General features: G+C 32.6%; 5 protein-coding genes and 1 long non-coding RNA gene across 7 annotated transcripts; 4 read left to right on the top strand and 2 right to left on the bottom strand.

Annotated features, from left to right (window-relative positions):
• The first annotated feature begins 287 nt into the window (after positions 1 to 287).
• LOC114916514 (uncharacterized) lies at positions 288 to 4981 on the top strand. The gene is made up of 5 exons (XR_003804970.2): positions 288 to 2282; positions 2608 to 2655; positions 3214 to 3490; positions 3574 to 3678; positions 3761 to 4981. It is a non-coding gene; the product is annotated as an uncharacterized LOC114916514 (long non-coding RNA).
• Positions 4982 to 6112: 1131 nt separating this feature from the next.
• On the top strand, positions 6113 to 7958 carry LOC145952066 (uncharacterized). The gene is made up of 3 exons (XM_083064286.1): positions 6113 to 6190; positions 6350 to 6874; positions 7180 to 7958. Exons 1-3 carry the CDS (start codon positions 6113 to 6115, stop codon positions 7759 to 7761), a joined length of 1185 nt encoding a protein of 394 aa, XP_082920412.1. The 3' UTR covers positions 7762 to 7958.
• Positions 7959 to 10546: 2588 nt separating this feature from the next.
• On the bottom strand, positions 10547 to 13160 carry LOC109808551 (BURP domain protein RD22). The gene is made up of 3 exons (XM_020371591.3): positions 13002 to 13160; positions 12693 to 12798; positions 10547 to 11728 (listed from the first exon to the last, which is right to left on the bottom strand). Exons 1-3 carry the CDS (start codon positions 13038 to 13040, stop codon positions 10734 to 10736), a joined length of 1140 nt encoding a protein of 379 aa, XP_020227180.1. The 5' UTR covers positions 13041 to 13160; the 3' UTR covers positions 10547 to 10733.
• A 9820-nt stretch (positions 13161 to 22980) lies between these two features.
• On the top strand, positions 22981 to 23667 carry LOC145952065 (uncharacterized). Its single transcript, XM_083064285.1, has 2 exons — positions 22981 to 23448; positions 23539 to 23667. The coding sequence occupies exons 1-2, from the start codon at positions 22981 to 22983 to the stop codon at positions 23665 to 23667; spliced, it is 597 nt and encodes a 198-aa protein (XP_082920411.1).
• An 8721-nt stretch (positions 23668 to 32388) lies between these two features.
• LOC109809891 (BURP domain protein RD22) lies at positions 32389 to 36187 on the top strand. The gene is made up of 3 exons (XM_020373309.3): positions 32389 to 32525; positions 33138 to 33240; positions 35100 to 36187. Exons 1-3 carry the CDS (start codon positions 32487 to 32489, stop codon positions 35990 to 35992), a joined length of 1035 nt encoding a protein of 344 aa, XP_020228898.2. The 5' UTR covers positions 32389 to 32486; the 3' UTR covers positions 35993 to 36187.
• Positions 36188 to 36498: 311 nt separating this feature from the next.
• LOC109809890 (MUS308 and mammalian DNA polymerase-like protein) lies at positions 36499 to 59834 on the bottom strand. Of its 2 annotated transcripts, XM_020373308.3 has the most exons (26): positions 59521 to 59826; positions 59028 to 59350; positions 58451 to 58685; positions 57512 to 58348; positions 57075 to 57139; positions 56438 to 56543; positions 56088 to 56288; positions 55739 to 55939; positions 54587 to 54748; positions 54264 to 54503; positions 53885 to 54097; positions 53229 to 53579; positions 47278 to 47430; positions 46814 to 47035; positions 44072 to 44290; positions 43833 to 43950; positions 42367 to 43532; positions 42050 to 42247; positions 40907 to 41166; positions 39168 to 39357; positions 38668 to 38775; positions 38046 to 38398; positions 37526 to 37634; positions 37285 to 37425; positions 37114 to 37210; positions 36499 to 36975 (listed from the first exon to the last, which is right to left on the bottom strand). In XM_020373308.3, exons 1-26 carry the CDS (start codon positions 59554 to 59556, stop codon positions 36875 to 36877), a joined length of 6405 nt encoding a protein of 2134 aa, XP_020228897.2. In that variant the 5' UTR covers positions 59557 to 59826; the 3' UTR covers positions 36499 to 36874. The 2 variants fall into 2 exon arrangements, with proteins under 2 accessions (XP_020228897.2, XP_082920156.1); XM_083064030.1 differs by lacking the exons at positions 36499 to 36975; positions 37114 to 37210; positions 37285 to 37425; ... (1 more) ...; positions 38046 to 38398; positions 38668 to 38775 and having other exon boundaries at positions 39238 to 39376; positions 59521 to 59834.
• Between the last annotated feature and the right edge of the window lie 12255 nt (positions 59835 to 72089).

Here is a 72089-nt window from a genome sequence, read left to right as displayed (position 1 = left end):
AGTGCACCTAGATCAATATTTGAGATTAGGAGCTTCCTAGGACTAGTTGGTTATTACAGAAGGTTCATAGAGAATTTCTCTAGGCTAGCCCTTCCATTGACTATGTTGACTAAGAAGGACCAACCCTTTGTGTGGGATTCTAGGTGTAAGGAAAGTTTTTAAGAGCTTACAAGGAGATTAACGTGTGCCCCTGTGTTAGTGTTACCTAACCCTAGTAAGACCTTTGAGGTATTTTGTGATGCCTCTAAATTGGGTTTAGGAGGAGTGCTTATGCAAGAGGGTAAGGTAGTAGTATTTGTTCTTAAGTTGTGGAGACATTACTTGTTTGGGTATAGATTTGAGATTTTTAGTGACCATAAAAGCCTTAAATACTTGTTTGACCAAAAGGAATTGAATATGAGGCAAAGGCGATGGTTAGAATTCCTTAAGGATTATGATTTTCAATTGAATTACCATCCTGGTAAGGCTAATGTCGTAGCTGATGCTTTAAGTAGGAAATCTTTGAGATTGTATTCTTTGATGATTAGGGAGTTGCATATGATTGAGGATTTTAGAGATATGAGCTTAGTGTGTGAGCTGACCGCTAAAAGTATTAAGTTGGGAGCCTTGAGAGTGATTAATAGCTTGATAGATGAGATCAGAGTAGGTCAAAAGGTAGATCCTTTCTTATTGAGTCAAGTAGAGAAGTTGAATCAAGGTGTGGAGAGTGAGTTTAGAGTTGGAGTGGATTGAGTGTTGAGATTTAAGGATAGGTTGTGCATTCCTAGTGTGCTTGAGCTTAAGAGAGCAATCCTAGAAGAAGGTCATAGGAGTAGCCTTAGTATCCATCCAGGAGCCACTAAGATGTACCAAGACCTTAAGAAGATGTTTTGGTGGCCTAAGATGAAGAGGGAAGTAGAGGAATTTGTGTATGCCTTCCTAGTATGTCAGAAAGCTAAGGTAGAACACCAAAGACCTTCCAGTTTGTTACAACCTTTAGACGTGCTGGTGTGGAAATAGGATAGTATCTCTATGGATTTTGTAGTTAGGTTACCTAGGACAGTGAAGAACTTGGATGCCATATGGGTCATTGTGGATAGATTGACTAAATTTGCCCATTTTATTCCCATTAATATTAGGTACCCTTTAGAGAGATTAACTAAGTTGTACATAGAGGAGATTGTGAGATTGCATGGTGTCCCTACTAGTATAGTGTCTGATAGAGATCCTAGGTTCACCTCTAGATTTTGGGAGAGCTTGCATGCGGCTTTAGGCACTAAGCTTAGATCGAGTTCAGCCTACTATCCCCAAACAGATGGCTAAACTGAAAGAACTATACAGTATTTGAAAGACTTGTTAAGGGCTTGCATCTTAGAGCATAAGGGTAGTTGGGATAGTTTCCTACCTTTGATAGAGTTTACCTACAATAATAGCTACCATTCTTAGAGTTGGGATAGTTGTTTAAATAATTTTTTTTATAAATGTAATATATTTTTATTTTAAAGTTGAAGTTTTACAATATGATCATGATATTTCATTATTTCAAATTCTTTACTATAAAGATAAAATTATTATTTTTCAATCATTATTTTTTTATATATTAATTTCAGTTCCTAAAATTGATCTCTAAAGATAAAAGTTGTGTATTAAAATATATTTTAAGTGTTTAAGTCAATTCTAACTTTTTCTTTAAAAATTTAATGTTATAATTAAATTAGTAGATTGAAATGTAATATTAATATAATAAATAATAAAATATATCATTCATAATATATTAAAAATTAAAATAAATTTAAAAATAAAATTGTATATGATTATATTATATATACCTATTATAAAAGGGATACTTAGATATGTAACTGTTTTTAGTCTCTACTTTTAAGTTAACCATTATATCCCTTTGATGTAAAACAAATTTCTTATATCTTTTATGAATAATAACTATCTGCAACCTTATAATATTTTATCTATATGTAACTATTAGAGACACGAAATATCTTGATCACTCTATATATATATTACGATAAGATTTTCAATACATTAAAAATAAATACCCAATATAGATTTTCATGTCCACCTAAAAAAGGGCCTCCGGAAGCTTTACGGGCTGAGGCCCAAAAAGAAAGGGCAAGAAATAAAGGAATCCAACATGGCCAAAAATACACGGATGGGCTTTATATCCGTCCGATCAATCTCCAATGCCCCCATCTGCACCCTATCATTCCAAACAATTTGAACCTTTGCATTCTTTTCTTCTACATTCTGCAACTCAGGTTCGGAACAAGAGTCCAAAATCTTTCGAGGTTAGTGCTCCTTTACGCTTATGTATATTAGATTCTGATTTTTTGTTTGTTCTAGAAAATTGCTCAGTGCTAAGGTTTTCTCATGATTCGAATTTGTTATAGGTTTATTGGAGTTTTTGAATGAATGTTTGGGTTTGGTTTAGGGTCTATAATGTGGGTGAAATTAGGCAAAAAAAATTGTACGTTGCGGTGACTATTTTAACTATGCGCGCAGTGAATATGTAAAAGCCCTTCCCCCACCCTGATTTCCATGCTCGTTGAACCAAGAATTTTGCAATATATATAATGACTAATTACCTACCTTTCCCTTTTCTTGCTTTTACAGTGATCCAACATTCCAATTAAAGCAAGTTAAAGTCGTGCACACATATTGGTAAGCCACTATTAAAAATGTTGTAGTGTGAGTTAAAGTGGTAGCTTGCAATTGCTTTGCATATGGTCACACAAATTAGAATCCTCTACAACCCCATTTTTCTTCAACCAGAATCTCAATTATTCATCATATTAATTTTGATTAAATAATTAATTTAATTAAAAACTATTTATTTTCGAGATAGAAATCAATCAAGTAAATCTTCTATCAATATGTTTATAAAACTACACTATTTAATAATTGTATTGAACTTTATTAATATGTCGTCTTATTTGAATTTTTTAAGTACATGTTTATTTTATCATCACATTAGTCTTTATCTACGTTTTACAAAAGTAAGCAGTTATGAATTCTATAGGAGTTCATTGATTAATTGTATTGGATTGTTGCAATGACTGATTGATTTGTATTGAATTGTATTAAACCCATATAAGCATATTTTTCATAGATTCATTAAATATATATATATATATATATTATTGTTAAATACTTTCTTGTTCTCATAGACTTTCTGAGATGTTTCTTTGGTTATTAATTAATCTATATGGTTGTTAATAGAGGATGGTGAAATGGAGTCCTGAGCATGAAAGTAATATATAAAAAAAATTCAATGCAAAAGCCTCTCATAGACTTTGAGATGTTTATGGATGCCTGAAAGAAAAATAAGAAACCAGATTGGATTAAAGATCGTGTGTGGAAATCTTTATTAGAATATTGGAATGCACCTACATATCGTACAAAGTGTACACAAGCACAAAAAAATAAAGCATTTGAAAAGAGTGGAAGTATGAACACATGTGGCTCCATCAACATGAATGAACATGCCATTCACATGGTATGTTTATATTTTAGTCTTCATTTTTTTAATGCTTAATTTTATATGTTAAATTTTGATTTATATGATGTTTTTATTTGTAGGAAAATGAGCTTGGTCGACCTGTACACCATGATGAACTTTTTCAGCAAACTCATATACGAAAAGACACTGGTCAGTTTGTTGATGATAGATCTAGGCGGACACATGTGAGTCTATTATGTTATTTTATTTGTCTTTAATTTTATTAACGTTTACACTATTTTTACGTATTGTTTATGATGATAATAGGAAGATCTTGAAGCTATATTTTCTTAAGCTATATCTGAGGTTGGATCCACTGTTGGCACCTCAGAATGCACCCTTTTAGACCCTATTGAGGAGGATAGACTTAGAAGTCAATGTTGGAATGCAGATATCGGTGGAAAATACAAGGGACGTCGTTATGGTACATGAGATATTTATGAGAATGAGGATAGCAGCTTTGTGGGGACATCTTTAAGTCAGTCTTAGAATACACAAGAGATTTCTCAGTTGACACAACGAGTTTTAGCTAATGAGGAAGAGATGCGTCAGATGCGTTCCCAGTATCAGACTCAGTTCAACACATTTCTCAATGTTGTACTCCCATTCCTACTACCTATTATGCATACTACTCTTCAACAGTAACAACATCAACATCAACAACCAAACAGACACCAAGAAGACCAACAACAAGACAATCGACAACCAACAGAGGATTAACAAGCTAATGACCAACATCAACAACATTCACCTGGATATTCAGATTATTAGATATTATGTTATAATTCTACTGAACATACTGTATTTTGTTTTTAAATTTGAACCCTAAACTTTATTTGTTATGTATGACATTTTATTTTGTATGAATGATTAAACTTGTTTTGATTTACATAATTATGATTGATTTAATATCTTTAAACAAGATTATTATTTAATACAATTTTGAATTTTTTTAAAAAATATTATCAACAATACCTACAGAATTATTCGTGGGTAATTTCCCACAGATTTGATAATTTTCCACGGATAAAATCCGTGGGAAATTACCCAGAGATAAATCTGTGGGTAATTCTGTCGGAAAGTTACCCACGGATTATAATCTGTCGATAAATATTTCAGACGAGCAATTTACCGACAAATTGTTCTCCATATGTAATCCGTCGAAAATGAAGTGTTACCCACGGATTTTGGCCGTCTATAATCTCGAAATTTCTTGTAGTGATTATAATTAACATGACACACCGCGCACACATATAAGTTTGTTAATTCACAACTACTTTTTTTTTTAAAAGGAGGAAGTTAACAAGTTACATTTAAATACCTTTTAAAAAATATTATGGTTATAACTTGCTAATATACTCATTTTAAAAAAGAAGATGTATTTTAATAAAACTCACATACATTTGATAACTTACATCCATTTATTTTTAAGAAAAATCAAACTACCAAACTACACTTAGATATATTTTTTTAAAATAAAAATATATTTCAAAAATAATATACTACTTTTAAATTTTTTTATAATATAAAACACAAAAAGGCAATAAAATAATTAGTTTTTAACATTATGAATAATATATCTTATTATAATATATATTGAGAAAATAATTGACATAAAAAATTTAGTGGGAATATTTGCCCCACTTCTACCAACACGAATCTATCCGTTTGTAATGCAATAATCTCTACTCGTGATATATTTTTTCTCTTAAGAAAATACTATTTTCATAAATTAATCATGCAATGCATGATTTATAAATAATTTGAAATATAGAAGTATCACATAACATATATTTATAATCTATCGCAAAATTATTTAATAAATTTGAAATCATTTTATTATTTAAAGATAACATATGTAAATATTTTTGCAATCTATATATAGTAGAGAGTAAAGTAATTTCAATCATAAAAAAAAGTTAATTTTTAATTTTACACATATATGCATAGCATATTGTGCATGAGTTAACCATGAATTTTCTCATAATTTATTTACTTGCTTTAAGGAAGCCAAATCTATAAATTAGTTATTAGACGCTCACGGTTACTATAAAGTTGTTACAATAATATGATCCAAAACAATAATCTATAACAATATATATAAAATAGATATAATATTTGGTGTCTGTTTGTAATGCGAGATACATGGCAACAACTTCATATTTTCTATCATTTAATTAATTTGTTGATTATATCAGTATGTTATTTTTCCATATATCAGTTTGTTACCTATGTTTATATATATACATAGAATTCAGTGTATGTTATTCAATCAATCAATAAAATTAAATTCATTCGTCTATAAGCCTCACAGTGCGGTGTTGCCATTTTATTATGGCATTAGAGCTGGTCAACGGGGACATGGAGAAGAACCATGTTTCTAGCAAAGGAGAAAAACACCTCATGATCACATCATCATCACCATACTACCTCGAGTCATCTGATAATCCCGGGACGTCGTTGGTTGCAATTCCACTCACAGGTGAAAATTACCGCAATTGGGCTCGATCTATGAGGACAACCTTGCGTGCGAAGACAAAACTCAGATTTATTGATAGAAGCATTAACAAACCGACAACAAAATCACCTCAGTACAACAATTAGGAGAAAGTTGATTCCATGGTGATAGCATGGATCATCAATTCGACTGATCCTACCTTGCACGGAAGCATATCTCATGCTACCACTGCAAGATATGTTTGACTTGATTTAGAAGAGAGGTTTTCTTAGACCAACGCACCTCGAGTCCATCAACTTTGGCATGATCTCTACCTAATGCTACAAGACTCACACCTAAGTGTCACAAACTTCTACACAAAATTCAAAAGTCTATTGGACGAGCTAGGAGAATTGTAGCCGTTACCACAATATAGTTGTGGTGCATTCAAGGAGCTAGCACAAAGAGAACAAGATCAACATGTACATTTGTTCCTTGGGAGCCTTGATAATGATCAATTTGGTCATATTAAGGGAACCATACTCAACACTGACCCTCTACCCTCACTTACACGAGTGTTCAACCACGTGCTGAGAGAAGAAGCATGTGTAGCAGTTGTGAAAGACAAAGAACTGAAGCTGGAATTAGGTGCAGCCTTTTACACGAACAAGTACAAGAACCGTGAAGGTCCACGACCCAAGTGCGACTATTATGGGAAGATAGGACATGAAAAGGCTAGGTGCTATGAGTTAATTGGTTATCCAACAAATTGGGATAATCGTAGAACAAGTCATGATGCAAGTAAAAAGGGAGAAAATGGTGGAATGACTCGTTTGGCACGAACTGATGGTGAACAAAATAAGACTACCATGCACAATGAAAATGTTAAAGGTCATGCCATGTTCGGGTCATGTGCTAAAAATGTCGAACACCTCGATCAAATGGTAGGTAAACAAATATTTGATAAATGACATACCTGGGTCTTAAATAGTGGAGCTTCGCACCATATGACTCCATTGCATTCACTATTTGAGAACCTATGATCAATTAATGCTCCTTTCTACATCGCTGTTCCTACTGGGGATAGGGTAGTGGTAGATAGAATGGGGATTATCACTTTAAATAATAACATCAAATTGCATGATGTCCTTTATATTCCACAATTTAATTGCAACTTGATCTTGTTCACAAATTGACTTGTGATTTAAACTGCACGATGACTTACTCTACTCATAATTGTGTGATACAGGACCAAACCACAAGGAGAATGATTGGCTTGGGTGACTCATGTGACGGGATTTATATTCTCAAGAGTACGACAATGGGCACATCTTTGGTGGCAATTCATGAAGATGCAACTAACTTGTGGCATGCAAGGATGGGTCATCCCTCGGATCAAATATTGTCTCAGTTATCTATTTCTTTGAATTTTCATTTTGATAAGAATAAGTTAGAATGTTGTGATGTATGTCATCGCTCTAAACAATGTAGATTTCCTTTTTCTTTGAGTAACAATAAAGCTGAGACACCTTTTGCCTTAATACACTGCGACCTTTGGAGGAAATATTATACGATGACACATAATGGGGCACATTATTTTCTTACAATAGTGGACGACTACACTCAAGCAGTATGGGTCTATCTGCTAAAAGAAAAATCTGAGACTCCAAACATCCTCATGAATTTTTGTAATATGATTCAAACTCAATTTAGTAGGAACATCAAAGCGGTTAGGAGTGACAATGGGACAAAATTCACTAATAATGTGATTCAAACTTTCTTTCAAAGGGAAGGCATTATTCATGAAACCTCATGCATAGGTATTCCTTAACAAAATGGAAGAGTGGAGCGAAAACATAGACATATTTTAAATGTGGCACGAGCACTCAAATTTCAATCATGCTTACCCATCTCATTTTGGGGTGAATGTGTACTTGCCGCAACACATCTTATAAATCAAACACCAACAGTGGCCAATGATGGTATTACACCTTATGAGATGTTGTATGGAAAACCACCTATCTATGACCACTTGCGAATTCTAGGTTGCCTTTTTTATATCAAAGCTCAACAACATGATAAATTTGGAGTAAGGGCGCATAAGTGTATTTTTGTTGGTTATCCACAAGGTCAAAAGGGATGGAGAGTCTACAACGTGGAGACAAAGAAATTTTCAATCTCTAGAGATGTAATCTTTTATGAGAAGATTTTTCCTTTCTCTACACATGGAGATACAAGTACTATTCCCAAAAATTCTTCGACAATAATGTTTAACAACACAATGCCTATGCAAGATGATGAACCTATCATTCAACGCAATGCTTCAGAATTATCAATCATCTCTTATGATGATCTTTGTGCATCCAACAATGATTCAACACCATAATCAAATCACATGGGGTCTAACAATACCCACCAAGAAAATGAAGAAGTCAAAATATCTAATGAGATAGCTTTTGCTACACGTACTCGAAGACCACCTTCGTACTTAAGAGACTATTATTGTCATGCAGTAGTAAATAATCCTGTACACATGCCACCCAGGCCATCATCTCCTTCTGGTAAGTCTTATTCCATATCACAATTTGTTGATTACAATTGTTTCTCACCCACATATCAAGCCTTCTTGGTAGCCATCTCTACTCATGATGAGCCAAAGAACTACTCACAGGCAGCTAAAAGTCCAAAAAGTGGCGTGATGCCATGGCTCAAGAAATTCAAGCTCTTGAGGAGAACAACACATGGACAATAGAAACATTGCCTCATGACAAGAAACCTGTAGGATGTAGATGGGTTTACAAAATAAAGTACAAAGCCAACGGTGAGATCGATAAATACAAAGCATGACTTGTAGCAAAGGGGTATACACAAATTGAGGGGGAAGACTTCACCTAGACGTTTGCCCTAGTTGCTAAAATGACCACGGTACATTGCCTCCTTACAATAGCCATAGCAAAAGGTTGGTATTTGCATCAAATGGATGTTAGCAATGCATTCCTCCATGGAGATCTCCAAGAGGAATTTTATATGGAGGTTCCTCCAGGATATGTCACGCCTAAGAAAGGAATGGTATGTCGTTTACAAAAGTCTTTGTATGGTCTCCAACAAGCCTCAAGGAATTGGTATGCAAAACTTTCAAAGGCATTGCTTCGCTATGGTTTTTTTCAAAGTGATGTTGATCATAGCCTTTTCACCTATTCCATTGATTCTATCTTTATTGTTGTCCTTATTTACGTGGATGATTTGGTGATAGCTAGCAATGACAATGGAGCTTGTGATCATTTCAAATTATATTTAAGCAAGTGTTTTCACATGAAGGACCTTGGACCTTTGAAGTATTTCCTTGGTTTAGAGCTAGCACGAGGTCCTATAGGTATGTTTCTATGTCAGCGAATATACACTTTAGATATTTTAAAAGAATGTGGCATGTTGGACTGCAAGCCTTGCTCATTTCCAATGGAACAACACCACCGCTTATCTGCAGACTTTGGAACTCTTTACCCTAATCCTCCTCAATATAGAAGGTTAATTTGGTCGATTGATCTACTTAACCATTATTAGGCCGAAAATCTCATATTCAGTTCATGTTCTTAGTCAATTCACGCAAGCACCAAGACAAGAGCATTGGCATGCTGCAATGAGAGTGTTACGCTACTTGAAGTCATCTCCTGGTCAGGAAATTATCTTGCCCAAAGAAAATGATCTAAATCTGGTTAGCTATAGTGATTCTGATTGGGTATCATGTCCCATAACCAGAAGATCAATTACTGGATATTTAATGAAGCTTGGACCTGTACCTATCTCATGGAAGACCAAAAAACAAGCCGCTGTGTCTAAGTCATCAACAGAGGCAAAATATAGAGCAATGTCCCATGCTGCTAATGAGGTAGTATGGCTTAGGTCCCTTCTTGCAACTCTACAAGTGCCTTGTAAAAAGCCAACAACCCTTCTTTGTGATAATCAGTCAGCATTGCACTTGGCTTCCAACCCCGTTTTTCATGAACGAGCAAAACACATCAAAGTTGATTGTCATTTTGTTCGAGAACGTTTGCAATCAGGGGCCCTCACTACATCATACATACCAACCACTTGTCAGCAAGCTGATATGTTCACAAAAGCATTAGGTGCAAAGCAATTTCATGCAATATTATTGTCCAAACTGGGAGTTCACAATGCTCACTCTCCAACTTGAGAGGGAGTAATGCGAGATACACGGCAACAACTTCAGATTCTCTATCATTTAATTAATTTATTGATTATATTAGTTTGTTATTTCCATATATTAGTTTGTTACCTATGTTTATATATATACATAGGAGTTCCGTTTATGTTATTCAATCAATCAATAAAATTAAATTCATTCGTCTATAAGCTCATAGTGCGATGCTGCCATTTTATTAATTTCCTTTTAAAAACATCTATATTTTTATTTTATATTCAAAAAATAATATTTTTTTCTAAAAAAAGTAACTTCTCATTTTTTGAAAAATAATTATCATCGTTTTTCTCATACGTTCCTTTGTTTTTTTGGAGGCACGTGGTAACTTTGTCTCTACTGCCGGTAATAAAAAAAAATTCCATATGAAGCAAGCAGCTATGATAAATATGAGCAAAAATAAGAGAAAACCTGAGTGTATAGCATATATATTATTATGTTTAAAACATACAAGCATGGTGCTAATGCATCATGGGCACATGCAAGTGGCTAGATGAAACACTAGTGTTATACATATAATGAAGTATTATTATCATAATAAGATTAACATGAAGCTAGTTATAAAATCATCCTGGGACCAAACATTTTCACTTGGGAACAAAGACAACATGATCCCGAGGTAGAAAGTGGCAAACAGGAACAGTCCCTGGTTGAACCTTAAGCACTTTGAAGGCCAAATGTTTGGGGTTCCAACGTGACGTGTCAGTGTGACACACTGCAACAGCTTTGACCCTGCTTCCATCAGCACCCTCCAACGGAACAGAATAAACCTTGGTGCTATCCGATTTGTGACAATAGAACACCGCATAAGGGTAACTCTCTTTGTGGCACGCAACAACACCTTTGTGGTCCCCACCCAAGTTCTTAACGCCTGAATAACCTGATATTCTATATTGTTGTTGTTGTAACGCACTCTCTTTTGTCACCTCCGTGGAAACAGCGTCAACAGTGTTCCCGAGCTTGGAAGTGGCGAAATCAACCATGGACTCGAGTGAAGTCACGCAACGCTTCTCCTCTCCCTTGATGCCACGCTCTTGGCACTCACTCAACGTGTTCTTCACAGTTTGGGCCTCGTCTGAGCCTGGCGTGATGGAGAACTCGTTGAGTGTGTCGCTGACCTTGTTTGATGAAAAGGGTATGGAGTCAGCAACTGTGCGAGGCAAGAACGTGGCTTCAATGTTTGAGGTGGGAGTGAAGTGTAGGTTAAATTTGGTTCCTTGATGCAAGTCCTTTTCCAAGAAGAAGAGTGCCACGTTGGGGTCGGAGTTTAGTTGGGTATCGCTGGCTGCATAATTGTAATCAAATGGAGAGTGTGGGCCCACTCCAACATGCACGGGCTTTCCCTTTGGGCCTGTGTGCACGTTCACGCCACCTTTCCCGACGCTGACGGATGTGCCTTTGCGCTTGGGCTTGGGCTTGGGCTTGGGATTGGGCTTGGGATTGGGATTTCCGTGGCCTACGTTTACGTTGACTCCGCCTTTTCCTACGTTGACTGATGTGCCTCCGGGCTTTGTTTTCCCTGTGTCGACGTTCACGCCTCCCTTGCCTACGCTCACTGACGTGCTTTTCTCTTCTACCCAATCTGCCAAGAGGAAAGTTAATAATTAATATTTTTTTATTTTGTAATATAATCATTCTTACTTTATTTATTTTCAAATATTAAAGGAGAGAATTTTTAATTTAATATACTATTACTAAATATTTTTTTAAAAATGTGAAAAAATTTAAATGGAAAATGTTGTGGCAAGGAGTACCATTTTTGTTATCTGGAAGAAAAATGGTGTATTTTTAAATTAGTAGAAGTAAAAGAGAAAAAAAAAATTAAGGGACAAAAATCGAAATTAAATTTTTAAAAGAATGAAAACATATTTTACCTATCCAATTACCGACTAGTTACATTTTTCTGTCTTGTGGGAATTTGGACTTACAAAATAATGCGGATATTCTATATGTCCCTCTTATATATAAAAATTAATCCCATCCTTGCTCTTCAAATAATACCGTGATTTATATTAGATATTGTAAAACTGCGATATGTGGAAAGGCATAGCAATATATATATATATATATATTCTATTATCATAAATAATTTATCATCTTTTATATTTTTTTAATCTATCTTTCACATATATTTTTTAAAATGTAAATTAACATGATAACTTTTATCTATTAATTTATAATAGTTTTTAAAAAAACATTAAAAGATAAAAAATATTTTTAATATGATTTTGATTAATTTTAAAAATGGGGTACCGTGGCCCTTTCAGTTCCTCTCCTTCTATTCCTGAGCGTGAGCGTGAGCAATACATATATATTCTCTCTATATATCATTATTTTTTTCGACATATTTTATTTTATAGCTTGAAATTTAGATTTAGAGCTGCTAAATAAAGAATGAAAAATCACATAAATTTCATCCCAGATAAAGCATAATGAGAAAGACTATTAGATCTAGAAATGACATTTCTCTTCCACCTAAATCAACCACTTCTTAGCAGTGTATTTTAATATTTGAAGTTTAATAACTATATACTATTTGCACTGACCAGGGTGTAGGATATCTATAATGGCTTTAGGCATTGGAGTAGTGGGAAGCTTGGATTTCCAGTAAACTTCAGGAGGTAAGGCTGCATGAGTTACTGCCACTGCAAGCTGCAAATCAAATATACAATAAAACCTTCATTACCATGAAGTCAACTATATAAACATTATCAAATATATATATATATATATTTTAAATAAGTATCACAAGATATCAAGTTTAACTTGGGGGTTTGAGAAATAAAATGGAACCACAAAGTGGAAAAAAAATAATAATAAGCACAGGGTTGATGGTTCATTATTTTGATGCTCACATTGAGTAATGTAAAGATGAATGAGAGAGGAAACTCCATATTGGAAACTAAAGCTGAAACCAAATGCTTGGTGAAGATATTGAGAGAGATTTAGAGAAACTGAAAGCAAGTTTCTTGAGATAGAATGAATATCCTAAAGTGGCCTCACACAGCATTTATATAGCCGAGGGTGGATCTAAAATTCAGGCAAAGGATATGGGTCAAAATAATTACATTACATAATTATATATTTTTATATATGAAACTCTAATCGGGTTTTACATTTTAGAATAACTTCACTCAAATAGATAAATCACCGACATAAATGCATCCTTTTTAGTAATTATATTTTTTATGAGGAAAATAATAAATAGGGAATGATATCTAAGAGTACGTACCGAATAAAGAGTATGTTAAATTTTTTTAGATCAAATATATTATTATTTTGTTAATCGAATTTAATTTGATTCAAGATTTTAATTATTGTTGAACTGAAAATCAATAAATATATATAATTTGAAAAATTTTACTCTTACATCAAAAAATTATTTTTTGAGTAAATATGTCTATCAAAATAAAATATTTTAATAAATATAAGAAGTGTAAAAACTGCATCATAAAAAACATAATTTCAAATTAAATTTTTATCATTTATCTCAATTCACAATGTGATTTCTTTATATCGATTATACGTAATTATAATAATAAAATTATATAAAAACATAAAAATATTGTAAAATAATTTTTTTTAAAAGAGGCTATAGTTATCATGCTAGAAAAGAATAGTTTTAAATTCTTTTATACCATTTTTTTCTTAATTAATCACTTTAATAAAATAAGTTATTTTGTTTTTTATGCTTTGAAACATCAAATACATTTATCTATGCATGATATTTTCTTAATTAACATTATAAAATTATTAAAAATATTCTAGAAAGAATGGTTCACAGATAAGGTCGGTTACATGTTCAAATAGCATCTGACTTCCAAATTTGTCATACAATTTTAATAACTTCAACTGTCCCTGCTTCGCCCACTTTTAATCTGCAATAAGTATTTCTGGACAGATGGTAGATATGTTTCATTTTATTAACTGAGCTCGTCAGAAAATAATTTTTTGGAGATTGAGTTTTTAAATTTTAACTTCACACGTGTTATAGATGGATTTGAACCATATATGTCATATGATCTCAACTTAGATGGATATTTTATATTTTTAAAATTTATATATTTCTTTCAATATAGATATTAATAAAAATATAAACTTATAATATTATATTTATATTAACATTATGTTTTAAAATATGAACTTAGTTTTTTTTTTTTTTGTCTCTGGAGTATCTATTGTTGTTAGTAGTGACTAATCTCCTCGCTACATTAGAGACACCTCAAAGATTAGGATAACTGGCCCCAAGATTTAACGAGACACCTCAAAGGTGGGATAACTGACCCCAAGATTTAACGCAGCTGCATAACAAGGCAGGATTCAAATCTCTGACCTTGCTTAAGTGTGGATCAACTCCTACCGCTGAACTACACGCTTGCGGTTAAATATGAACTTAATTAAATGTCTGTATAAATATTTTTATATTATCATTTTATCATAAATTGTCATATAAAATTTGTTGTCTTTATAATAATTTTTAAAAAAATAATTTTTATTACAAGCTTTGGTTGGTTGATAGTATAATATGACAAACGAAAATTAAACTCTTAAAAAATATAGATTAATTTTAGTTTTATATATTGATTTATTATTATTTATGTAGTTAAAATTTATACACACATGGTTATATGTAGCAAATATATTTGACGTACTACCCTCAAACTTTTTAATTGTCTATGTTTATATTGTATATTGATTTAATAGGATACTTCGATATGCATCAAATAACAAACAACTACTCAAAATTTATTAGTGGCAGAACGACAGTTGTTAGTCATTTTCACAGGTAACAAACAGTGACTGGCATATAATGAATTCGAATTAAGTTTGGTTCGTAGAGAAGGGAGAAAATAAAAGAAAATAAATCTTTACTTTTAGAAATCTTTTCTTTTTTCTTTTTTCTACACCTTTTCCCCCAATGATTTATTGAAAGAGAAAGGCTCATTCTCATTAGTAAGGTATATAATGCAATACATCAGGGATGGATCACTTGATTAGTTAGAATAGAATATTTTCATTATTATACACAAGTTGAAAAAGATTTTTCCACCAGGTTTCACTTGTCTAATGAGGCATTAATCTTTGGTCTTCAAATAAAAAAACTTATTAGAAATATGAACTTATTATCTTATATATAAAAAAATGAAACAATATAAAAATGTCTTGGGTAAAAGCTAAATTTTAAAGGTTGTGACTAGTAAGAAATCCTAACTCCTTAATTAATATATGCTCGTGATATAAAATCACATTTATTTTTTATTACTTACTAAACTTTATCTTCGGAGGACTAAAGATAAAAACTGAAGTCATGCTAATAAAATATAGAATTAGTAAAATATTCTTTTATACATAAAAAAAATGTTTGATATTAGTCATTCAAAATAAAATCATTTCCTTCCGGTTCCTTATTTTTTTTTTTAAAATGCATTGGATATGTAGTTTTTATATTTTAACACAAAAAAATCTTATATGAAAATAAGAATCACTACTTCTAACATAATTCTTAAAATGAAGTGTACCTACACGATGGTACATCGGTAATTTCGTCGCTTTATCCTTCTTCTAAGTCCTTGTCCCGAGGATTGTTACCTATACTCTTTATAGTACACTTGATAGTCTTCAAATACACATGTGGGAGAAGGAAAAAGAGGGTACCTATAAAAGGCACTCAAATGTCTAAGTTAGTCATCGAGATCACACAAATCAATGAAAATTAATCTAGTAATAATGCAAAGCCCCTTTTTCTCTCTCTAATCATCATTATTTATATTAATCGTATTAGGCCTAGGCTTATAGGTAGACCTATTAACGACTATAACATCTTTAATAATCTTTTAGATTATATTAATCATTGGAACATACTGAAGGGTCTTTGCTTTTTCACTTTTGTCGCACCTCTCTGGTATATAGGCCTCTAGACTTTCCAGATTTTTGTTAATTAAGAAAATTAAAAGAAAACCTAAGAGTCATTTCAATTCTCCTTTAACCCTAAAATGTTACCTAGCATTTATTTGCCTCTAAGACTGTTGTCTTTTTATTTAAAAGGTGTTACCCTTTATCATATGCTTTTCTCACTAAATGAGGGGTTTAATTTTTTGGTGTATATGAAAAGTCTTATATTTGCATCTGTTGGATCAAACATAAATGAGGAGATGTGATTTTGAACCCCTTCTTTTACCCCACTATAAATACAAGGTTCATTTTTATCATACTTTATGCTCTGAAACTATAGACTTGCCTAAGCTTTCTCTTTGATCGAGCTCTTTTTTCAGTCTTTCCTATTCATCTTTACCCGAAGACTTTTCTCCTTTCTCTAAAACAGCTTTGCTCTCACTCTACTCTTTTTTCATTTTTCTCCATATTTTTTCCCTGAAATACATAATTCTCTACCCTACAGTCTTCTCCTATGTTAAATCCATATTTTTCAATATAATTTTTTAATTGTCCCTACTTACTAAGGTCTTCCACCTTGTCCTTCAAAGTTGCACACTCTTCGGTTGAATGTCCATGATTTTGATGATATGAGCATGACTTCAATAGATCTACTCTAAGGGGCATATGGGCTCTTTTAAGAATAGTTAAAGTTTCAAAGGCAAGTGTTTGCTCCATTCTCATTCTACTAGTATTTAGCGTGATATAACTTGTGTATCGAGGTCCCATTGCCTGATAACTTTTTGAATTATCCCCTCTCGTGTTCTTCTGATACATTTCCTTTTCATTTTCTTTTTTACTAGGGACCGTCTTGGCTCTTGCTTGATTTCTTGATTCAGCTAATTCTTCCATCTGCATGTATTTTTCAGCTCTCTTTATTAAATCATTCTTTATTAAATAATGAGTAACTATTTGACATATAGTTACTCATTATTTATGTATTAATACTACAACAAAATTGTCATATAGTGACACACACCCTATAGTGACACTATACATGTCACTAAAAATTACTTTTACCCACATAATAACTACAATATATGTTGGTATATTATTAAAAAGTGTGAGTATAGACTATAGTGACACATAAAATATGTTGTTAAATCTCATTCAAAATCAATACTAATATTATGTGTAACTATATGTCAAATAGACATATACCTACATATATTGTACCTATAATGACACTTTTTGTATGTCACTATATGTAACATTTCTTGTAGTAGTGCAACATTCAATCTATCCAAAGCAACTATAGGGTTCAAATTTTTTATTTCCATGGCGATTTTATTAAAACAATCCATGAAGGACCGAAGAGACTCTTTTTTCTCTTGTCTCATGTCAGTCAATGCCAATGATGTTAGTTGGTATCGGTTACTAGTAGTGAACTACATAGTAAATAGGGACGACAGTTCTTCAAATGAGTTTATAGATCCCAGAGGGAGCTTAATGAACCAACTCAATGCTCGACCCTTTAAAGAGGTAGGGAAAATATGACATAAAGTAGCATTTTCCTGTGTCAGTAGAGTAACTTGCATAAGGTAGGCATTTAGATGTTCACTAGGATCAGAGGATCCATCATATTTTTCCAGAGGAAGGCTCATCCAATTGTCAGATAATGTTGTCTCCATTATTCTTTGAGTAAAAGGAAGCTTATAAGATCCGGTTATTGTTCCAAATTGAGGGGGAGCCTACTCAGGAATGACCGAGAAGTATACAGGCAGAACCTATGTTTGAAGAGTTGTTGGTACATGATATAATCAGACTTCATTATTATCTTGACCATTAGGGTTCCAAGTTCTATTCAAGCTCCTTAACTCGACATTCTCCCTCTTGAGTGCTTCAAGTTCTTGAGCATCCTTTTCATGAGCTTGTCTAATAGTTATCATTTCTTCATGAAGAAACCTTACAACATCGGAGAGATCGGTTTGATCTTCCATAGCCACTAGTTCTGAAACTTGTTCAAGTTGAACATAGTTGGTATTCTTCCTAGTAGTAACCATCCTTCTCAAAATCTTCTTCCTACAAAACAAACAAATAATATGGGCCTTCAAAATAGGGCCCATGATGGGCGTCAAAATGTACCTACATGAGGGTACATCAGTAATTTTGTCGTTTTGATTCTCCTTCTTCTAAGTCCTTGTCCTGATGATTCTTACCTATGCTCTTTATAACAAAACAATGACAATTAATGTGGTAATAATGCAAAAGTCTCTTTTTCTCTCTTTAATCATCATTGTTTTTTCAAACCTTATAGGACTTAGGCCCATAGGTAGGCCCATTAACGACTATAACATCTTTAATAATCTTTTAGATTATATTAATCATCTAAACATACCTAGGAGTCTCACTTTTTCACTTCTACTGCACCTTTCTGGTATATGAAAGATCTATGGAAGATTTTTTTTAGGAAGTAAAAGTAAAGATTTTCCCATTTACAAGATTAAGAAATATTTAAACATTTTAGTAAAGGATAAAATCATTTAACTATAAATTGAAGGGTTAAATAAACTTTTAGTCCTTCAATTTTTTTATAAATTTAATTTTTAGTTTCTCTTAATTTTGTTTATCTACTATTAGTTCTTTATTAATTTTTTGTCGTATAAAATGGTTCTTAGGTTTAAGTCTTCTTTGTTAAGTAATGATAGTATGCTAATAAATTATAATTGACTCGATTATTGATGTGCACATGACTATTCAGTAAATGTAAAATCATATAATATGCTAGGGATGACAAAATGGACCAGCCTAATCCATTTAGGTTTGACCCACCATTGGCCCTCCAAAAATTGGTCGGGTTGGGCCAACTCACCAGATGAAAATAGGCCAGACACCTTGACTTGTTCTGCCTAAGGCTAGGTTTAAGGTCGGTGTGCCGAAAAAATAATAAAAATAAAGAAAAAAAACAAAAACAAAAATAGGAAAAAAGGGGAAAAAAAGAAATACAAAAGTTTGCATATTTATTTTGAGTTATTCTTCCAACATATTTTTTTTTTCAATATCTAAAAGACCTGTATAAATTTGTGTACCTAAATAATAATAAAAAATCTCAAATTAGAACTAATTTGATTTGTTGTACAATAAATCTCAAATTTGTTGCATAACAAAATATATATGTAATTATAAATATACATAGCTTCTTGTGACATATTTATTGTACAACAAATCTCAAATTACATATAATTAGTATTTAAGTATGTGCAATGCATATGAATGTTCATCTATACCTATTATAAAGGGGATATTAGAGTTTATAACCGCTTTTGATTTTCACTTTTTAGTGGATCATTATACCCTTCAAATGTTAAAAAAACTCATCTTCTTTGAATAACCATTCATAACCATCTAATATTCCATATATGTAAATAAAATTTATAATACATTATATAAAAAAAATACTATATTTGAATATATAAATAATATTTAAAATAAGTATACATAAGTAATTTTAAACGTATAAATTATATTTTAGATTTATGAAAAATAAATTGTATTATAAAAAAATAATTTTTATTTATAGATAACTTATTTTAAAATATTAATATTTAATTAATAAAAAAAATTATGATAAATAAAAATCAAATTAGATAAGAAGTTAAAAAAAATTCTACAAACTTTCTTGTTGAAGAAAAACTCCTAAAACTACTCACGTAAGATAGATGTTTGTATTTAATATATAAGAGTTGATAAATTAAATTAAGTGCACAACAGATTTGTTGTACAACAAATCACAAATTATATACAAAATAAATATGAAATGATTTAATTTAACTTGCATAAAAAATAATAAATAAATATTAAGAAAAATAGGTGGGCCAGTCTTGTCTTGACTATCATTTAGTCTAACGAGGCGAGGTGATGAGAACATGACCAAGAGCAAGAAGCTTAAAGCATTTAAAGGACTTGGAAGACCCATGACAAGGGCAAGGACAAGGAAGGTCAAGGAAGCCTTACAACAAGTGTTGGCAGCAACTATTAAGGTGGGACCAAGCCTTGAAGATGCAAAGCATAAAGTAATCAATTGTATTAAGATTAAGAGAATGTCGCTCATTTTGAAATTTAGTTGGAGAATTCATTGGAGCTGAATGTGGGGCGGCCAAACTTGTTGGATTATTGGCTGAATTTTGTTCTAAATTAAACATTATTATTTTGTTTTTTCTTATAATGGGCGACTAGACTTATTAATTTGGTGGGCTACATATCATTATTTTTGGGGCAGTTATATTTGTATTTTAAGGTTTCCAATTATTTATTTTTATGTTGGATTTATTAGAGTTTATAACCTATGCTAAGTGGGTAAAAAGCCTTATAAGGCTACACATAGGAGAGGAACAATCAGATCATCATTTTTGAACAAACTTAGTTTGAGAAAGAATTTTCTCTTGGATTCTTGTCAATCTAATTATTGAGGTTTATCAAAAGAAATCACCCCTTTGTGTGTTTAATCTCAAGGCTTATCTTCCTCATGGGAGTGTGACGCCTAGCATCAATTTTTCATTCCATTGCTTTTCTTTCCCAATCGCATAATTCTGCTTGAATTGTCAAGTTACACTGATTTTGATTCCATTTCTATTCTCTTTTTTCACTTTTTAATTAATGCCTAATTCTGGGCAACCTTAGTTTGATTTTTAATTTGTTTTCCTTTAGTCTAATTTTCCAAGGCAGCAACTATAATTCCTAGTTCAGAATCCTATCAAAGGCTAAGATGGTTCATATCATGTGGTATTCAGAGTAAGGTTAAAGTTTCACTCTACACGCAATATTGTTCATGCACTGTTCATGTGCATTATTCATGATTGTTCATCGTTACTGTTCACCATGGGTATTGTCCATTTTTTTTCTTTGTTTATGTCAATTTTTATATACATATTGCTTTGCATCTATCATCTTTTAGAATTTGGAACGAGAATTCAACCAACTTAAAAAAAATTACCTAGCTGTGCAATTTTGAAATTGAAAAAAAAAGAATGAAAGAACAAAACAGAATAAAAAAACATATATATAGCGTTGTTATATCCTATGCACACTATTTGTTTGATAAAATTCCTAAGTATCAATTGTCTTCTCTAATCAATGTTTTCCACATAATTTCATGTTTGTCATGCTTATTTGTTGGTAGTGGAATTGTTCTTTGCTACTTTTCGTTTGTTTGGTTATACAATTATGAGTTTTTTGCATCTTTTTTGGTCCTTTTGTTTGTTTGATTTCAATTCATATTTTCCTTTTTTTTTCTTTGTATTCAATTATGAGTTGCTGTCTTGGTACTTGTTCCTTTCTATTTTGTCATCATTTGAAGTCTTTTTGTTAGCTTTTCTTGTATTTCTTGGCTGCACACTAATTGATGGGTATTCTTTGTGTTTTCTCTTCTTGGTTTGATAAGAATTCAAGGAGGAATATAAGGGAAAAAGACAAGAGTGTTCATTATAGTAAAAGCATAATTGTGTGCAAACACTTGAGTGTGTAAGGTTTCTCAAACAATAACTATATTTTTTGTTCTTGTTACCTTTGATCTGTTTGTTTATCATGGCAGAAAGAAATAATAACAATGATCTTCAATTTCAAATTGTTGCACTATCACAACATTTGGAGAGATTGATGAAGCAACAACAAGATGAGTTCCATGAGAGGTTGGATTAGTTGGAGAATAGAACCCCACCTGGAGGAGGAGGAAGGTCGAATAGGAATGAGGGAAGAATAGAAGGAATCAAGTTGAATGTACCACCTTTCAAGGGTAGTAGTGATCCAAAGGCATACTTGGAGTGGGAGTTAAAAATTAAGCATGTGTTCTCTTGCAATAATTAAAATGAGGAGCAAAAGGTGAGACTTGCAGCTGCTGAATTTTCTGACTATGCACTCATTTGGTGGAATAAGTTGCAGAGGAAGAGGACAAGAAATGAAGATCCTATGGTGGACACTTGGGAAAAAATGAAGAGGATCACGAGGAAACACTCTATACCATCTAGCTTTTATAGGGACTTGAAATTGAAGTTGTAGAAATTGTCTCAAGGAAGCAAGGGAGTGGAAGAATATTATAAATAGATGGAAGTGCTTATCATCCAAGCCAAAATTGAAGAAGATCTTGAGGTAACCATGGTTTTCTTTCTTAATGGTTTAAATCATGACATTAGGGGTCTTTTACATAAAGCGATTCAAGTAGAATAGCAGTTAAAAAGAAAGAGTACAACAAGGAAGTGTTCTACTAGCTATAATCCTTCAAATTGTCAAGAAAGAAGGTGTTGCCTCCTTTAGCAATGCAACACTTTCTAACCATGGTAAAACATCTCAGAAGCAAGTTGACCATCCACCAAAAAGAACTAGAGAAGTGAAATGCTTCAAGTGCTTAGGCATCACTACAAGGAAATATCCATATAGTGACACACATCCTATAGTGACACAATATGTGTTACTAAAAACTACTTTTACCTACACAATAAATATAATATATGTTGGTATATTGTTAAAAAGTGTGGGTATAAGCTATAGTGACACACAAAATATGTTATTAAATCTCATTCAAAATCAACACTAAATTGTGTGTAGTTATATGTCAAATAGATTTATACCTACATATATTATACTTATAGTGACACTTTTTGCATGTCACTATATCTAATATTTATTGTAGTGCATGGGAAATTATGCCTATGATTGTCCTGCAAAGAAGACAATTTTTCTCAAGGATAATGGGGAGTACACAAGCCAATTTTAAGCTAGTGGTGGAGAGGAAGAGGAGAGTGAAGAAGAGGTGGTGGCTACGAAGGGAGAGTTGTATATGATTAGAAGGATGCTTGGAAGCCAGATCAAAGTCGTGGATGCATCTCAAAGGGAGAACATTTTCCATACAAGATGTTCAATTAATGGTAAGGTTTGTTTGGTGATTATTAATGGGGAAGCTACACAAATATGGTGAGTTTAACATTAGTGTCAAAACTGAATTTGGGAAGTAAACCCCATCCTAGGCCATACAAGCTTCAATGGCATAGTGAAGGAGAAGAAGTACAACTGAGGCAACAAGTGGAGGTGTCTCTTTCCATTGGGAAATATCAAGATAAGGTGTTATGTGATGTGGTTCTAATGGCGGCCAACCATATTCTTTTGGGGAGGTCGTGGCAGTATGACACCAAAGCCATCCATGATGGTTTTACTAACAAAATCTCTTTTGTGTATCAGGATAAGAAAGTGGTTCTCAAGCCTTTGACTCCTAGAGAGGTGTGTGAGGATCAAATCAAAATGAGAGAAAAGATAGCAATTGAGAGAAAGAGTGAAACACTTGAGAGGAAAAAGAGAAAAAAGAAAAATAGTGAAACACTTGAGGGGCAAACAACTTTTTTTAGCAAGAGAAAGGGACATAAGGAGGGTGCTTTGCGTAAGGCAACCCCTCTACTTATTATTTTGTCAAAGTCAGATTTTGTATGCTAACCAATTCGACAAGTTTGAATTGCCTTTGAGTCTCTTTTGCAGGATTATGAAGATGTTTTTCTAGCAAGTGTACCAGATGGCTTGCCACCTTTGAGGAGAATTGACCATCACATTGATCTCATTCTGGGAGCTTCTTTGCCCTATCGGCCAGCTTATAGGAGTAACCCATAAGAGACTAAGGAGATTGAAAGGCAAGTCGTTGAACACATGAGCAATGGTTGGGTGAGAGATAGCATAAGTCTGTGTGTTGTACCTGTCATATTAGTGCCCAAGAAGGATAACTCATGGTGGATGTGTTCTGATTGTAGAGCCATAAACAACATCACCATCAAGTATAGGCATCCAATTCCCAGAACAAGGAATGGAATACATTCTGTGTTTGTTGTGGTTGACAGGTTTCCTAAGATGGCACATTTCATACTTTGCAAGAAGATAGATGATGCTTGTCACATGGATGACTTGTTCTTCAATGAGATAGTAAGGCTCCATGGCTATCTAGGAGAATTGTAAGTGAAAGGGATGCAAAATTCCGTAGCCACTTTCGGAGGACCTTTGTGGGGTAAGATTGGTACTAAATTGTTATTTTCTACTACTTGTAACCCACAAAGTGATGGTCAAACTGAGGTAGTCAATAGGACTTTATGCACATTGCTTAGGACTGTATTAAAGAAAAATCTTAAGTCTTGGGAAGCATGTTTGCCTCATGTTGAGTTTGCTTATAATAAGGTTGTCCATAGCACAACTAATGTCCACCATTTGAAATTGTGTATGGATTTAATTCCTTGGCTCCTCTTGATTTGTTGCCTATGCCTAACATTTCTATGTTTAAGCATCAAGAAGCGCAGGCTAAAGCTGAATATGTCAAAAAATTGCATGAGCAAGTGAAGGCTCAGATAGAAAAGAAGAATAAAAGTTATGCAAGGCAAGCTAACAAAGGGATAAAGAATGTGGTGTTCCAACTTAGTTATTGGGTTTAGGTACACATGAGGAAGAAAAGGTTCCCTAAACAAAGAAAGTCAAAACTCCAAACAAAGGGAGACGGTCCTTTCCAAGTGCTAGAAAAGATCAATGACAATGCATATAAAATTGATCTACCTGGTGAGTACAATTTCAGTGCTACTTTCAATGTGTCTAACTTAACTCTCTTTGATGCAGATGATGATGTTTTTGATTTGAGGACAAATCCTCTTCAAGAAGGGGAGAATGATGAGGACATGACCAAGAGTAAGGAGCCTAAAGCACTTGAAGGACTTGGAGGACCAATGATAAGGGCAAGGACAAGGAAGGTCAAGGAAGCCTTACAACAAGTGCTGGCAACAACTATTAAGGTGAGACCAAGCCTTGAAAATGCAAAGCACAAAGTAATCAATTGTATCAAGGTTCAAGAGAATGTTGTGCATTTTTAAATTTAGTTGGAGAATTAATTGGAGCTGAATTTAGGGCGACCAGACTTATTGGATTATTGGTTGAATTTTGTTCTAAATTAAACATTATGTGGCTGTTTTATTTTTTCTTATAATGGGAAACCATATTTATTAATTTGGTGAGCTGCATATCATTATTTTTGGAGCAGTTACATTTGTATTTTAATTAAGGCTGCCAATTATTTATTTTTATGTTGGATTTTTTAGAGTTTTGTAACCTATGATGAGTGGGTAAAAATCCTTATAAGGCTACACATAGGAAACGAACAATCAGATCATCATTTGTGAACAAACTCTGTTTGAGAGAGAATTTTCTCTTGGATTCTTGTCAATCCAATTATTGAGGTTTATCAAAGGAAATCACTCCTTTGTGTGTTTAATCTTAAGGCTTATCTTCCTCACGGGAGTGTTACACCTGACATCAATTTTTCACTCCATTTCTTTTCTTTCCCAATTGCATAATTCTGCCTGAATTGTCAAGTCACATGCTAATTTTGATTCTATTTCTATTCTCTTCTTTCCCTTTTTAATTAACACCTAATTCTAGGCAACCTTTGTTTGATTTTTAATTTGTTTTCCTTTGGTCTAATTTTCCAAGGTAGCAACTATAATTCCTAATTCAAAATCCTATCAAAGGCTAAAAGGGTTCATATCACAGGGTGGCAGACTAAGATACCTAACATAAATTGCCAATTTTTAATAGGCTAATGGATTAACCTGTAGGTTGTGACCCATTTTGCCACTCCTATAATACACAATTTTTTTCTATTTGATCATGGTCAAAGAATCTTTTTTTAAAATAAAAGAAGTAATTAAAACAACTATTCATCCTTGTAATCATAAAAAGAAATAATAAAATTACATGTGTATGATTTGATATCTATTAAACAGTCATGTGAAAAATAATTAACTATGTCAGTTATGATTTATTAAGACATATTATCATTTAACAAATAAACTTAACCTCAAAGATTAATTTATGTGAAGAAAATTAATAAAGAATTAAAGTTCACAAAAAATAAAAATTAAAAATTAAATTGTTAAAAAATTTATAAACATAAAAATTTATTTAACTCTTCATTAAAAAATTAAGATCTATTTGAGATGATAAATATATGTTACAACTAGTTTTATAACCAACTCTAATTGAATTTGATTCTAAAATAGTTGTCAAAGAGTCAAAGTAACAATCGACTTAAATAAAGATGTTTTTCTTGTTGTTTTTTTTTTTTTCACTTTCAGCTACACTCTAACATTGTTTGATAAGTTTTGGAAAGAATTTCGTGTTACCTAACCTAGAATTCTTGTCACTCTTTCACTTTTTAAAAAAATTTTGTCTCTTGATTTGACACGTGTCTCTTTCATTTATTTATTATATATTTAAGGTTGCAACTTGCAAGCCACTTATTTTTCACTCGTTCTCAGCTTACCCAGTTGAATTAAACAATTGGTGGTTTGCAATTTAACTCATAATAAAGTTCAACCATTAAGTGTTGGGAGCACAATATTAATTTATTCATTTATATATGTTACAAATTATGGCCATCTTTTGGCTCTATATCCAGTTATTGTGTTAAGGAAATTGTTTGAAATCCTTTAAACATAAATTTCACACGTTTTTATGCATAAACATAGAAATAAATGTATTAATGAATTTACGTTATGTTTAGTTCAACCATTATATAAATACACACTTAATGTTGTGCATAGTTTATTTCAATTGATAAAATGAATGTTAACTACTTAAATGACTATTAAAAGAAATTTATTGAACAAAAGCTACATAAGAATTTAGTATTTAATGTACTTGTATCAAAAAAAAATATTTATTAAATTTAAATTTAAATATATTTTTAATCTTTATAGTTCGATTATTTTGTTTTTTTAATTTCATAAAATCATTTCAAACATTTTAGTTGTAAATTTTTTTGTGTGTTTTTTTTTTCTACCATTAAAAAAGTTTAATTAAGTGCTAACATGACATGTCGAATGTCATGTCACCATACCACCATATGTTAGCCATTTAGGTATATGTTTTAAGGTATAAAATAATAACAAATAATTTTATGGGACTAAAAAAATAAAATATCAAATTATAAAATTAAAAATATATTTAAGTTAAACTAAAACTAAAATTTTCATTCACTATTATCGAAGTGAACTCTTTATTTTCTCTTTCTTCAATACTAATCACAAGAGTCACCATATTAGCAAGTCAAAGTAAAATCTAAACTACCTCAAGTCAAACTATAATCCATAATTTGGAGTGCGTGAAAATCTGCAACCCAACTCGAACCCGAATAAACTACAAGACAAAAGATTCATGGGTAGTTTCAAACGAGTCATCAAGTAATGTGGGTTGATAATTTTGGATAATAGTGGGTTTGAATGGATGAGTTCAAATTTGAAATTTTAAACCCATCGAAATCCGATCTACTCGCATATAGTTTACATATTAGAAAAATCCCATGTTTTTTTCATTGTTTCTTATATAACAAATGAGCTTAGGCCTAGACCAAAAACACCAAACATTGGTGTGAACATGTGATAGCTTCTTTCCCTCATGAGAGAGAATAAGACAACACTTTCAAGTCTCTCAATGACAGCTCTTATGAACCCTAACAACGACATTACCACTTACCATATCTCTATTCCTTTTTCTTCTTTGATTTTTCCCAAAATCCTATAAACACATAGGCCACATACTACATTAGACTTCCCTTTCTCCATCTTCCACTACAACAAAATTTGTTATTAACAACAATTATTTAATGGTAATAATTTAATTGCCGCCATATATAAAAATATTAATGGCTAATATATAATAGCCACTAAAAATGTATTTATATTACACTAAAGTTTACTATTAGCGACAATTATTTATTAGAAAAAACTAAGTCTCACATCGATTAGAGATAAGATAATTAAATAGTATATAAGTGAGTAATAACTATTACTTTATAGGTTCATTTTATAAGGTTGACTCCTAATTCACTATTCTAAATTAGTATCAAATCACACATTATTACCAAATTCAATAATGTTATAAAACAATTAGAGAGCAGCTTTCTCCTTATAAATCTCACATTTCTTAAGAGACAAGATAATTAAAAATTATATAAATAAAAAAATCCTCATCTTACAAATTCCACATCGAGTAGAGATAAAAAAAGGTATATAAGTTATGAATTTAGAAAAGAAAATTATATGAATAAATTATTTAAAGTAAAGGAGACAATTGAAAAAAATAACTTTTAATAGCCTTTAAAATGGCTACTAGAATTACCACTAAAAAAATTAAGTTTTTCCGACAATTTAGTAGATCTTTACCAGCATTTTATATAAATGCCAGTAATAGTATTAGCGCCACTGGATACACTAGCCTTTATTTAAATGCTGGTAAAAAGAATAATGGTCATTTATATGGCCGCTAAATAATAAATTAATTGCCACAAAAAATTAATTTTGGTGTAGTGTTCATTTGTATCTTTGTTCGTTTTTCTGTAAATGTGGTTTGGCAGAACATAAGAAGGTTACTCACTTTAATACTTGAAGTTCTTTAATTTAGGGTTTAATTTTAAAGATCGTATTCTTTAATTTTATTTTAGGGTTTGCCTTCTCTATTAAAGAAAAACTCTTACATAGTTCATCTTTATTTCTCCATGAATGTTGTTGCTAGTTCGACAAGTACATGAACGTGGAACATGGAGGCTAGCTAGCTCGATAGGGAAAGAATGCATTTGAAGGTTTGAAATCTTGTATTCTTTATTTTTGTTTTAGGGATTATTTATTGTTGACTTTGTGATGTATTATTGTGTATTAAGTTATTGGTTACTTTTGATTCATGATGACAATTTTTTGTACACTATAAGAAAAATGATGAATTGCAACGGACAAATTGCAACGGTTATCTTGAAACCGTCGTCGCTTTGGTATTGCGACCCTTCATATGACGATTTCTCACAACAGTCGCAAAATTTTTCAACATTGCGACGGTTTCTCCCAAAACCGTCGCAAAATTTTCCAACATCGCGACGGTTTCTCCCAACCGTCGCAAAATTTTTCAACATTGCGACGGTTTTGAGAGAAACCGTCGCAATTTACAAGACAAAAATTGAAATAAAAATTCACACAAAGTCATGCACACTCTAAAATTATATAATTTTACTTTCAATAAAAAATAGAAAAATAAAATCATAATGACATGTAATTACATTTAGAAATGTTAAAAAGGAAAAAATACTTTAATATACTATATTAATTTTACTTCTCTATCTTTTAAATTAGTTTAGAATAAAAAAGTTTTATGTTAATCTTAGGAAGCTAAAAATAAATAAATAAATATATATATATATATATATATATATATATATATATATATATGTGTGTGTGTGTGTGTGTGTGTGTTACATTTTTTTATGTGTTAGTGAAATTAATAATACATCTTAATTGTGAACTAAATCGAGAATATTGAAAATATAATAAATAATTTATGAAATTTATTATTTTAATGGTTAATTAAATAAGAGATATTTGATAAATTAATTATCTTTTCACAAATAACAACTTAAAAATCACTTCTAGGTTTGAATATAATACACACACACACATATATATATATAACCCCTATTTAATTAGAATTTAAAAGTTATTTTTAGTACAAACTAAGTATTATTTTGTTCAAAATTTATGGTGAAATTTGATAAAGTTTAGGATTAAAAATACATTTAATAGTAGATTAGACCAAAAGTAATATTTTTCTTTTGGAAGTATTATATTATCTTAATAAACTTATATTTTATTAACAATTTTATATATATTTTGTTTAATATGAGATACACAATTATCATTAAAAAAAATTATATATATATATATAGAGAGAGAGAGAGAGAGGAGGAGAAATCAAATGACTCACAAAGTAACTCTTAATAAAGTTACTCCACTCAATAACTCATGGTATAAGTTAAATTTTATCGATCCAACTATTAAATTAAAATTTATTAAATTTTACTAATAATTAATATAGAAAAATCGATTAGAAAATAAAACAAGGATAAATATATTTTTTGAATTTTATATCTTAGATTTAAGATGAATAAATAAATTAAGTTAATTAATAATTTATTTAAAATGTTAAAATTTAATTTATAAAAATAATATTTTAAAAGAGAAAAGTTATAATAACATTGGTGTAACTTTTACTAAGTATTACACCGCTCAATAACTTTGTATTAAATGTGAATTTTATAAATTTAACCGTTAGATTGAAATTTTTTTACTCTTAGATCATATATACAAAATTTTATATTAATTCAAGATGATTTAATACTTCATTCTTGTATAAAAAAATTGACGTAATATATACATTTCAAAATATACTAAAATATGAACACTTTGATTACCTTCAAGTTGTTCAATTTTAACAAAATTCGATATAAACATATAAAGTGATATGAACTTTCAATCCAACGGTTGGATTTACAAAATTCACATTTAATATAAGATTATTAAGCTAGTAAAAGTTACACCGGTGTTATTATAACCTTTCTTGTTTTAAAATATATAATTTATTATTTTAACTTTTAAATTTATAATAAATAATTTTAATTATATCATAATATTAATTTTAAATAGAAATAAATAAATTGTTAATTATAAAAGTAAGTATATATATAAATAAAAATTAATTAAATATAATATAATTATTATTAGTAATATAATTATTATATATTTATAACGATTCGAACACACCGGAATAAGAGGGATCCAAAGATAGTATAATAAGTATGAGATTGTATAGTTGAGAATGACTTAAATGAATTAATTTGTACTACTTATACTGACAACATGTATTTGCTTTTCTGTAGCTTATCTCATCAGAACTCCACAGTTAAGTGTGCTTGACTTGGAGTAATACAGAGATGGGTGACCTTCTGGGGAGTTTCCCAGAAACTGTGTAAGTAAAGACAAAACATGCTAAAAAGTGAAGTATTGTGAAATAAAATCCTTGAGAAGAATAGCAACCGAATTTGAGACATCTAAAAATTTAATAAAATAAAAAATAAATATTTAGCGACTGATTTAGAGGCAGTTAGTGCGACGGGGTGCTGTAAGGGTCTCAATTCCAATTTTGCGACGGTTTGTGCAACAGTTCCAGTAACCGTCGCAAAATTCACTCGTGACGGACATTTCTGCGACAGTTGGTGAACCGTCGCAATGGTGTCTTTGCGGCAGTTCTAATTGTCGTAATGTAGGTCATATAACTGTCGCAAAATCGTCATTTTCTTGTAGTGGTAGTTGGTATACTTGACTAATTTTGTTAGAATTCACTGTAATTGAGTTTTTTTTTTCTTACTATTTGGCAATACAAAGTTGTTTAATAAAATAGGTAAACTTAAGAAATTGTCTTCAAAGTTTGTAACTGCAACTACATTAATTTACCTCTTAATTTACTTCTTAAAATAACTCCATTGGAGTAGAAGAAGGTTATGCATTATGAAGGTATGAAATTTTGTAAGTTGAATACAATTGCATTTCTAAGCACGTACTCAAACTTGACTGATTAAGCAAAAATAGTCTCTCAGCACTTTTCATTTCAAACTTCACGAAGAAACAAAACGTTTAAAGAACGAATCTTCGCCACATCCATACCTTGTAGGGTTTAGGGTCTCAAGGGTATGATAATGAATTGTGGATAACAAAATTGACCCACAACCCCCATAGATTTTCATTGGATCTGTTGACTATCTCTTTTTAGTTTCCTAGAAGGGTTATGAACACCCTAAAACATTTTAATTTTCTTGACGAGACTAAAATTACATAGTTTTAGAAATTGAGGACTAATAACTAAAGAAAAAGACTAAAATCACAAATTGAAAATGATAGGAAGGCTAAATATATAGTTTAGGCTAAATATAATAAATGATATGATAAAAAAATAAAGATAAAAATAAGAAGAAAATAGAATGAGAATGAAATCCGAAAGAATATATATCTATAAAGAGTTTAATTTTATGAAATAATTAATATATTTTTATACTATAATTTAATCAGAAATCATGATAATCATTTTAAAGTAGTTATTATAAAATCAATAAACTTGTCATTAATAATAATTTATGATCGAATTATGGTAAAATCTTCTTACATTAATTACCCGTGCAAGGGGTATCTTCTCTTATAAAACCCTTCTTGTAATAAATCAAGTAGTAAATTTGGTGTCATGAAATACATGTCATGCAACTGCTTTATCCCTTTACTTTGTAACTTCTCTTGGTTTGAACCATATTCAACCAAACCCTTTACAATTTACTTGATTTTAATCAATTCTCCTCGTCCCCTCTGTTTTTTTTCTCTAGCCACCTGTCTCTTGGCATATAAAAGCAACTAAAAATCGTTGAGCCACGGGAAGTTTAGTTGAATTGAAGTTCATAATGATAAAGCTGATGAACATCCCTATTCAAACAATTCATTTTCACAAACCATTCACTATATATATAAAGGTTACAAGCTACTTGCTTCTCATTCCTTCTCAACATCATTTGATCACTTCTCCAAATACCAAATATGAAGTTTCACATTCTTCCCATTGTTACTTTTCTCATGGTGAGCTCCACCTCTTCACACCATCCACTTTTCTTTGAATATATAATACTCCTTTCAAATAAGTGTTGCATAATAACTAAAAATAAGTCTTAAAATAAGTGTTGCATATTTTAGTTTTTTAATGTAGTATTAATTTTTTTTTAGTTATACCTTTAATAATATTTTTTTAAAAAATTGTTGTTTCATCATTTCTAATAAAAAAAAAATTAATAATAAAGTTAATTTTCATTTTTGCACCTTTTTTTATTTTTATTTTTTATAATCATGATATTAAAACAAAACATCCACGATTCTCTTTTATTTATTTATTAACCTTTTTTTTGTCTATGTGAATAATTTAGAATGACACTTACGGGACATAGTGAATAGTTGTTTTAAAAACAAAACTTAAATACATAGTCACAGGCATTCTTGATATTGTTTTCTAATTATAATTAAAAAATTTCTCTTAGTATTATCATGAAATTTTTATCACATATTATTGAGATAAAATTATAATTTTAAAGGGAGAATAATATCGACATTTTGTCCTAAGTTACTAGCTAGCCATTTGCATGTGAAAATGATTGTGTCATATATGAGAATTTAAAGAGGTTATGTTACGAAATGCAGGTTGTTATGGCAACTAATGCTGCATTACCTCCTGAATTTTACTGGAAGTCCATGCTTCCCACCACACCAATGCCGAAAGCCATCACTGATTTGCTACACCCTGGTCAGTATACTATTGGCAATTCTCGTAGCCATTATACATTCATCAATATTATTTTTTATTGCTTAATTTCATGTTCTAATAACAACAATTTAACACAAAGATCCAAAAAAATTAAGAATAATTCTATATTTTTTTCAGGACTTTGCACAACAATATATGTGTGTTGTTATATTTGTGTGTTATGTGTAGACATGCAGCGTATGTTGCGAGAGGAACACGTACCAATGAGGGCTATAGGCCAGTAGTAGTCCTGAAAATAAAACTTTACTAGCGATAACAAATTTTAAAACACTAATTATCGGATAATTAAGTTTAACAAAGATAAACGAAATTGAGTTTTATTCTTTATTTTATGAAATTAGTATAAAATTTATCTAATGATAAACAATGTGTTAAAAGAATATACCACTAACTTTCTGACACCAGAAAGTCTACAAGAGAATGAGAAAAATAATTCTAATTCATGCATGTGATAAGGAAAATTTCTTACATGGTTTGGAATTATGGTCCCGGACAAGTTTCATGTGACACACAACTATATTTTTAATTTATAAAAAAAATAGCCAATATGTTATAAGAAGATTAGTTGGAACCATATAATCTCAAACTATGTAATAATTTCTCAGTGGTTCAGGAAAGGACTAGTTTTGTTTTCCCTAATCTTCACTTTGCAGTTGTAAAACTTAAATAATAATGCAAGAAATTTTATTATACAATGATTTTTTTATATGATATTGTATAATTAAAAGAGAGATAAATGTGCAATAAAATAGAGATAAAACAAAATAGCATATTATAGAAAGTTATTGTACAAATATTATATCTCTTAAAGAATCATATAATCATGGTTATTAATCATAGTTGTCTTGGCTATAACTTTAATATGAGTCAAAATATTTATTCATTTTGATCTTACTTCCAATTGCATATGATTCAATTTAGGTACTATAAACATTTCTTCATTTCCACCCTAAACATTTTCAATTTTACTGTGAATTTTATAGAAAAATATTCTAAGATTTGTTGTCATTTTTTTTATCAAATCACATGTATCTATTTAGCAATAATAGAATTATTTGTGTAATGGAATTTTTGTTCTTTTTACTGAATTACATGAAAATTTTTTACCTAACCCCGTGTATGAAATACTTATTATAAAAAGATAAATAAAATATAATTTTTAACTCAACTTTGAAGGAAGGAATTCACAAAGAAAAGAGATATTTTGAACCATTTTTGGATAATACGATTAGAGTGTAATGTAACAAGGTTTGTATTTATTTTATACCCAATATAAAATTAATTATCAAAATCAAAAAATAATAATATGGGTAAACTTCGAATAACCACTAAGTAGACAATAATATTTAGTATGAAGATTCTTAACATGTCATTGACTCCTTGTCTATTAGTCATGAGGTATCATCCCCTATCTACCATTTTTACCGATAAGAAAAAGTTTTATTCCAAATATATCATCTACTTTAAGTGATTATTAATTATATTTAATGTTAGTTATAAGTAAATACATAGGAAATAGATTAACAATAAATGAACAACATAAAAGGAATTGAAGCTTGAGTAACTTAAAAATTAATAATTATTGCTTATAATTAAGATTAAAAAAATAATTTATTACTTATAATTAAAACTAAAGGTAATATTTTATAATTTTCTGCAATATTTTAATGGACTAATGATAGAAAAGCATAAGGAATATATTTTAAAAAAATTACAACTAAAACCTAAATTAAAATCATTTTCGGTAAACTGAAGAAACAAATAATTAAGGTAACAAGAACATACTTGAATTTAATTTGAGTTTACTCATTTTTAAGTGAAACCTGAAAACTAAGCAGGTTGGAGAGAAGAGAAAGACACCTCTGTAGGTGTAGGGAACGGTAGTGTAAATGTTGGTGTAGAAAAGGGAAACCAAGGACAAGGAGGTGGCACTGATGTTAATGTTGGTGGAGGAAACGGTGGAGTGAATGTGCACACAGGCCCAAAGGGAAAGCCCGTGCATGTTGGAGTGGGCCCACACTCTCCATTTGATTACAATTATGCAGCCAGCGATAACCAATTACGTGATCACCCCAATGTGGCACTCTTCTTCTTGGAAAAGGACTTGCATCATGGAACAAAATTTAACTTACACTTCACTCACACCTTAAACGTTGATGCCACATTCTTGCCTCGCAAAATTGCTGACTCCATACCCTTTTCATCAAACAAGGTCAGTGACATACTCAACAAGTTCTCCATCACGCCAGGCTCAGATGAGGCTCAAACTGTTAAGAACACAGTGAGTGAGTGTGAAGAGCGTGGCATCAAAGGAGAGGAGAAGCGTTGCGTGACTTCACTCGAGTCCATGGTTGATTTCGCCACTTCCAAGCTCGGGAACAGTGTTGATGCTTTTTCCACGGAAGTGAGAAAAGAGAGCGAGTTTCAAGAAGAATACAGAATAGCAGGATCAGGGGTTAAGAAGTTGGGTGGGGAGAAGGGTGTTGTGTGCCACAAAGAGAGTTACCCTTATGCGGTGTTCTATTGTCACAAATCAGATAGCACCAAAGTTTATTCTGTTCCGTTGGAGGGTGCTGATGGAAGCAGAGTCAAAGCGGTTGCAGTGTGTCACACTAACACGTCACCTTGGAATCCCAAACATTTGGCTTTCAAAGTGCTTAAGGTTCAACCAGGGGCTGTTCCTGTTTGCCACTTTCTACCTCGGGATCATGTTGTCTTTGTTCCCAAGTAGAAACGCAAAGCCCTATTTGTGATGTTGAATAATTAGGCAGTTTTTATAGCAATAAGTGAGTTATAACTCTGAATCGTAGTATTTGCATTATGTTAACCAACATTGTCAGCATGTTAGTTTTTACAGTTGTACGCATGTTATATTTGCTAGTAATGTATTACGTATGCTAATATGTGCTATGATGAAGCTTTTTCATTCTCGTGTGTCTACGGACTTCGAGTTGTTTGTAATTTGCTAATCATTGTTTATTCCACTGTTTTTACATATTTTTATTAGAAAAATAAAAATAGATACAGCATGTGTTGGAATGAGTATTCTTTTGTATTCTATTATTTTAAAAAGTTGAATGAGATTTGTGTATATTCAGTAACTCACTAAATAAATGTAAAATAACTTCGCTTACAATGGGGAGAGAAGATCACGTCCATTTTTCTTTACAACTCAGCCCTACAACCCGATACTTGAACTGAATATATACAAATCCCTACAAAATTTGTGTATTCCTAACCTTATAAAAAAATGATTTAATGAATGATAGCAGTGCCGTCACTTGCGCACTGAATGATACATAAGACACCTCAATATTACAGTAATTTGACACCCTATCTCGATCTCTTTATATCGAACCATCCTATTACATCTGTCACTTCACTCTCTTCTATTGTAGATGAGTATGGGTGTCTAAAAAACATAACCCTTTTATTTTTACTCATCGAGGACTCAAGATACTATATACACCGGAAGCCTCATCGTCATAATTCTTTCCTAGGACGCTCGGATAATTCCCCACCATATCAAACCTATGAACTCAATTATGGAGAATGCACCAACCAACATCATCAAATACTTATCCTTGGCACGTGAAAAAAAATAACCTGTGCTTCAGGATTCAGCGACAAGAGTGTCATCCTTGAATTTATCAGGTGTAAATGGCTCCAAAGATCCCCATGTTCTTCCAACCTTAAGTTTGACAGTCAAAGGAACTGCAAAAGCATAAATGTAAAAAGTGAATATATTATTTCACCATAAAAGCAGAACTTCAATTCATTTTACCATCATCCACATTCAACTCATCCCCCGAAACAAGGTTCCCAGAAGTATGAAGTTTATGAAATACAAACCAAGAAGTGAGACCGCATTCTCCATGCTTGTCTGTAATAGCAGGGCAGCTTCATTTATCACAGAAGGATCAACTTCCAAAACTAATTCATCGTGTACCTATTTAACAATCAATGAAATAAGTGAAACACAAACAAACAAAAATAAGAGAATACAAATCCTCTAAAATTTACCTGCAACAGAATCCTGCAACGATCTTTAAGCATGTGAAACTTGGCTGCTACTGAAGAACTGGAATCCAGGCTATCATATCCAGCGACAATTGCAGAGTAAATTCTTATCATTGCAATCTTAATTATGTCAGCTGCAGATCCCTGGGAGGGGTTGTGGGAGAGGAAACAACACTAACATGAATACTGGCATGCTCTGAAGAAAACATCCTCAATCAGGAAGAGAAAGAATATTATAAAATACCTGACAAATGGAATTTACAGCTTGCCTCTGAGCTTTGGATTTTTCAGTACTGCTGCCCAATTTAATTTTTGACAAAAACCGTTTTCTTCCTTTAAGAGTCTCCACATATCTGGATCATGCATATAGAAATGTGATCCACAATTTCCAAAATTAATTCAAGTTTAACAAGAATGCATAAACAAAGTGCTATGTAAATCACCTTTAAGATTGATAAGCATATTTTGCAACAAGGTTATATCGAGATCACAAACAAGAAATAACTTGCATGCAAATTACAACAGAGATTAAAAATATTTTTAATACCAAGAAAAATATCAATTTGCAGAATGACTATTATTTTAAATCCTACCAAAAATATAAAATTGTAGAAAGACAGCAACAAAACAATGCCATAATAGTCAATACAATTCCAAACAAGAGTATCCAATGCTTACAACAGGAGTATCTTCGTTATAGTATCCCTGCAAAGGGATATTTGAGTTAGGTTAATATGCAAAAAAGGAACAAGGTTTATCCTCACCCTTTACTACGACAAGATGCAACAGCTTCACGAAGCCAGGAAGCCACACCAGGAAAAGAGCTTTTAAAGTCAGTAATCTTTTCAGCAGCTTCATCAGAAGTGCAATCCAGTTGTTCTGCAAGGCTATTGACACCCATACCATAAAGAATGCCATACACCATCTTTTTGGTCTGCTCTCTCTCCTGGGAACCCACTGAAACCTCTGGACACCTGGTCCATCTTGCTGCTATCATTGTAAAGACATCACCATCAGGCTTACTGAGAAGTTCAACAAGTGAAGAGTCTTTAGAGAAGTGTGCCATCAATCTCAATTCTATCTGAGAATAATCTGCTGTTAAAAGTAACCAGTTATCCTGCAATAGAAAGAAATAAATGAGGATAGACTACAGGTATAGCAAATATTTAGCACAAAAGACCTGAAAGTTACAAAGAAAATTAAAGAAATAAGCAGAGGGAATGATGGATTATAAAACGAAGGACATGAAAGGGAGGGAAAGAAAGGGAAAGTTGTCCTCCTCTAGTTATAAAGGTTTTTGTCAGTAACATTGGGAGAACTGTTTTACAATATTAAAAATAAAAAACACCAGTACAGAAGAAACAAATAAAGTTAAAAGCCTATCACCTGGGTAGGAACAAAGAAATCACGAGCATTAATTCTACAATAACTCTCATCAGCATCACCTTCATTTTCCTCCTCTTTCATTTTGAAGTCTACTGTATGTTCAACACACTGCAGCACTCAACAAGACATTGTATAACATTATATGTAATGAACCAACTATTTCAAAAGTTTAAGTTATTAGACTTGAATTATTTAAATTTTATATTATATTTCTAATATGCCCCCTCATGCAAGAGCCCTTTGGGATTGAAGCATCGACAACCACAAACTCACCTACTGTGTGTTGAAACTAAACTTTCTTTTTATTAGAAAAATGAAGCAAGCATCAAACTCTAGACTACTTGATCTTGGAGGTTTGGATACCGTATCATGATCCAATAATACCAAATACTTGAGCTATTAGGTGAAGACAGATGAACTGATTTATATATATTTCTAAGATCAAATATAGAAGTTATTCCAAAGAAAAAGAGAAGACATGTAAATAAAAGAACCCAAACCTGAAGATTAGGTTCCTCCATTGAAAGCCGACCAGTTGCTGTGGATGTCTGGAGCCAATGACCATGTAATGTATACTTCTGTGTGCTTACTGAAAGCCTAGCCAGAGAACAAATTGATCCTAGCGTAGAGTTCAACAGCTTTGACATTGTTCGATGTTCTTTAATGACTGGAACAATGGGATGTTCATGCCTGAAATAATCAAATTTCCCTGAACATAGATTGCAAATAAAGAATATAAAGTGAAATTCCTACACATACCACATATTTATTGACCTAATAACTTTTTAAATATCCATCATAAAATACTTGTGCAACCTCCAGCACGGTATATATTATACAATCATCCTGAAGGTCAATTTAGTTATTCGGATATAATGAATATTATAAAGGAAATTAAATTTCTTTTCATAGATATATGAATCATTAGAGAAATGATAGGGAGGATTTATTGTAATATTACTAGAAAATATGGCATAATTTGGTTGTCAGAGATGACAGTGACCACCACCATACAAACATATTACAATTTGCATAGCACTAATCCTTTCTAACATGCTTTTTTTTGTTGCCTTTTTTTAATACTCACTTTTACCATCAAGAAGTTAAAACAAATTGCATGAAAAATCATATGAAAGCTAAAATTACATTATAAACTAGTTCTCTTAAAGATATGAAAGCACAAAAAAAATATTTTATATCTGTTAGAATATTTAACACATGATAAATATGTAAATAGCAGATACCAGAAATTTGGGATGCAGTTACTATAACTTAGGAATTTGATTTATTCTTATGTATTTCTGATTGATTTTCTAGTACTGTAATATGTGATTATAAAATACTCATAAGTAAACATACTGTACACAACATTCAGATAAATCCCTCCTATATAGTATTCAGATATATAGTAATCGAGACTATACAATTGTTTCATCAACTTCTGCGTTGGTTCACTTTGGTACTTGGGGTCCTAGTCATGTATTGTTCAACTTCAGGTTACTATTATTTTGTCGCTTTCATCGATAATTTTTCCTGTTATAATTGTTTATTCTTGATAAGAAATCATTCTAGCTTTTAATATATTTCAATAAGTCCCGATTAACATACCACTAGGTTTTTCCACCCAACCTCCATCTAACAAACATGGTTAATTATGTGTACAAATATGGTTAATTACATTTCATAAATGGTTAAAATAAATAAAGGTAATTGTATATAATTAGTGATTATTGATAGAGTTAATAGTATAATCAGTTTATTGAGAGTAGTTAACATTGTCTTACAAATGGTTAACAATGTCATAAGGTCATTGATTGTTACATATGGTTAACTTCATATGTAAATATAGTTAACTTTGTTCATTAGTAGTTAAAAGTAAAAGAATGTCATTATGTACAATTGTTGATATGTGAAATAGTATCATGATGTTATTGAAATATCTAATAGTGGTTAACTTTACCTTACAAGTGATTAATAATATCATACAATTATTGAAATATCTAATAGTCATTAACATCACATAACAAGTGATTAATACTAATCACATAGATAATTTTATACAATCATGTTCATTATTAATATTATTGACCACTTATGAAATAAAATTAACCATATTTACACATAATTAACCATTCGTCCAGGTGGATGCTGGACGGATAAAACCCAGCAGGAGTTCAACTTTTCCCTATTACAATGTCGATTATGAGTTACGAAAAGGAAAAGGAAAGTTTGTTAATACCTCAGTGCATCCAAACAGTGTTTGCCAGTACTTGGATGTTGTTTTCCCTTATTCCGCACATCAGGTATGGGCAGCTTCAAGTGCTCATACAGAACCTTCGCAATATCTGCTGGCATATGTAATGAAAATGTTATACCAGCCAGCTTATAAGCTTCCTTCTCAAGATGCTTTAGCCTTTTAACCAACAATTTACGAGCCTGGATGCATCTCTCCAAATCAACACCAATTCCCCAAAGCTCCATGTCAGCAAGAACATTCACCTAACATAGAAATGTAAAAATTAGCATCAAATAATTCCAGCATGTAACATGTTAAGATCCCACATCAGCTTAGGCATAAAGGCAAAGTATCCCTTAACTTCAGCAGTTCTCTCCTCTTGAGCTAGCTTTAGGGGTTGAGTTGGCCAAATGTATTCTCAATTCTAATATAATCATTTAAATTAACTGCACACATAAAATCATAAAGTAAACAAACGGGTAACTTTCTCATTCTTGACTCCTTTTCTTGATTAATCATAAAGACAATAACCTTCTCCTTTTTTCTTGATTCTTTTTCCGAAACTGATCACTTTTTCTCATTCTTCTTGCCTCATTAGGTAGGGTGACAATGTTCGGCACAAATTTAAGTAAAAAAATACAAACAATATTCTCTCTGTATCATAATATGTGTTGTCTTAAGTCTTTTTTTTTTTTTTCACACAAACTAAGAAAAACTAATAAATAGATGGGGAACAGAATAGCAATTTTGCAAAATTAACCTCATTATTACTCTTCTTTGTTAGAAACAATGACAGATATAATTTTGTTAATTTTTGCACATGTCGTAGGTGTCAGAAATCTTGACAACAAAATCCATGAGAACAGACCAAGCTATGTTATTATGTTAATAACTAAGATGTCTCCATCACATATTGATGAGAAGGTTCCAATTAAATCTAAAAATTGTACAACATTAGATTTTTATTTCATTTTGTTTTGATAAAATTCAATATTAGAATTTAGATTTTACTTAGACACATACAAACATGCATATAAAAATGAGCATAATACCAAAAACATGCATATAAAGAAAAGTGAGTGTAAAATACACATCAGACATGATACCACTCTTCTTTGAGTCTACCAAAGCTTCATAAATTCTTACCAACGGGATTTCTATTCCCATAAGCACTTCAACAAGCTCCTCAGAAACAAGTAATTTCCAAAGAACTGAACATAATGCCCGTGTTTGAGCAACCCGACGGCAGCAACCATTATGAGCAGCCCTTCGCATCTGATTCCTCCACCTGCCACTCTGATTGGCCACTGCAGCATCTTCAGATGATAATCTCTTCTTTACCTCCTATATTATCAACCATAATTGTTAACACTAGTACGCTACACAAGCAAATCCTCACAAATTGATGCCAAACAAGTGGACATATTTGTACATTTATCTATGCAGTACAAGTATTACATTACCTTATCCAGGTTTGGACTAGAGCTCCTCTCTTCTTCGGGCCAAAGAATCCAAGTCACAATGCACATATCAATTGCATCTTTAACATGAATAGGGGGCAATAACACGTAAGAATTGTCTACAACTTTAAGGTCCATACTTTTTCCAAGTGTGTCCAAGCAACCAAATCTCTGGACTGAAAATGCAGGCCTTTTCAGCACCTGAATCTGAATCTTCAAATTCCAGGTGAATTTTCTCACATTTCCTTTCCCTATTATTTTACTAATTCTGCTCCATCTATATATAGCAATTGCTAAATCTTGGTTAGAATTAGAAGAAGAAACTTTCTGCTTCTGACTGCATGCACTCATGGATAAACAACCATCTTTTCTATTGTCAGACAACAGAATGTCTCTGGGAAGATTAATGTAGTAAACAGGAGAATTTTCCCAACAAACAGCTATGCCATGGATTTCGAAGGGGGCAACAGAGTGTAATTCCAATCGTTTCATGTAATGGATATCAAAGTAGAACTCTGGCATAGTGTCCCACAGATCCAAAAATGAATCAAGCCCGCCAGGACTACTAACTGCATTAATGGGACCTTTCTGGCTGGAACTACCAGCATTGCCACTAGGCAAATTCCCATTATGTTGCACCACTGTACAATGAGCACGGCACCCATCATGTGCCCCAGATTTATCATTCGGTTTCTGCAATTGAACAGAGAGAGCGGTAACGTCTGGATTTTTGGCATGGTCAAGAGTCCCATTGAGCTCATCCATTGTAGGTCCTGCAACTGGAACAGTAGACACCCTACATATCATCCCGCTGCTTGATTTTCCTTCTACAGAAGCCAGAGCACCATTGACAGATAATTTTATTAAGTCTTCTCTTTCTTTATTTAAAGCAAATTTATTAGAATTATTGATGCCATTTGCATCAACAAAACTAGGACTAGTATCAGTTGTTTCACTTCCAGAGGTACTTCCAGCTTCTTGCCTGATAGAATCACGAGCAGCAGTAGATAATATGGGAGGAGCAAACTGTGGGACATCGTACCCAAGTGATTTAAAGGCTGAGAAAGCAGCATTCCTTGCCTCCTCAGCTTTATCAAGAACAATCTTGCGAGCACCATTCTTTATCTTTTTTGCTACACCAAATTGAAAACTCCTTTTTGCAGATCCTTCTAAAGAAATAAAATCAACTCTCAATATATGAAAAATCTAAAGCAGCTTCACAGACTCCAAATTAAAAGATTGTTGTAATGAATTTAAAAAGAAAAATGTACATAAAGATAAACTTGGACAGATTAAAAGTACAGTACATTGCCAATAGCCTTTCACTTAGACAAAAATGTTAATCCAGTTATTTTAGTTCCATATTTACCAAATATAGTTTCCAGGAATAATCAACATGATCATGTCAACCTAGATCAAAATATCAAACTTAAACCAACAGAATTCAGACAGCTTAATCCACAGATCACCTTCTGTGGCCCATAATGAAGATTCAAAAAGCGCTTTTGCTAGCTCAGGAATGGATGCTTCAGCAATTGCAAGAGGCGTACGTAAACCTGCTTTATAGAGTGCTCTGGCTCGAGAACCCTGCAAATTGAATGAAAGAAACAGGGAATAAGATTACTATTTACTAGTACAAGCCAATAACAATAAAAGTTATGTGAAGGTAAGGAATATGTAAGCTATCATTGAACTTTAGTGTGCTTACTTTAACATAGGGAATGGTGGTGAGTTCTACAATCTCTGCTCTAACTCCAAATGATACACGGTTTTGAAACTTGGCAACCAAGCCTTCAAGATCATGCCACCCAAGTCTCTCACAAAACACAGCAACCATAGATGCAAACCTACCAGCATTCTCTTGCAAAGCTTGAACCATTCCTCTGGCAACTTTAAATGCTGCACAAACCTCGCCCACAGGAGTTTCCTTCATAAAATCACATTTATACAAAAAAATTATATAAGCTCTAATGAAATTCCAGGAATTAGATGGAAAGGGAAAAAGAGAGATGAAGAAGAAACACAAAAGGAGTAACTTTAATTATTGATAAGATTCTAAATACTTACAACTGACCTAGTACCCCTATTTATATAAATAATGAATGTAGGCACTCACAATACAAAGTACTCCAACATAGGAAATCCTAATATTCCAACACTCCCGTTCAATCCAAAATACTAAGCCCATACCTTGTAACCGATGTTGAAAATTAGAGCTAGTTATATATTTAGAAGTCTTGTTATGTTAGTAGTTCTTCAACTGCTAGCATTACAAAAGCACTTGAACTAGGAGATGAATCTTTGCAAAATAACACATTGATCTATGACATATCAGATCTGTTAAGATGAAGAGGGAACAAGAGACATAATCAATTACTGAAATTACAAAATATTGTTAGCCTGTTTACTTCATTTGAAAGTGTTCCAACAAGATCTAATATTATTGAGTCATTCTCTCTTTTCCACTATTTCCTTCTTTTCCACCCAATAACATGATTTTATCACAAATAAATACACGTGCAACATAAGGCAACTTAAAAACATAATGATTCCATAAACCACAGATTCTAATGGCCTTACAAACAATGACTTGCAACTGCAATCAGAATGTTAAGTAATGAAATTTGGTGAATTGCTCGAGTCTTTGATACACTCAGAAGCATCTCATATTTATAATAATTCAGATTGGAGTACATTTAATAACAATAAATAGAAAATGCAACCCCGTAGGATAATGATGAGCCACTTTACATGAATCTGCCTATATAGTTCTCCTAGACATTAATTACTTAGAATAGTTTCCAACAGACACTAATTACTTAGAGCAGTTTCCATTTAGTTTCCAACAAGAAAAGGAAAACACTTAGGAAAGGCAACAAAATGAGAAGCTAGCTAGATTGATGCGCAAACAGAAGAGAAGGCTTGAAAGTAGTGAAGCACAGGAAAGATAGACTCTGCTCAAAAGAGACGTATTGCAGGAATCCAAAAGCAATGCTGGAAAAAAGCACACTAGTGACATTGCAAAAGTGACACATTTCCCTATTGAAAACAAGGTGACCTAAAGATCAAACATCTTCAAAACATCAATTGAAAACCTCAAACAGAATAGATAACTACAAAACTGAGCTCAGGAAAACCTAAAGTAAAAAAGGAAAGACATGAATTCTAAAACACAACCTGCTCAAAAGTCAAAAACAGATCAATTAGAGGTGGCTCAAGCAATTCAGACAATTCAGTCCACATTCAGCCTAGATAGAAGCTCAACTCAGAAGTAAATGGCTCAGTGTCACAAAACTAAAATGAGGTCAGCTACATGCAGAGAGATTTCTACCAACAGTTATTCCACTTACAGGCTAATTAGCAACCTTCAGATATGATGACCAAGTATTTACAAGAAAATAGTTAAGCATAACCAACCATCAAGGGAGGAAATTTTCGCAACAAAATGACATTAGTCTGGCCTTTGATGGAGAAGGTATCAGAATATGACAGACAATTAAAATTTGAGGTTTCTGGTACCAAAAGCTTCACCAAGTATGTGGTCAAAAAATGAACAGATTGCTGGAAAGGAAAACATGTAACAAAGGATACTCAAATATTCTAACAAAACTAGACCCAATTTTAAAAAGGGGGAAATTAACCTGAAGCCAATAGGTGATCAAAATAAGAGGTTGACAATAAAACCAACAGAAAAGCAGGCAATAGTAGAGAAAATTTCTAAATTTATGGAGGGCAAAACAAAAATTCAAAACATTAGACTGGATAACATGACACACTAAATGTGTATGCACTAAAAAAGATTAAAGAAAACAAAAGGAAGTCGGAGAATTGAGGGGATTACAAGAGTAAGGCACTAAACATGAAAATAATGCAGGAGAAAAGTTACGTGGTAAGAAAAAGAGTAATATGATTTTTAACAAATAACCATAGGAGAATAAATATTTTATAATTTTCTTTTTCCAATGGATATGAGCTTTTTCCAGACTTTTAACATGTGAACGATGAAAAACTGTACACAAGTCCTTCATTGTTAATCAAGTTTAGGGGGCCCTGGCAGCTGTAGCAGTATACAAGGCAACATGCAATGGCAGTGGGATATAAGTTGTTCTGTTGTTACTGTGGTTGGAGAGGAATGCTTGATCTTTTTAGGGAAAACCATTGCTAGATTTACTTTAGGATATAAGTAATTGTGTCTGGGACTTCTTTGGTTCTCTTCACAAGTATTCTTTCTTAAATTTTCCCTAGTTAGACATGCAAAGCGAATGCAAAGCTTTTTGTGCTGGCACTCTGTCTTCACTTGTGTTTGGTTGCTGTCCTATGACATCTACCAAGAAATATTTTTTTATCCTCCTACCTTTTATCTTCTGTAATCTCTAGTGATATTGTTTTAACAAAATTAGTAGTAGTAGTAGTAGTAGTATTGAGTCCATGATGAAATAGAGAAAAGCACCTGAACTAGAAGTGACAAAATGAGAGCAACATAGAATCTTCTACAAACACGAAGTGTTTGATCATCATAGTTAACTGTTGCATTGGAAACCCCAAGTTGATTTCTTCGTTTATTGTACAATGATCTTGTATTATCTCTTGACTTGTTTGAACCACGTAGTGGTGCGCCATGTGCCATATGCATCAAGAATGGTTCTGTCACACCTACTCGATTGCCAACTGACTGCAAGCATATCATATAATTCATAATGTTAACAAATATGCCATGATATTTTGTAGAAAACATCCATTCCCTTTAGATTCTGGTTTATGTTAATAATATAAATGTATTTCTTCCAGAAAAAACCAATGACATTGTGTATGCAATAGGCAGTAGACTGGAAGTAAGCATCTGATGAACTCCAAGCAGATTTAATAACATCTTTACCCAATAAGAGAAAGGAAATTCTGTTTAAAATAACCCACCTGGTCAAGAGCAGACAATTTCACAAAATGCTCATAGTACAATTCCCAATCTGGCTCGACATCAACATTGATTGGCGTCACCAAATAAACTAAATGCAAGTCAGATGCAAGAACAAATCCTTCCCTTGCCCTTGAAAGATCAGCTAACACGATCTAAGAAATCAAGAACAGTATGGGTTAAATTGCCAATAACAATATGACTACTATTTCAAAATTCAAATTATACTAGTTTTAACTTTTAACCTACTATTCAATGCCAAGAATAGCATGACTAACTACTTCAAAGTACAGGTTAACGCCAGGAACATTATGGAAAAAATGAATATTTTATTTGGATGATAATTACACAAGAGCACAAGTATAATCCTACCAGTACTACCTATATAATTACATGAAATAAAAACTTAGAATATGGGTTTTGGCCTAACTCAACATTTAAAAACGGGTTTGTAAAGTGAGAATTGTTAACCCAACTTATATACTTTATTATTGCAATCTCACTAATCTACAGTGGATCTCCAACACGTCCCCTCACACCGATAACTGTTCATCTACGTGTGATCCGATAGTGGGTGGCACGATAGGCCCAACAACAATCATTAAAATAAACTTTGATACCATCTTAAAATGTGAGTTTGAGTCTAATTCAACATTACAAAATCGGTTTCTAAGGTGATTGCTCCTCACCTATATATTATATACTATATTGACCACATAATCAGTAAATGTAGGATCTTCAACACAACCTCTTCACATTGGCTCGAGCATTAAGTTTATAGGACTGGACATCAAGGTTATCAAAAAACCATTATAACGCTGTTATAACAGTATGGCAAGGCGATTTTGGGCCTCGCTACCATTTTCCGTCCGCAAATTGGCGTTTTGTGGCGCCGTCCGCCATTTCTGTCGTGGCGGCCGCCATGTTCGTTTTTGACCCGTTATGTTATGAAGGTGATGGCGGAAGTAACGAGTTTGGGCCAGTTTTGGGCTTCGACCTAGGCCCAACAAGTATGCCCTAATGGTTTTGGGGTTCAAGAATGAGAAGCCACAACAACCACCCACTCAAACGCAGTTCATCTACCTTCAATCCGTCTCCAGTGACGTTCCTTTGCCGTCACCCACCACTCGCCAATCACCTCTCTGACCAGCGACCTGAACTGCAGTGGTCCACAACTCCAATGACCTAAACCACGACACGTGTGCGAACAGGACTTATGAAAGTCGAAACCACCTTTGATCACCATTGTTCACCAACGCCCACCACCCCTTGGTCACGTTTCTGGCCGGCGACCTGAATTGTGGTGGTCTAGCACTCTAGCGAACAACTCCAACGAGCAACTCTGGCAACTTAAAACCTAACAGGTTTTTTTTCTCCAATTTTAATCTTCCTTCATCCTTTATTTTTTGCTACTCCTTTGAGTCCTTTCTTAATTTTTAATGAGTTCGTTGCTGCATCTGCAACAACAATTTTTTTTAATCTTAATTCTTCTACCAATTGGGTCAATTTACATTTCTATTTTTTTATAAATTCTAAACTAATATTGAGTTCCTATTTTATTATTGTTCTTATTTTTATTTTTAGGACAATGTCTAGCAATCCTCCTCAAACTCAAAGTCAAACATTCCTAAACTCTGTTAAGAGGACAGATATAGGATGGAAACATTGTCATCCTACCAAAGAGAATGATACAAATGAAATTATGTGTAATTATTGTCAAAAAAATCATGAAAGGAGGAATTACAAGGGCAAAGCAACATCTAATGGGAAAGAAGGGAAATGTTGCACCTTGTCAAAGTGTTCCACAAGAGGTTAAAGATGAGTTGTGGGCACTTGAGAAAAATAAGAAGATGAAAGAAAGTGAGTCATGCCAAAAAATAATGGAAGATGTGACTTTTGGTAGTGAAGATTATACATTCGAGGGAGATTTAAGAGAATTAGAAGTTGAGACACTTGGGACCAATGAAAGGAAGAAGGTTGCTACGAAAAAAGAGCCTATTGACCTTTTTTGTAAACGTCTGGAAACAGCAATTGCAAAAACAAGGAGAAATTGAAGCAAATAAGTATAAGGGAGAGTTGTGACAAAGAAGCTACAACAAGGGTCTACCAATATATAGCCCGGTTTTGGTTTCAAGTTGGACTATCTTTTAACATGATCAAATTGGAGAGCTTTCATGACATAGTTACAGCTATTGGATCTTTTGGACCGCATTTGCGACCTCCATCTTATCATGAGATAAGAGTTCCACTTCTCCAAAAAGAGATAGAGTATACTGAATAATTGATGAAGAGTCAAAAGGAACATTGGGCTAGTTTTGGATGTTCCATTATGTCAGATGCTTGGAGACGGACAAGAAGCAAAGATGTATTATTAATTTTTTGGTGAACTCTGTTGTAGGGACAATGTTCATTAAATCTGTTGATGGGTCTAATTTTGTGAAGATCGAAGAAAAGTTATTTGAATTACTAGACTCTATTGTAGAGGATATTGGGGAGGAAAAAGTTGTCCAAGTCATCACGGACAATGGGAGTAATTATGTTCTTGCTGGCAAGATGTTGGAGGCAAAAAGGAAGAAAATTTTTTGGACCCCATGTGCAGCCCATTGCATAGATTTAATGTTGGAGGACATTGGGAAGCTTCCAAATATCAAGAAAGATGTTTGTTTCAAATGAGTGGAATTCAAACAAATTATCAAAGGAAGCAAAAGGAAGAGAAGCATGTAAAACTGTTTTAATGTCTTCTTTTTGGAGGAATGTAGTGTACATACTTAAAGTCATGGCACCTCTTGTAAAAGTACTTAGACTTGTTGATGGTGAGAAAAAGTCAGCTATGGGCTATATATATGAAGCTATGCATAAGGCAAAGGAGGCTATTATGAAGTCTTTCAATAACAATGAGACCAAATATAAAGCCATGTTTGAAATTGTTGATAGAAGATGGGATGTTCAGCTTCATCGCCCATTACATGCAGTTGGTCATTTTTTGAATCCAGAGATGTTTTATGACAACCCTCAAATGGAATTTGATAGTAAGATTATAAGAGGGTTTTATGCAAGCATGAATAAGTTGGTAGGAGATTTGCAAGTGAAGCAAAAAATCAAGATGGAGCTACACACTTATAAAGTTGCAGGAGAACTGTTTGGGACTGAACTTGCTATAGCAATGAGGAAAAAGGTTTAACCGGGTTAGAAACTAAACCTTTAAGAGTTTTAAACTTCTATTCTACTAATTGTTCCATGTTTAACCATAGTAGTCAATCCCGGATAGCGGAGCGGAGCGGTCGACCCTAAAAATGGGATAGCGGGATGACGCGGAGCGGGATAACCGCTATTTTAATATTAATTTATATATATTAAATAATTAATAATATATATAAAAGCTAAAAAAAAAACCAAAAATAAGCTGCTGAATTAGAAATAGAAAAGACAAAAACAGCCTAATAAAAAGATAATAGAATCAGAAATTAAAAAAAAAATAAGCTGCTGAATTAGAAATAGAAAAGCAGCTGAATTAATCAAAAATTAAAAAAAAAATTTGTTGAATTAAATTTAATCAGAGAAAAAAATCTGCTAAACTAAAGTTAATCAGAAATTAAAAATAAAATTTGCTGAATTAAATTTAATCAGAAATTAAAAATAAAATCTACTGAATTATTTATTCATAAATTAAAAATAAAATCTGCTGAATTAAATTTAATCAGAAATTAAAAATAAAATCAGCTGAATTAAATTTAATCAGAAATTAAAAATAAAATTTGCTAAGTTAAATTTAATCAGAAATTAAAAATAAAATTTGCTGAATTAAATTTAATCAGAAATTAAAAATAAAATCAGCTGAATTAAATTTAATCAGAAATTAAAAATAAAATTTGCTAAATTAAATTTAATCAGAAATTAAAAATAAAATTTGTTGAATTAAATTTAATAAAAAATTAAAAATAAAATTTTGTTGCATAAACTAAAAAGAGAGAAGACATAAGAACAGAAGACAGACGATGAGCGGAGGGAGGCACGTCGGAGCTGGAGGCGCGTCGGAGCTGGAGGTGCGTCAGAGCTGGAGGTGCATCAGAGCTGGAGTTCGTCGCGGAACTGGAGGACTGTGCGTCCACGATCGTCCTCGAGAGAGAAGAAACAATCGTCCGAGAGAGAGAGAGGAGAGGGAGTGCGAGAACTGAGAAACCAAGTGGTTCCGCGAGAGGGAGAGGGGAGCATTAGGGCAAAAAAAGCCCAATTGAAAAGACTGACTTACCCTTAATGAAGGGTATGTCGAAATCGCGCCGCGATTTTTTGCCGCTCTGCTCCGCCACCGACGCGGCCGCTCCGGCCGCGACACACATCCGCCACGCAACAACAGCAAGATTGCGGGGTCAAGCCGCTCCGCTCCAGAGCGCCGCGATAGCAGCCACTCCGCCCGCTATTAACTACTATGTGTTTAACACACTTTCTTTTGACTTTATAGCTCAATGGTGGAGACGTTAAGGTTCATCAACCCCCAATTTACAACAACTAGTCATAAAGATATTGAGTTTGACTTGTAGTTCACCGGTTGTGAACGTAATTGGAACTTCTTTGAGCAAGTAATTAATTTGCTTTTGAAGAGTCTTATTAGTTCCAAATATTTTAAAATGTTTGCTTAATTATTTAATTTAATGTTGCAGATTCATACTAAGAGAAGGAATAGGCTTGATCATAAAAAATTACATGACTTGGTCTATGTTCAATATAATCAAACACTCATGCGAAGATACAACCTTAAGGATGAAGTTGATCCCATTAGCATTAATGATATTGATGAATGTAATGAATGGCTGGTTGGAGAGATGGATGCGGATGATGATGATGAAGTTGAAGCTCTAGATGAGAGAGTTTTTGGTGTAAATGATCCACTTACTTGGAATCAAGTTTATGATGTTTCAGGGGTTGGAGAGCCTCTAATGTATACTAGGTGTAACAAAAGAAAGCAACCTCCAAGTGGGGAAGGACCATCATCTCAAAAAGTTCTAAAAAAGGCAAAGGAGTGTCTTCTTCAACTAGGAAAGGAAAAGGAAAAGTGGTTGAAGTTGTTTAAGAAGATTCAGAAGATATTAGTGAGGAGTTAGAGGAAGAATTGCCAAATATTAACTTTGACAATTCAGAAGGTGAAGAAGTAGAAGGCTATGCCCCTTTGGCATTCAATGAAGAGAATGATTACATTGAGGAAAAGGAGAATGATGATGATGAGGAGGATGATTAGATTAGTAAAATGCTTCTTGTACTCTTGTTTTTCTATGTTTTTTGTTGTGTTTTAATCAATTATGTTATGAGACTTAATGAATTATGGTATTGTTATTATGATATTTAAGTATTTAAGTTGATATTATGTTGTTTTTAATTTAGTTTTGTTGCTTGTTATTTATTATTTTGTTGTTTTCTTTGTATATAATATATATATAAATATTTTTATTATATTTTTTTGGTCCACCATGACGGCCGCCATGGCATCTGCCAGAGTTATAAAGGATTTTCAACCTCACCATCATAGACCGTTATCCACTATCGATAACTTTGCTAGACATTTACAAGTGGTTGGATAGCAACCGAATAGCGGGTGGCACAATTGACCCAACAACAATACTAGGATAGGCTCTAATATCATCATAGAATGTGGGTTTTGGCCTAAATCAACCTTATAAAACAGCTTGTAAAGTGAGGATTACTCCCCACTTATATACATTATTATGACCATCTTATTGGTCAATGTGAGACCTCCAACAAAAAAATCAAAATTACAAGGAACTATTCTGTACATGTAATAAACATATCAAATATTAATCATCACCCTTTTCACATGTCTAAATATCTAATATATTCTAGCAAAAAATATAATCAGGAAAAGCCAGACTGAAATAAACCCAAAATTGATTAAAAAAAAACATTGGCATTGAATAAAAGTAGAGACGAGAGAAACACTTACTAGTGATTCTTCTGGACAGAGAGAACTACCAAAAGCTGCACGTCCAAGAGGTGTGGTACTGTAGAGTTTCGTGTCTTCATTCCATTCAAGAAACTTTCTTTGGCACAACCATCGGAGAGATTCTTGTGCAGATTTCACAACGTCTAGAAATGGTCTTGTAGAATTCAAAAGAGTACATCTAACATACCGATTAATATCACTAGCAGTTTGAACTATTGCTCCAGCCACTACTTCTAAGATTGCATGAGTCATTCCATTTATATCTTCTGATAAACAGGAATGTAATGGAGGACAGCTTTCATTAAGAAGTCCTGTAACTTTTTTTATTTCTTCTGGTTTGCAGATAAGTATCTGTGTAAGTCATAAAAAAATAGCTCAGACATAATTAATTATAACAATACAGCAGCCAACGACACATGGATATGCCCAAATGAGTAATGATATGAATATAAAAAAAAAATGATGGAAACAGATAAAAAACATATGTTAAGTACAACAAAGAATTCAAAATCAAAAAAAGGATAACAAAAAAAAGAGTAGCATGTATGCTTATGCTTAGGAACACCTCCCAATCAATCAGCTAAGCAGCCTGCAAAAACCACATAGACACTACCATTATAATAGTTGAAAGCATAACAAAGGAAGAAAAAACATACACTTTCTCCTTTTGTATCTATTCCAGTTCGACCAGCACGACCAGCCATCTGTTTGTACCTCGTCCCATCTAGAAAATCACAACCAATTCTAGGTTGGCGGAAAATTACCCTCCTAGCAGGAAGATTTACCCCAGCTGCTAAGGTTGATGTGGCAGTTAAGACACGTACAAGGCCTTTTCGATAACAGGTTTCAACAATTTCTCTTTCCTCAACCTGGGAAACAATAAAATATGGCTTAGGCCTTGGAGGTAGAAGATAGCATTTTCATTTTCTATACAAATTGGAATCAAATATCATCAATTTCTGCTACCAAAATAAAAGTTTGTAATAGCAGTGTTAGTGGAAGCTATGACATCAACAAGAAAGAATGGAAGGTTACCGTAAGGCCAGCATGGTGAAATGCAACACCGGAAGGAAGAGTTTCCTCTAATATGGGGTCCAACCCGGCAGGACACTTTCCCAAGGAGTTAATAGCAGAAGTAATATCAGCAAACTCACAATCATTATCATTAACATCAACAGTAAAGCTTTTGAGGAACTTTGCAATGTGCCTTGCAGTTGATTCACAACCCTTCCGGCTAGAGCAAAATATTAACACTGATTGCCCCTCTTGAACAACCTGAAAAGAATATCAGTTCATAATTATTCAATTTTCAATATTACAAGGTGTAGAAGCCGCAGCAAAGACCCCAGAGCACCTACCTCATTACATAGTTCAACAACATGATCTGGATCTTTACCACCTATGTCAGCCACTTTTGAGATTGTTCTAGAAAGTTCCATACTTTTGTTATAAATGGAATTACCAACTTTTATATATTCTTCCAGAGGAACAGGCCGGAACTCTGTCTGGTATAGTGCTGCCTTGATGCAAAATTGAGAGATTTATAGGATAGTGTCAGAAAAAGAAGCATTTATACAAATGTGACAATGTCAAATATGCCAGTGATAAATAGCCATCAATTTAAAATATAAAAAGCTTAGAGTTAATTCAAAAGAGAAAACCAGACTCTGATTGAATTAAACTCATTTACAAGAAAACATCATACTTCAGAAATATGAAAGAAGTAAATGCATTTAAGATATAAATAAAACATCATATTTTATTTTTGAGTATTTATTCAGTTTGTATTATAATTAAAATATTTGAAATAGCAGTTATACTACTATCTACTATCCCACTATACTGTTTCCAGAGCTGATCATTATCCAGGACTGATAATTATGTGACTTTCCAGTATATCACTTTCCTATATCTTCTATTTCACCTATAAACTATAATCCTAAATAAATCACCAAATTTAGTTTTCTACTAACCAATGGGATGGTTGATTCAGGTGGTACGTGCTATATTCTCCTTACGCAATGATTCAAGTTCAAGCCTTGTATATGAAAGGGAAAACAGCAGAGAGAGCTAGCCTCACCATGCTGAGGATGTTCTCAACTAAAACAAGATTGCCTCCCTATGGAGGATAGCTGCAGAAAAAATTGATTTTCTAGTTAAAATTATAAATTGCTAGATGCAATTTATGTTTGCAAAATCTGGTTTTGCTCTATTTCCAGTTAGTGTTCAATTGCATTTAGCATTTTTTCGTTCAAATGAAAGATACAATTCAAAGTACTAAACATGCATTATGTAGTTAACAACTTAACATATCAAACATTAGGTGAAATTAGGCCTTTTAAAGGATAAATACCAATATTATTAAGTTATGCAGATCAATTTTCAACAGATTAAAACAGTTATCTTATACAACTAAAAGTCACAACAAAACAGGACAGTTGGCCAAGAGAAACAGGAAGCCCAATAATTTTTTGTTGTGCATACGTGAAGGTGCTTGTAATTATGCTTACTTGAAGCCAGTCAGCAACTGCTGCAACATTTGGCATTGTTGCACTCATTCCAACAATTTGAAGGCCTTGTGCAAGATCAGTCTTATCGCTGCTTCCACCTGAACTTTCCCCATCACTTGATTTTGAAATACCTTCCCCAGCTGCATAACGAAGCTTTGTCAACATCAGTTCTAGAAGATAACCTCTTCTTGGATCACCAACCTGTTAACAGATGTAGACAATAATAAACCATGGGAACCATCCATTTGCTGTTCAGTTTTCATAATAGTGCAATAGAAAAATACAGGGGAAAGTAGCATGTAATATATAGCTCATGACAAAAAATTAAAAGAGTAATAATTGATGATACCATATGCAGTTCATCAATCACAATAATTCCCATTTCTGATAGACGGCCCTCCTCCAATAATCTATTAATTAGTGAGTTTGCCTTCTCTATTGTGCAGACAGCTACAGAAGTATCTTTAGGAAGTGTTGCACCACCTTGGTTTCCATAATAACTTCGAACATGTTTCCCAAGTGGCTCAAGGAGACGTTCAAGATGTTCTGCCTACATGAATCAAAATGAAAATAAGAAACTTGAGTAAATTCAAAATTTTGAAATATTTTAAAGCTGAATACCTCAAACAAAATCCACAAGACAACAGCCTAAGATGTAATTTTTAAATTTTAACAAATAAGGGGAAGAAAAGAGCACACCTTTTCTGCGCAAATTGATACATATGGAAGAACAAGTACTGCCATTTTTCCAGTTACTATCACCCTCCGCAGCATTAAAATCTCAGCAACAAAACTCTTACCAGCACTGTGCACACAAGAAAAACATTCAATACTTACTCAAATGAAAGACACAGAGGTAGCACAAGAAGGACGGAAAGAACTAACAGGAAACCGGGAAAAAAATAAAGGAAAACAAAAGACGCAGGAGAATCACATCAAGAACTGAAAACACAATGGATAACATGCAGCAGAATTATATGGAAACAGCATAAAGAATTCAGCAATATAAGAGAAAAATTATAAAATCATTAATGGAATCAATACAATGAGAAATTCAGTACAACAAAATAAATATGAAATGAAACAATGAAGTTGTACTGCAATATATTAATGGTCACTACCAAAATTGAGACTCTTGCTCTCTCTGTAAATAAATCTTTATTGAGGAAAATGAAACCTATCATGCACAGGTCCACCTTCTGAGAACAACAACCCTAAAATCATTCACTCCCCAAATTTATATCCCACCCTATGTAATTCCTTAACTTTTACATAAATGAATAGCACAAAAATGTAATATAAGATTTACATTAGTTGCTATTATATGAGAGAATACCTTGTAGAAGCACAATATACAAGATTTCTTCTCTGTAGGACACCATTCACTCGAAGGCAGTCAACCTAAGAAATGGAAAATGAACAAAAAAAGTTTGATTAAATTTACATATGCCAGAAACTATAATATTTAAAAATAAACCATTTTAAAGAACCTTTTCAGTTATCAGTAATATTATACTCTACAGCTAAGGAGCAGTGAGAAGAATTCTAGACCAAAATGGATATAAACAAATTCAGACCCAACTAAACCACAAAGCAACAAATTTTGGAAATAAGAAATTAAGCTCAATTAGTTGGGGAAAGAGAGAGAGAGAGACAGAGAAAAGCAACTAGGATTAACACAAAGAATTAAGTGGGTTATTTAGATAGAACATAGCAAATCACTATAATGAGTTGATGACATGAGAAGCATATTCACATAAAATGCAAGTGTACCTGCCAATTGTAAAGCTTTGAGATTCCTTTCTTTCTATATATGCTGCATATTTCAGGAGGAAGCCAGCTATTTAGGTCAAAATCATCATTGAGTGATACACTAGTTGAAGGAGTGCCGGCTTCATCAGATGCACGTGCACTAATTGGTGTCCTCACCTCATTGTGGGGTGAATTATATGTCATATTAACATTATTCTGACAAATCCTATTCCCTAATGTTTCTACTAAAGCCTTTTCTTGCACTTCATTCCTCTTTCCATATGTATGACCTGTCACAGAAACTGATTCATCCTGTTTACCAGCCCCACTAGTAACATTGATTGGATCATCAACACAACAATTTTTCAAGGTATTTTCTTCCATATTGTTGTCCTCAAATGAAAAATCAAAATGTTTAACAGGAAGGCTGGATGCTTCTTTCATAGAATCTCTTGTGTGCATAACTGACCCTAAAGTAGCACCCATTTCCCGATTCCAGATTCTGTTTTTACTTTGGTCCAATATTTTCCTTGGCTTGCCATCATAATTCTGTAAATTGCATGAGTTATTCATCTCAGGTTCCTCCTCCACCACATTACTTTCTCCTGTAACCTTAGAAGGATCATAAGCCATGGGAACATCCAAACCATCAGCAAGCTGAATTGCTTCATTCCAAAATGCCTCTCCAGGTGAAAACGATGAGCTGCCCCGTGTAGACTTTGGAGTCTCCTTAACACATGCTTTTACTATCAAAGACCCCGGAGTGTAGCATTCAGCCATATTCACAGACGGTTTAGGTGTATTACTACATTTCCTAAAGCCTGTCTCAAAGGCAGTAGTATCACCACCACCAGAGACCTGCCACTCAGAAGCCAAAGCATCAAAACAACAAAACATACACCATAATTCAAAATATAAATCTAGCTACAAAATCCAAACTAGTATGAATTCAAGCCTAACCTTCATACAAGAGCCAGCAGCATATCCCATAGTATTACCAGCAATGCCAGACTTGACGCCTCCATTGATCTTCTCACTCAGCAACACATTTTCACCACCAAAACATGGCTTACCAACAGCTTCACTATTCTTCTGCGGAAAACCACTACTTCCCTCTACTAATACCAGGGAACCATGTCCCTTTTGGTCATCCACTCTCATCTCCGATGGCAAATCTACACTTGGCTGCAATTCACTGCATATAGCACAATTTAAAAGCTAACAAACAAACTCTAGTAAAAACACAGAAGAGAAATAAATAAAATCACCAGGTACCAAAGCAACACCACACCAATCCTCATTGAACATGGGTAAAACTTTTGGTGCTATTATCTAATTAGAATTAGAGTTTTACCTCATTAATATACATATGCATATGCATTTACGTTTAATGTCAGTAATATCACATATATTACCGAGATAAAACTTCAATTCTGATTCGAAAATAACATCGATTATATCTAAGGAATTGTAATTAAGTTTTGTTCATCGAACATTTCATTCACACGCAATTCTTCAAACAGATAGAGTAAACCACCTGCAATACAAAGGAAAAAAATCAGCTGCAAACTGTTTAAGCTCCGACCTTGCCGCACTCGGCATAGTAGATTGCGCCGACGAAAGAGTGTGCTTATCAACTTCACCGTCCAGAGAACCACCAATCTCTGCGGCCAAATTTCTCTTAACCGAATCCAGCCGAGCCGCGCCGCCGTCGTCACCGCCGTCCTGCGACGGAACCAAGTAACCGTCCAAAGTGCCTTTGGCGCTCGGAGACGCGCCAGCCCCATGCCTTGCACCCTTTTCAGTTCTCCCAGCCTTGCGAACCGGTGACGCAGCTTTCCTCTTCTTCGAAGCGTAAAACTGCACGCGAAAAGGTATCGCAAGTGAGAAAATCGAAATTCGTAAAGCACAATTGAGCAGCGACGTTCAAAGAATGCTAATTGTTTCGTGGTGATTTTGCGGGAATTTGGAGGTAATGTGGGAGCGAACGGCGTCGTATAGGGTTGGGGAAATGGAGACAGAGAAAGGACCTGGTTGATGCGGGTGCGATGCGAAGGAGAAGCCATGGTCGAGGGTGGAGGAGAGCGAAGAACGAGAAGTGTGGGTGCTTATTCTTCTTCTTCTTTGTGTTGCGCTAGTGCGGAGAGTCATGCATAGGATACGACGTCGCAGCGTGATTTGAAGGCTTCGCGTCGTTGAAGAGTCCGACGAAGCGGTTTGTTTGTGCTCTTTGGAGTGGCCCTGACTAAAAGCTGCAAACTGAAATTGAAATTGAAATTGAAGTTTTCGGGGAATAGGCTGTGTTTGGTTGTGTGCGTAACGCTATGCCTACGACCCTACCGGACTAGACGTTAGATCCCCTGCATTTGAAAGACAAAATGCCACGTAAAAATGTATTGGAAATGTATTTTTCTTTTTTTATATTATTTATTTAAAGTTTATATTATGATATATAAATGAGAAATTACTCATAAAAAAGTAATTATTAAAAAATAAATAAAGGATAAAATGATTGAGTAATTTCAAATTTTTAAATTTGATTAAAAATATTTTTTTAATTATTTAACATAAAAGGGTATAATAGTCAAAAAAAATGGAGACTAAAGTAGTTATCAAAAAGAGTATCTTTTTTATATATTAGTATAGATAATATTAATATTTCAATTTTGTGATTAAATTTTGAAATTTTATTTAATTTCATGAATAATTATTTGAATTTAACCTTATCTTTTAAAATATAAAAAAAAAATCAAAAGGTTAAAAAAAGTTATTTTGTTTCATTTGATATTTAAAGGAATTATTTTGTATCACAAAAACTCAAAATAATTAATATTGTATGACTTTTTTAGAACTAGATCAATAAATTTTAAAAATATAAAAATTCTCACATTTTCTCTCTAAGCTTTGTCGAGTGATGATGTGTGGAGGTTTTTATTTTTCATTTTATTTTGTCATGGACAAACATGAAGAAGGAATAGAGATAAATAAATATACTCGTATATGTGGATAATGGTTAAACATGTTTCGAGAATATCCAATTTAATTAGTATAGGTATAAATATAAGTAATATTTGATTTCTACAAATTTAATTTATCTTTTTATAATTTATTTGAGATTTATTATATTGTTATTATATTTTAAATTTATATTAAATTGAACTTAATTAATATAATTTTGTAATAGTTACTTGATGTTGGAATTTTTTTTTTTAATTTTTACAAAAAATATTAATTAATTTTTTAGACAAATACAAGTATATCATAACCATATAGACAGAGATGGAGACACAAATCATACTCATTGAATTTGAAGACAAGAATAGATATAGGTACGAAGTCATGGATGGAAACTACTAAGATATCAAAAGTTGCGCATGTCCTGCCTATTACAATTCTTCGGAGGAAGTGATGGGGGCCCAAATTTAAAACTAACATACAATATATTTGGTAAATATAAAAACATTAATTTATATAAATATTAATAATTGTGTTGTTTTAAGTAATTGCAGAATATATAATAAAAAATGTTTATATAAAAATATATTTTTTTAAAAACTCAAGATTACAAATAGTAATAATTAGTCTCCTATATTATTAAAAATTATTATAAATTTATAATAAAAATGGATAGTTATGTTAACTATATTTTTTGTGAAAAAAATTAAACATGTCTTAAGAATATATTAAATTAGAATAAGTATATTACATACTAAATTATCTTTTATGATAATAATTAAGAAAATATTTTCTTCAAAAATTTATATAATGATGTAATTGGTTTCTTGCACTTAATGTTAGAACCTTGCAAATATTTTTATATAAATAAATTAGACAATTTAGATGGCCAAAGTGTAACGATTCAGATCACTACACTTTATAATTTAGCACTAAGCAATGTATAAGCAATGTATAGATGTGTGTGTGTATGTGTGTGTGTGTGTCTATGTGTGTGTGTGTGTGTTTTGTGCGTGTGTGTGTGTGTGTAAACAGATGTACAACTAAAAACATAAATCGAATTCCCTTGGTGGGATTACATCAAATCTTGTACATATATATGTATATTCAACTATCCAATTATAAACATGAAATCTAAGTTGTTGATCAAGTAATTACTAAATCAAGAGTTGTCTTAGAAAAACAAAAATAAACAATCATCTCCAACATGACCTTCAAAATTTGGCTCGCCTTCCAATATAATCTTTCTTTGTTTTCATAATAATATGATCATTCGAGCCTAATAAAAAAAAATGCAAGGTTAAGCTTGAAATCATGAAACAACATGATATAAAAACAAATAAGCTAATTCTATAAAAATAACTCCATCAAGCAAACACAACAAACTATGCTCAATTTCAATAACATATATCAACATGTATCACTACTCTTCAACTTAAAATCTTTCAACATATCAATAGAACATATGAATAACACAACTTGTTAAAAATGCAGCCACATAGCAACAAAACAACATATTAGCTTACAACACAATACAACTCAATGCATCGTCACACATTTCAATTAAGAAATATCTTACAATGATGTGAGCAATGAAAATGGCTTGACCTATTGAAACAACTTAACAATGTGATTTTTTTAGGGTTTTCTCTTTCTAATACTTAAGGATTTTGGCCCCCCGACATTGTACCTTACTCGATTGGTTGCTTCTAAATCATTATGACTCGACTTATCCCCCAAAAAAGTATAAACTAAAGACCTAAAAGAGACTCAATACTCCACAACAAGAGACAACTATACTCAAGAAGGATTTTTTGGACTTTTCGAGCACCACAACATATATCCTTACAATGGGATATTCATCTTTAAAAAATAAAAAAAAACACATCTCCTCTAATCCTAAGCCAACAATAAAACACAACTACATGCATCAAACATTCACAACACAACTTCATTCCGCAATATACAACTTATCATCTTTATACAACTGCAACTAATAATCAACTTCCAACTTTATCAAATTAGAACATTGCATATATCATAAATCAATGTATAATGAACTAGATTAAATCATCATCTATATAAGGTAAACCATCATCATAGTTCAACATTTAAATCAACTAAGTTATAATTCCATTTAGCATAACCATATTTGACGCCATTCAGCCTGCACCTAGTGCTAGTGAGGTTGAGAGCCTCTAGCTCAACCACACCTAGTGTCACAAAACCCATGCCCGACGTTATTTAGGAAAATAGTTTATGCCTTACCCATGCCTAGAGCCACAAAACTCGTGCCCAACATCATCCAAACAAAGAGTTATTGACTTATCATGCCCAGTGTCACCAATCCTACACTCAACATCACCAAGTTAAAGTGCTCCTCGAGCAATCAAGCCTAACGCCTCTTTTTCCACACTTAACATGACCAAGTTAAAGAACCCCCAACTATCCCACACCTAAAGCTACCAATCACACACTTAACACTAGTGAAGCAAAGAACACATGATGTTAGTAAGGTAGAGAGCTCCTAGCCTACATCACGCCCGATACCATGAAGTTGTGCCCAACATGATGATGATTTTCACACTTGGTAGAATCACAACTTTGACCTAAACCTACAAATTTCTTAGAACAATCAACATGCAATCCCAATTTAAACTCATATATAGCATATGCAACTCATTTCCAGCACAAAATACAACATGCAATCACCAACAATTCAAAGATCATCATTTTTCCCCAACAAAACCTCTAAAACAGCAAAACTTAAGCATAAGGTTATCCACTATTGATTCCAACCAAAACGAAAACCAAATGGATCAAATCATGTAAGAATCAATAATTAACAATATCATCAATTAACAAACTTCTCTTATCTTGAATAACTCAAAAATGAGAGAAGGGAAGGAAGAATGGAAACTTCTAGGGAGCTTGTTGTATGATCAACCACAACCTAATTTTCAGCCAACTAGCTTGAATCCACCAATCTATTACTTCTACTTAGATTAAGGAAGGATCTAAAAGGTTCTTGTAGTTTTAGATGGAGTAAAGGATCTCTGGTTTAAGAGCGAATCTCTCTAACTTTCCTTAAAATATCAACTTATGAAGTTCACGTTTTAAGAAAAACTATATATCTTCCACTAAACCTAATCAACTATGACCCCAACTTAAAACAACTCCTAGACAACTAACTAATAAGAATTTCTTAATCCTTAGAGTTTTACACTAGCTAAGCCTAAAAATAAAAACAACTTATAAAAATAATTCACACAATCATTTAATTATTAAAAATAACTAAACAATCCTAAAATTCATAGTGTTACACCAAGCTTCTTAGTTATGCATATACATTTGTCCCTACTCATGGGTATTTATGAAGAAAAGAAATACATTAAAAGGGGGAGTTGAATAGTGTCAATTGAAAACTCAACACTTTTCTAAAACAACGAAATAGTAATTTAAGCCTAAAAGAGTACAAACAAAGTAAATCAAATAACACAAGGTATCATTATACTAATTCATCTCAATCATCGAGACTATAACAAATTCTTGATCAACTTGATCAAGTTCCACTATCTTTCACAAGCCACTTTTTGACTTTTTGATTTGCATTTCCAAACAAACTACCCAAGTATTCTTTGAACAATAAAGTCTTTCCAGGCTTCAAGACCAAGTATTCTTTAAACACAACATCTCTAGGCTTCAACATCAAATATTCTTTAAACACAAAGCCTCTTTAGGCTTCAAACTAAAACAAACAATTTTAAGTTGGGTGAAGATAACAAAAGTTTCATCTTTACTCATAAGACGTAATACAACTTTTAAGCACAAAACTTCACAAATAGCTCACAAAGAAAAAATGAATAAATTAAATGATAAAGTTCTCCTCTTTTTCGTCTTTGTAATGTTCAAGCTCATTTATATAGGTGATATTTAAAAATGATTGTTGCAATTCCTTAACTGCTCATCAATGTGCTTTGTCTACTTTATATTTCTTCCTTGTAAAGATAGGTATTTGTTGGTGCATTAAATGTGTTTCACCAAATAATCACTTCTTATATAATCAAGGAAGCTACTTATCACCTTTATGGTACAAAAAGGAAGGAATTGTTGCATATGTCAATCAAGAATGACTTTTTAGATGACTTTGAACACTTTGAGTTATATGTTTGTCTTTTTTCTGCCGAAAAACAAATCTTCATTCCTTTGTCGATTTCAAGTATCAAATAAGTTTTTATTCCTTTGATCTATTAAGGAATCTCATGGAAAAAAATGCTATAAACCCTAAACATAATAAATGTAATATTTAATCCATTCAACTTAGATAGACAAAGTTTTCTATCTGAGAGGTTATCAAGCATATCATCATACAAAATCATCTTAAGATATCATCTTAGTCATATAATCTTTTGAGCATGTCTTTTAAAAAATGTATGAGTTTGTTAATATAAAAATATAACTTTCTGAGGGATATCAGATCGTTCTTTGATCAAACAATCCCATTTTTGTGGTGATAAACATGTTTTTCAAAAGCATAGATTTACATGCATGAGATCTAGTCATGTTTAATTTCAAAACAATATATATATAACCATTCAAGACATACAGATATAATCAATTAAAAATATAACATCAAGCATATGTGATAAAGATTGTGCATCTATATAATATCAATGAATTTTTAAGAGACAAAAGGAGCTCCTCAAAGTTAGAGAGTAAAAAAAAACTTAAAAAACTCATTTCCTGCTTATGCTTACTCACGTTTTGGACACTAGCAAAAACTAGTCCAAAGAAGATTCATCGTTGTTGAATTTAAGATCATGATGGAACCTGTTGAACAACTTGTGATAGTGACAATCATAGTAGTGTTACTGAGGAATAAACTTGTTTAATATTGTAACAAGGTGGTGACCATGCTCTTGAGTTTCGAGATAGTCTTTGAAACTTTAGGATCTGCTCAAGAGGTTGAGGCTTGCACTAGAGCTTTATGAATAGGTGAAAGAGGAGCAATAACAAAATCAGTGCATGTATACATAAAACAAATAGTTATAGGTAAATAGATAAGAAAATAAAAATCAAAAGGTGATGAACAGACGAAGTATAGGCATGATTGATAAAGAGCATTGTGATCAGAAGGTCTGGTGGTGGGGGGAATAGGGGTTTGTAGATTACATTTTCCCATGGTGAAGATCGAGTAGTCTTTGTTGAATCTAAACACTTTAGATTGGTGTGCTTTGGTGCAATGTAGATACCTTATGTCTTTTAAGATTCATTCTTTCCCTTTGCAAACAAAGTGTTGCACAACCTTTAGTTTGGTTTAAAATTGACTAAAGGTAGTCAAAGACTGGATCTAACATCAATGATCATGAAAAAGAGGTTTGAGTTCATCCTTCATAGCTAAGCTTAATGATAATCCTAGTACTACAAGTGCCTTTGTACTCAAACCAAAGTTGACAGATAAGCTCCATGGTTTGATCATCAAAATGATGTTATCCATGTAGATCAAGGGGCAAGACCTCTATTACCATTTATATTCATAGAGAAAATTAGTCTTAATCTCAAATTCATCCAAAAATGATGAATTTGATGTTTCTTAATACATATATCAAGTCTACAAAATTTTAAAAATATTTAAATATCATATGATACTTTGCTATATAGATTCAAATCAACGTATAAAATATTTTTATGATTATCCATCAGTTTGAATTAATGAAACGATCAAATTGTTTTCAAATTTATAAAAAACCTTTAGGCTTGATCTATACATTTAAAACTTTTAATTTAATGGTTAGATCATTGAAATATGATATAGAACATGAATTATTGAATAGAGTAAGTCTATTATGACTTATGGAGTAAGTAGATCCCTCCTCAGTAAATATATATATATATATATATATATATATATATATATATGTAGTATAAAGAAGTGCATAAATCATGAATATAACAATTCATATGACATGAAGCCTTAATGCTTCCATACCACATCATCTGATCACTAGAGACCACAAACACAACCATATCATTAACATATACAATGCATACACATTATCATGTGCCAAAATGGACTATGTGTCATCACACATTAACTACTTGGAGATCTACTGCAATGAGTTGTTTATTTGACACAACCCTACTAAACAATAACAACTTTATTTGGCACAATTAGTCTAGAAGGCCCTATTTCAACGTCAAATACAACTTGGGTATGGATCTACCATAAAATTGTTTTACAAAACCAATCCTTCAATGAATTTAGGCCCCTACCTAGCCCTAAGATACAACACACCTTTCTAGCATTAAGTAAAGGTACACCCCAAGTGATTACCAACAGCTTATGTGCCAACTTAACATTTGGATTCCTGTAACCAAGACACGAAAATTTTTGAAAAGTATGAAGCGACTCATTTCATACCATTTTCACTAAACATTTAAAGAAGAACCATTTCTTTTAAAGAAGCATGTCCACATCTAGGACCACAAAGCTTTAGGCTTCCAAAGATCCTTTTAAGTCATCTCTCGCTAAAAAACTCAGCAAAACACTCCACATAGGGAGCCATAATTGACACTTAGGTTATCTCTCATTAAACAACACCATGGAAAAGGGACTTAGCTCTCCTTATATCCACATCTCAACATCATGCCATATGCACAAATAACAACCCATAATACAACCACAATTAGCCCATGCCCACAAAATACGATATATATAACTTTTACATCTTACAACATCAATTCATCTACCATAGATAACACAACATAGGTCCTTACACATAGGACCCAAGGCTTTCACCTCATGTTCCTAGCACTTTAGGCCATCCAAAACACCTCATTTATCCCTTTAAGACAAGCATAATACATATCCACAAATATGACACAACATCACATCCGTTCATACCCTTCAAGACCATAAGATTACACCATAACTATACTAGATCGCCATCTAGCAAAATAGGGGTTTTGTTGAGCAAGCCTCTCTTCTTGAAGGAGCCCCACTATTTAGAACAAAATTTGCTTATCGAACAACCCCTCATTGAGCAAACCCTAACATCCCAAAAGTTAGGGACCAAAACTCGTGAACCCAACACCTTTTGTTGAATGAGTCTCCTTAACATGTCTTACACAAAGGCATAAAGTCACTTAGCAAGACCACCCTTATTGAATGAATTAAAATAGCTCACTTACTAGAGCCATATTTTATTAAGTGACTCACCTCTTGGGTCTTTACCTAGAGATCAAAATTCGTTGAGCGATCCATAGTTGCTAAGTAAATGAAAATGGTCACCTAATAGGGGCCAAATGTCACTAAGCAAGAGATCTTCATTGAGCAACCCACAATTTGGTTAAACATAGAGACCAAAACTTGCTGAGTGACACACTATCATTGAGCGAAATAAAATGGTCTACTATAAAGATTGAGACTTGCTTAGCAAACCCAATCCACTTGGCCAAGTTTCATGTTGTTCATTAGTTTCGCTGAGTAGGACCAATCTTGCTGAGCAAAAACTTGATTTTCAACATGTATGGATTTAACCTACGAAGGTTGCTGAGTGAGGATCATCTCGTTGAATGAAAGCTTCTGCATCTTTGACAACCAGGGCCATCCAAGCCTCTAAAACAACATGTAATGCATCAAATATGAGTTTCAAAAGAGCTTGCACTAACTACGCATAAAGTTACTTATTTGGAAAGTATTTTTCAACAAGTATTAGGCATCTTTCCCCACCATTGAACCAAACATTTTAAAGAAAATGAGTTGTAACTTGTTAAACCATGGAGATATATGATTTCATGCTAATTAGGGCTTTGTGAAAATCTTCTTTTGTGTCTGACATGATAAAGTTTCCTTTCCTTCAACACTAAGAGTGGGTGCCCTAAAATGCTTAAGCCCTTTACCTGATCATTCCTATGTTAGGGTTTCATGGGTAGTTTTAAAAACATTTTTCATTAAAAAATAATCTCATGAGCGAAATAACCCTTCTCATGGATCACACATTGTCTATAACCATGTTAGAGTTTAGGTTTTATCTTTTGTAACACACTTTATGCCTTTTATAGAGTCCTTTATGTTATTAAAGGATGAACACCTTCTTCTTTCTGATCATGAAGCACCAAAAGGGGTGGTGCCTCTACTTACTAGGCGAGAAGCATATAGGGTGAAGTTTTTAGTTCTAGCTAGGGTGGACATGGTTAGGGGTTTGTGCCTCTAACAAAACTCTCAGATGCTTTTCTATGGTTTTCTTTCTTAGAAACATGTATATGTATCATTAGGTTAACCTCTCTATTAATATATTATTTTTGACCTAATCTTCCACTTTGTTGGGCTTGTTCAATATAACCTCAATCTCTTATCCATTTAATTAAATTTATGTCAATTAATTAATTATATCGTATTTAATGACTTTTTCCCAAATGTTTAGTCTATGTGTGTGACCTTATATATTCTCATTTAATTGATAATAATATTAAATATCTTTATATTAAATATTATAGACAAAGATTGACATATAACAATGAAACATTGTCACCCAATTTAAAAGAATAAATTGGTTATCCTATTTTAACTTCTTCGCAACCATAATTATCATAGGTAATATATCTTTTATTCATGTTTTTGATTGAACATAGGACATAAGCGTGCTATTCTCGTCAAGTTGGATCGTATGTTTCTTGATACCCAAGTAGACTTTCAAACACGAAAAGGACCTAATATCCAATATTGGTTCATTCCCACACATGGATGATTCAAGTATGAGAAAAATAAAGTCCTTGCTTTAGACCCCTTAAACAATATTTTACATTAATATTCATATTTTTTTTCCAATATCCATAATTTTAAAGCCACTTTTTGTAATCTTAAAAGCTTATTCTGAAAGGTCTATCTATAAAAAAATATACAAATATAATTATTTTTAAGGCCCATCTATAAAATAATTTTTTTTATCAAAAGATGTTATTATTACTTTTTTTTAAATCTCAGTTTAAGATTTTCTTTAAGCCTAATAATGTGTTGGACCGATCTTATTCCCATGTGGTCACGCTTATTTCACGTCTTATTCTATTGAAAGACTTAAGACACATCTTAAGTGTTGGTATATGGACTTAAGCCCGTGGGCTAACTCATGAAGCCGTGGCTCACACGGTTAATGAGTCTATTTTTTTAAATTTTGCATAATTATTAAAGAAATTAAGCTTGGCATGCGAAGCCCGTGGATTTCACAGACTTTATCTGTGACCCCCGCAGGCTAACTTGTTTAAGAGAAGTATTTTTTTTCTAACTTTATGAGAGATTTTAAATAATGAGTGATTTTGATATTTTGTTAATAAATAAGTATAAGTAATAAGTATTGAATTTAATATATTTTGTATTTAAAGTATATTACACTTTTGCTACCTTAATATGTTTTAATTTTTTTTATGCATAAATATGTTTTAGATTAAATGTACAAATTTTATATGTTAACATTTTAATATTTTAGTTTAAATGCGTAAATCTTTGTATGTTAAGACTTTTATATATTTTTTATCTTAGATTATTTGATGTTTATATTTATATATATATTTTTAATATATTTCTCCCCTATATATATTTTTGACATAAAAGAGAAGGAATTTTTTTTATTTTTTTATTGAGCCCATGGGCTTACCTATTTAACCATGGGCTACACATGGCAAATATGAACCTTATAAACATTTAGTTCACAAGTCAAACTTATTCAACCCATTAAAAATGTAAGCCTCATGGACTAAGCCTTAAACGAGTCAGACTAGCCTGTATACCCACTCCTACATCTTCTATTATGAAGGAGGGTGATGGAATAACACTAAGACCAATAAGACCAAGAGGTGATATATTGAAGGAGGCAAGAGGAATGTGTCAGTGTTGAAAAATCATAGGAGGAGTGAGCCTACTTTTGGGCCTTAGCTCCTAAGTTTTTATTAGCATAGCATTTATTTTTATTCTTATTTTGCCCTTGTCTTTAATTTCCTATTTTACCCTTGTATTTTGGGGTGCCTTAGTCATAAGATTTATTTTTACTTGTATTTCCCATTTTACCCTTGTATTATGAGGTGCCTTGGATTATAGGATTTTATTTTATAGCTAGGGTATTTTATTAGGGTTAGAAAAAGGCCTAGACGTATATTTTTGGTAGAATTGGATTTGTTTTTGGACTTGGTAAGGCTTAGGCCCAAGTGGAGGGCACCTAGGATGCATGGTCTTATCATGCACCAAGATGTAGCTTAACCAAACCTAAAGATTCCATCGTTGGCCACCAAGTAGCATCTAGGGTTAATTTAGGTTTCATTTGAAGTACATTTGACTTGCATTTTTCAGCCAAAACACTCTCAAATGCAACCCTAATGTTTCCTTCCTTCTATAAATACCCTAGGCTATGCAACTTGTAATCACTTTGGAAATTATAATATTAAGTGAGCCTTTAAGCCTTGATATTTTCCTTATTCCCCCTTGGCTATTATCGGCCAAACCCTACCATCTCCACCTTGAGAGAAAAACCCTAGAAGTGGTCTTCATCACATGAAGTGAGCCAACCCTAGAGTGCACCGTCTCAAGCCTTTCATCAAACACCTTCTACCCAACCTCCAAATCCTTCCATTCCTTCATCATCCTCCTTAAAACCTCACGCCACCTTTGAAGAACTTGATCCTTGGAGTAAGGCGTCCTCTTCCTTGTTCATCATCTCATGTCCATGCAAGTAAGGATGCCATTAGAGGGACAAGTCATCTTTATATCACCCAAATACCTTACATGATTCATTGTAGGCCTAATTAACTACCTTGATATGGTCATCTTGCTACAAATAACATTTGATATCGTCAAAGTCTGCAACTCCTACATGTAGAAATCATAGTGACTTCAAGTTAGAGGACTACTTTACTATGGTTGCCATGAGAAATTCTTATGGAACTTGTATAACATATTCTGAAGCCTTTTTAGAGTGGGTCCATCTGGTATAAATATCTACCTCCAATATTTATGCATGTATGTTTGACTTGATATTTTCATATCTATGACTTGTGAGATGCAGTCATCAGTCAACTGATACAATAATTTTAATATGTTATTGTTGTCCTTGTTCACAATAATACTTGGCTACAAATACTTTTAAAAATAAGGTTCTTTATTCAAATAATCTAACAATCAGATACCTATGATATATCTTTGAATTAATTGATTTTTCTAGGGACGTTGTTATACGTAATTAAAACAAACATTAATAATTAAGATAACAACTGAAATATGTAATAGCTCGAATACACCAAAATGAGAGAGATCTAAATATTTATACAGGTGTAAGACTGTGTAGTTGAAGATGGAAGAAAGAAATTCATTAGTACTACCTATACCAATAAAATGCATCTACATTTTGGTAAGATGCACCTACCCTTTGGTAACTCATTACTTAATGTAGACACCCAATTTCGTCCGGGGGCATACAAACAAGGAAATGGACCTCTGTTATGAAGGGAAGGAGCTCCCGAAGCATGCAAACAACAAGACAAGACTTTAGAGGGCCCAAAGGTCCAAATATGCTAATTTTAGAAGACTGGAACGGGCTGTTCCAAAACCGGAACGGGCCGTTCCCAATTTGGAACGGGCCGTTCCAAGTTTCTAAAA

This window comes from Cajanus cajan, chromosome 9 (assembly GCF_000230855.2).
Source record: "Cajanus cajan strain Asha chromosome 9, NIPB_CcT2T_4, whole genome shotgun sequence".
Taxonomy (NCBI): domain Eukaryota; kingdom Viridiplantae; phylum Streptophyta; class Magnoliopsida; order Fabales; family Fabaceae; genus Cajanus; species Cajanus cajan.
The sequence above is the reverse complement of the archived record's forward strand: the minus strand, read 5'-3'. Positions and strand labels throughout refer to the sequence as shown.

Excerpts from the sequence above, each read along its gene's own strand:
- LOC109809891 (XM_020373309.3), top strand. The coding sequence starts at position 32,487 with ATGAAGTTTCACATTCTTCCCATTGTTACTTTTCTCATG. Across the intron at positions 32,526-33,137 it reads CCATTGTTACTTTTCTCATG|GTTGTTATGGCAACTAATGC; the intron begins GTGAGCTCCACC and ends TACGAAATGCAG. Across the intron at positions 33,241-35,099 it reads CACTGATTTGCTACACCCTG|GTTGGAGAGAAGAGAAAGAC; the intron begins GTCAGTATACTA and ends AAAACTAAGCAG.
- LOC109809890 (XM_020373308.3), bottom strand. The coding sequence starts at position 59,556 with ATGGCTTCTCCTTCGCATCGCACCCGCATCAACCAG. Across the intron at positions 44,291-46,813 it reads TTTTGTCACTTCTAGTTCAG|GAAACTCCTGTGGGCGAGGT; the intron begins GTGCTTTTCTCT and ends GATTTTATGAAG. Across the intron at positions 43,951-44,071 it reads CCACCATTCCCTATGTTAAA|GGTTCTCGAGCCAGAGCACT; the intron begins GTAAGCACACTA and ends TTCAATTTGCAG.
- LOC145952066 (XM_083064286.1), top strand. The coding sequence starts at position 6,113 with ATGGTGATAGCATGGATCATCAATTCGACTGATCCTACCTTGCACGGA. Across the intron at positions 6,191-6,349 it reads ATGCTACCACTGCAAGATAT|CCGTTACCACAATATAGTTG; the intron begins GTTTGACTTGAT and ends GGAGAATTGTAG. Across the intron at positions 6,875-7,179 it reads TCGAACACCTCGATCAAATG|GACCAAACCACAAGGAGAAT; the intron begins GTAGGTAAACAA and ends TGTGTGATACAG.
- LOC145952065 (XM_083064285.1), top strand. The coding sequence starts at position 22,981 with ATGGTGAGTTTAACATTAGTGTCAAAACTGAATTTGGGAAGTAAACCC. Across the intron at positions 23,449-23,538 it reads AGGAGGGTGCTTTGCGTAAG|GATTATGAAGATGTTTTTCT; the intron begins GCAACCCCTCTA and ends TCTCTTTTGCAG.
- LOC109808551 (XM_020371591.3), bottom strand. The coding sequence starts at position 13,040 with ATGGAGTTTCCTCTCTCATTCATCTTTACATTACTCAAT. Across the intron at positions 12,799-13,001 it reads TCATCTTTACATTACTCAAT|CTTGCAGTGGCAGTAACTCA; the intron begins GTGAGCATCAAA and ends TTTGATTTGCAG. Across the intron at positions 11,729-12,692 it reads TATAGATATCCTACACCCTG|ATTGGGTAGAAGAGAAAAGC; the intron begins GTCAGTGCAAAT and ends TCCTCTTGGCAG.